At 38.7% G+C, this 70,402-nt stretch overlaps 1 protein-coding gene across 2 annotated transcripts; it reads right to left on the reverse strand.

Moving 5' to 3' along the window:
* Positions 1–3,257: 3,257 nt before the first annotated feature.
* Positions 3,258–39,357, reverse strand: HECTD2 (HECT domain E3 ubiquitin protein ligase 2). 2 transcript variants are annotated; one of them, XM_052677355.1, is made up of 21 exons: positions 38,845–39,357; positions 33,877–34,006; positions 28,688–28,826; positions 26,426–26,528; positions 25,611–25,700; positions 24,997–25,061; positions 23,861–23,906; positions 22,680–22,789; positions 21,156–21,304; positions 18,956–19,079; positions 16,498–16,594; positions 15,495–15,602; positions 14,855–14,987; positions 12,892–12,980; positions 11,025–11,183; positions 9,558–9,632; positions 8,478–8,565; positions 8,116–8,222; positions 6,833–6,948; positions 6,156–6,344; positions 3,258–5,328 (listed from the first exon to the last, which is right to left on the reverse strand). In XM_052677355.1, the coding sequence occupies exons 1-21, from the start codon at positions 39,040–39,042 to the stop codon at positions 5,208–5,210; spliced, it is 2,436 nt and encodes an 811-aa protein (XP_052533315.1). In that variant the 5' UTR covers positions 39,043–39,357; the 3' UTR covers positions 3,258–5,207. The 2 variants fall into 2 exon arrangements, with proteins under 2 accessions (XP_052533315.1, XP_052533318.1); XM_052677358.1 differs by having other exon boundaries at positions 6,156–6,299; positions 38,845–39,349.
* Positions 39,358–70,402: the final 31,045 nt, after the last annotated feature.

A 70,402-nucleotide genomic window follows, 5' to 3' on the forward strand; every position in this document is an offset into this window, starting at 1 on the left:
AACAGTTTAATGCATTCAAATCAATACACAGAGATACGCTACTGAATAGATTCTGAGTCCTGAAACAAAACCACCCAAACCAAAATGCAATTAGGTTTTTCAATAGCGACACACTCAAACTAACATTATTACCTTAAAAGCTTCAGTTTGCATGAATATCAAATGCTTCCAATGCTTGGGAAAGCTTTTCTTTCACTGCAAAACAATTACCACACAAGTTAGAGTTCTGAGGTAACAGTGAGGCAGAACATTGCACTGATGTCAGTGTAAGCAGACAGTTCTGTAAAGCACTGTGCATTTGCACACTCAGAAAAGCCCTCCCTCCCTCTTCTGGCTTTTACTTTGATATTTATTTCAAAGTTTTTTTTTTTTTTTTTTTTTTTTTTTTTTTGCCAGCCTACTTTTTTGCTTTTGCCTACTCTTAATAGAGGTAGAATATTATTGACCATAGAATTCCTCTGCAGTTCTCTCAAAGCCAGTAAATGGCTACAAAGAAACAAGCCTCAAAATGTGTGAAATGACTTTCTAGGAAAAATCCCAACAGCATTAAGAGATAAACTAACCTGTCTGAAATTTAACATGCTAAACAGCATATTGAAAAAGCAAAAAGGTGAAATGTACTCTTAGTTTTAAGATGGCTTGATAGAAATACAGATCATTTAGAAGGAAAAGAGGGTCACTGCTCATTTAAAATTGGAAGATAACTGGCTTCACCCAACTATTTCTATTTCCTCTTGTGAGAATCCTAGGGGAGTCTGAGACTCTGTGCTTGCTTTCTTATGTAAGGATCTAATTTGCAGAGGTAGTGTTTACATCCCATAATCAGTTGTTTTTCGCATGAATTTCTCCCACCCTTCCAGATTTATTGGACAACCACCCCATCATCTCTTCAGACACACAATCTCTCCATCTTCCTTGATCTCAAAGTTCTTTCCTATGTAAGCTGTTCCAAAAATGACTCATATTTTTTTCCATAGAAGCTACAGTAGATAGATACAAAGACCACAATAACACCATTTAGATAGAACAAATTCTCAGCTACAAAGGACTCTTTTTCAACACAGTCACCACCATTAGTTCTGCATTTTTGCCAGTGATGAGCCAGAGCTGCATGCTGCACCCATGAACATTTGCACCAGCAGAGGTGACCCACTGTCTCTGTCACCACTGCTGAAACATATCACCCACTGCCTCACTGTACTCACATCCACTGTTTAGGCTCCATATCCAGCAAGCATCAATGAGGGCCATTTTTTCTGCATGGAGGAATTCAGTAACACATCTTTGTTTCACATACGCTTCCATATCATCTGCCATTGTGTTGGATTGCCTCTCTGCTGTCATCTGTCACATGGCAACAACATGGAATGGAACAGTGTCAGAGAGGTTCATCTCACCAACATACACCTCTGACATCACGGGACACCATAATAATCTAGGAGGAATTACTTTCAGAGCAGCCCTCAAGTCTAGTTTGTAGAACAAATTACTTTTGAACCAAATATTTATTGTACAGTTATGAATGCAACTACTCCAGGAAAAAAAAAATAATCACACTATAATAACCCTTTGCTGCTCCTGTTCCCTTGTGATGCTTCAAATAATGCCATTTGGGCTTAAAGATCCTAATCAGAATTTAATTAAAACTTGAAACATGCACATCTCCAAGGGCCTATTTTTCCCTCATTAATTTAACAACAAAACACATCTGAATATGAACTCAAACATTATTAACACATACAAGTGAGGCATCTGCAGCAGTCCAAGCAATCCCATTGTTATTGTTCTGAACGCTATGAAACTATAGAAGTAGAAAGAATTTCAGCATATACATCATCACTGATTCTGAAGGAAAAAAAAGTAAAATCAAACTAGAATGGAAAATTATTTTTTTTCCTATTGATCAAGCATCTTGGAATGGATATGGGTGCCTTAGCAGGAAAAACAAATGCTCTTACAGTCTTGCTCCTTGTGACATGAAAGTGACCTTTAAGGGAGCCATGAGATCCTTCAGTGTTTTCAGGGGATGATTCTGAAAGAATATTAAATATATCTATGAAAAACAACAAGAAATACAAGATTTGCTTCTGGAGCAAGTCAGCCAGTATCGCCACTGATTACAATTACTGAGAAAGATCCTTATTATTTTTGGCCAAAAAAGAGGGAAAAAACAAACACACACCACTACAGAAGAAAAAAATACCATTACGGTTCTAAGCTGTAGCACCATCCATCTGACACCTATTTGGAATGAGACAAAGCAAGCTAAGCTTTCTAACCTCTTTCTACATATCAGCCTTGAGGCTATCTGCTCCTGTTGAGGCTTTGTAAAAGTCTCTTATTTATCCCAGTACACACAGCAGAGAGTTTTCATGGAAGGAGAATTTATTTTCAAGAGCCAGTGCTGGGACAGAAGCAGTTTCTTTTCTCTCTACCATCTTCATTTACTAATTTACACCTGCTGATTTTGTTAATCTGAAAAGACAATGACAAACGTATATGAAGTTACATTTAAAAAGTGATTTTCTTAAGAATATATTTCTTATCTACAATGTCTAATCTTAGTTAAGAAGAAAGTCTGACATCTCATTAAGTGATTTTGATCCTCCTCTTTGCTGCCATCTGTAGGTAACTCAAAGGAGACAAGTAGCAAGTTTAAATCTGGTCAGATGTCAGCCCTACAATAGGGACCTGCAGTGATGGGAAAGCACGCTGTCCTTGTTCCCCATCCTTCCTGATTTAAACATTTCTGAAGTAAGACAAAAAGAAAAAAGCACAGATGTACATCATGCTTTCAATCTGATTATGATACATTCTAGAAATCTGAAATGAAACTAAGACCAGGAATTGAAATATTTGATTTAATGACTGCACAATTTTAATACATAAAAATAGATAGGAATGAACAAGTTTATACAAACCAGATTTCTTTTGTATGCTACAAAACAATGATGGAGAATAAAAAAAAAAAGTTGCTGGATTACAGGCAAACAACAAAAGAACGAAAAAAAGAATCATTGAGGAAAAGTGTTAAATGATCAGAGGCTTGTTTCATAAATACAGTGCAATGCTTTCATTTAACAAATACAAAAATTTACAATTTATCAACATCAGGAAATATATAAAATGTTATTGAGTGACCATCTTATTTAAAAACCAATGCAAATACAATAGCTTTTTTAGAATTCTGAGGTAATATTACACAGTAAAATCAAAAAAGCATTAATAAATAAAACTAAACCCAAGGCAAAGTGCAATTCAGTGAAAATAAAATAAAGCTTTTATTTAACAATAATATAGATAAATAGTTATTAAAAGTGGGCTTCAGCCATAAAAAAATATTTTGGCTAATTCGCCACATTTTCAGATAAACTGTATAGATATTTATTCACAAACCAACATTCTGTAAGCCCAGTTCTATACAGAAGGGAAAGGGAGGGGGCGTTTGTATATTCTTGTTCAGCTTCCAGCAATTTAAATTTCTGTCCTGATCATTCAGTGCAGCAGCGAATGTTTCATTTTTTTCTTAACGTGAAATACTGTCAATTCAAATTTATTTTAAATCCCCATTTAAGAGTAATAATGCAAAATGCATGAGTTTGAAGTGCTGCTTTTAAAATTCTCTGTGCTAACCTAGCTTTGTCCCAGGCTGAAATCAATAAAAGTTTTAACATCAATTTTAAGTAAAGCACAATAAACAGTGCCAAATATCATAAAATACTATTTATCTCTCCTTCAATAAAACTGCAAAATCATCCATAACTTCTCTAGGAAAGAGAATAAAATAAAATTCACGCTTAGCTGCTGAAGAAACTGCACAACAGCTCTGAAACTACAAATTAGGAAGATTAATTTGTGAAACTGTTGATTGTAGAAGAATAATGTACTCTTATTACAAATAAATAATTGAGCACAGACACTACAAGCTATTTAAGCATCCAACTTCCAGCAGAAGTCAGCTGGGAAGACTGGCAAATTGGATGCCTAAATATTTTGAAAGATCTGGGCCTTGATCAAATAAAAGAAAGATCCATAGAATACACAGTAGCTATTCATATTATGAAGGTTTCTATACTGCATACTGATAAATTCTCTCAATTTAATGAATAAAACCTAGACTTACAATTACACCTGCATTTTGGAACCAGTATCTTCTCCAACTCCTAACTTGCTAATTCAGAACACTCGCACCAAGAATTGTTTTAAGGTAGCTGTGAAGTGAAAACCACAACAAATTGTCTTTAAATGCTGGCCTTCAGGCTAAAGAGATCTTCCTCATTCTTCTGTTACTGCATGCACTCTTGCCTTAGCTCACTTAACACTTTCACAGAAGTTCCTGACAAAGTGATTGGCAAGTAGACTATGTATCAGTTTTCTGTGTGTTGCAGATTTCATTATTTTCCTGAAATTTTTCAGTGTATGTGGAATTTACTTTAAATATCTTTGCTTACTATGACACTAGAGTAGATCTGATTAGTTGCCATCAGTTTTAAAGAATGAAATGGAGAAGTTGCTCAGTACCTGTAGCTTGGCCTTGATTCCCTCATGGTGAATAAAGTACCTCTTAACATTCTCTGTACAGTCGATGTAATTGATTTGTAAAAGCCAAATATAGAACATCTAAAACCTCTTATTAATAAAAAATATTTTTAGCAGTAAATGGGACTATCAAAACTGTTCACAGGCACTTATTTACATGCTTCTTACACAGCCTGTTCAACTGAGAGGGAAACCAGAATATTAAAACTGCATACAGTTTATAAAGACTAAAATTCCTATTTGCTGTTGAAAAAATATGGCTACATGCTGTAAGTTATATCTTTTCTACTATTTATGTCAATGGAAAACATATCCTCACTGGGACTAGCTTATGACTTATACTATTTCTCAGATGAATACACATGATATAAAGTAATTACAATTAAAGTGCCATTAAGAAAAAAAAATTGAAACAACATACAACTTAGAAATTTTCTTCAAGTTTCTTTTATGAAATAGGTTAGTTTTTAGTATGAAGAAAATTACTTTCTGTGACAAAGCAAGCAGTGAATGTATTGCCTTTAAGGAGAGAACCACACACTTAATACTGAATTAAAAAATACGTATGTTGGATAAGACTTGCACAGTACCAAGACAACAAAAGCTTAAAGGCACAATTAGAGGAGAGTGAGTGCTACATAACAATGCTGTTTTTGAAGTATTTTGTTTTATTCTAGGCCAAAACCTTCTGCATTTGAAATTCCAATGATCAACTTCTGCTTCAACTCTTTCTTGTTCTTGTAAGGAGGGAGACAAAGCTGGTTGAAACAGGTATGGGCCACAGGCAACCTAAAAGAAAAACAAAATCCGTGTCTTATTTAATAACACAACAAAAGCAGGGCACTGTCATCTGCCAGCATATTTTTATTTAAACAATATTTAAGTAAGAAACATCACAAATTGCACTACTTGTATGCACCTCGAGTATTTGGATGAAATTTGCCTGCTTCTTTCCCAACTTTCTTTCCCTGCCTCTTTAAAAAAAAAAAATAAAATTGTAAACATATTTATCCAAGTTTTTCAGAGTCCAAGTAGCCATATGACTTGAAAATTCGTTCTTCTCTATACAAAATCTGAGTATAATCAGAATTCACAACATGAGGGAGGAAGCTTGGACACAGAGTTGGTATAAATAGAGCCAGATGAAACACAGTTACTCTAAGGACAGAAATCAGAAAGTTTTGTTAGGTAAAAGGCATCCTCACAGACATATGTCTCTGGGAAGAGCACCGAGGAGCTGAGAGAAGCCCTGGAAAAAGAAACAAGCTGTGGTATTAGACAGCAGCATTCTAAATTGCAAGTGTCTTCTGAAAGTTGAGATCTGAATGTTGTCACTAAGGACTAATTAAACAGTTTCTTTGAATTCCAGATCTCAAATGTAAACGCTGACTAAAAAGTTGAATCTAACATAATAGATCTATGCAATCTAATTCTAAATTCTAAAAAATGAATTTAGTAATAGTTTGAAGACAAATTAATGAACATTGTCCATTAGTTTGCTCTTCTTTAAGAAGACATTCAAAGCAATAAGGACTCACAGGATATAATTCAAAAAGAAAAAATTGAAAAAAAAAAAAAACAAAAAAAACAACCACCAACAGCAGAAGACTACTTACCAATTAGTGGATGTTTCACTCTTTGAAATCTTGAAATTCAAATCAGCCATACCTCCCACAGGTACTCTATCACTTCCTGTAGCAAAATGCAGTAACTTTTTTTGAAGGTCAAGAGAAAATCCAAGTACAACATCCCAGAAGTATCTGTGCTCAGAGGCAGGAGAAGAAAATGGTTTATGGTGCAACATCCTGACAAAGACATGTTAGGATATAATACAACAAAAAGCATTGACACTTATTAGAAATTATTTAATGTAATATATAGGATATTAATATTACCCTAGTATTCAAGGTTAAAAAATTTCCCAAAGACTTGAAAGGCACAAAGTTTCATTAATTTTATAGTAATGTATTGGCAAATGATGCCCAAATCTATTCCATTAAAGAACTAAATAAAACTGCTGAGTATGAAGTAGAATCGATGAATAATAAAATTGAATGAGAAATTTCTTTATAGGACTGAATAATAAAATTAAAGACTCAGGTTTCATTTTCAGGGATTTTAAGTTTAAACAAACAAACAACCTCATATCTTCGTTTTCAACTAATTACATCATTTTAAAAGTTCCGTTCTAACAACTTTCTGATCCACTCTCAGATCACACAAGAAGATTATTCCAACAGCCTACATGCTATGCTGATTTCAAAGTTTAGAAAGAAAAAACCATTAAGCTTACCGTATAGTAACATCAGTTTTCTGGTAGCCCTCATATTGGGTACTTCGCTGTAAGGCAGACATATCCAGCTCAGGACTGCCACAGACAAGAATTTCAACTTCTTCGGGACGAAGCAGCTGCCAGAATTTAAGTATGAAATACTTTATTTCCATTACAAATGAAAAATAATGCTACTAGAATCAGATCAACTTTCTTGCCTGATTGAAAAATTAAAAGATTATTATTCAATACAATTTATAAGTTAAATGTATACGTATTATTTTTATAGAAAAAAAAGGTTCAGTATAAATTGGAGGAATCTTTTATTATGGTATGTAGTACAAAACGAAATTAATGGATAACAAATTTTAGTATATTCCTTTTGTTCTTCACTTCCTTTTCATTCTTACATTCATTGTAATAACTTGTCTTCTGATTAGATTTCAATGAGATCATGAAGAAAATAAAAGTTTTACATCTGGAATTCAGAAAGAGAATCTTGATTTTTATTTTTTTTTAAACAATCTCCATTACACTTGCATTGAATATCCTGATGTAATTAGAAGCAGCTGACAGAACTTACTCTTAGTTGTACTTACTGCTGTGCAAAGCACGTAATCATAAATCGTGGTCTGCAATCACTAATCTTACCACAGCAGAACCTACTTCTCATTCACTTACTTTATCATCTTTTAAACGCCTGAAAATAATTCATTGCGCTTCAATGGATTATTATCATTCTCTCCTGAAACTTCCCTGCAGTAAGTTACATTTCACTTTACTGAAAGTCTGCCATACTTGTTTAGCTTCCTAGGAATGTGGAAATTCTCATGAAAATTGTAAGTCCTCTTCTTTCTCCTTACTGCAGAAGGAACAACGTAAAATACAAAAACAAAAAAAATTCCAAAAGCCAAATACGACTGAATAAACAAGAATATTTAATCTCAATCTCATTGAAAGTTCTTTCTGCAAATAATAACGTGATTTTCAGAGAAGTCAGGACAAACAGACATGCTTGCTCTACTGCTCATAACTGTAGTAAGTGCAGACAAGTTCTGTAGACACACACGGCAGCCTTTGAATTGTCTGTAAATCTGATCAACATAACATGGAGCTTTATTTATCTGTAGTATTCTATGAAAAGCAGTTATCAGCTGATTGCCAACTTAATTCTCCTTTTCAACTATACCCACTGACTAAGATTCTTTACGAATCCTAAAGCCATCCAGCTGAGCTACTACGTTACACAATTTAGGTCATGATCACATATTTGAAACAGAAATGATATCTTCTTTCATTCTTACCAGTAATGCATATGAAGCACAGACGCTATGAAATCCATAATAGAAAGCTGCAAATTGTTTGTAGATTGATTTGTTCAGAAGAAAATCAACATAAAGTTGCACATACTCTAAAAAAGAGAAAAAATAATGTACTTTGTTAGATTGTAATAATTTAAATAGCCATTTGCAGTGCTCTTCAAAATTGTACTGAATTTTAAAAATGAATGTCTTTTGTTTTATATACTACTAAATTGTTAGGCATACCACAAAAGACTACAGGAATTTTTTTCATACTTTGTTAAGCAAAACGAATGTTTATAATAAGTGAAAAATTGATAAACTTAATACTGTCAAACGCGTGCAGCTAACATGTATTGAAGTACCTTTCCTATTTTGATTTGTGACAGGAATTTTATCTCCATTTGGCTTTAGGTTGTAAGATTTTATAACACCAAATTCTTCCTGAAAAACCTGGAGAAAGAGAAAACTGAAGTTCAGTACTTTAAGCATTCAAATACTTGTAAATTACAAAGCTTGTATTCATAACTCTATGTCTTTCTTCTCTCTCTTAAGAACGTTTTAATCCTGTCAATTTTTTTTTTCAGTTAAATAATACAGTTTTCAACAAAGTGCTTAAGAAATCCCATTTACAAAGCAGAAAAAATGTCCCTGCTAAACAGTGACCTACTGAACTGCAAGCTGTGGATTCAAAACCATTAAAAGAATACATTTCTAAGAACAATTTAGGAATATCAAATATAATTAAGAAGGTGTTTCTTCCACTGTAGCTCTCTAGGAACTCAAAAACAGCCACTTTACAAGAGTTCTCACATACTTTCATAATAATGAAATAGAAAGCTGAGGCAAAAAAAAGTCAATATGAGTCCAACACAAGTTCCTAAACCAGCATGAAATTTTGCTAAATAACATGCATGCTAAAACAAAGAATAACTGAAAAAGCCTTTCTTGATTGAATAGAAATACACTCATTTCTTAGATACACAAGTCTAGCAAAACTATTATAACTTGAACAAGCAAGTATAAGCTGTGAGATTTCCTGGAAAAATCATATAAATTAACAGGAGTAAACTCTGTCTACCACCAGAGTTAGTCAGAAAAGGGATTGTTTTGCATACAAATTCCAAAAGCAGATCATTGACTGCAAAGTCAATGTCAGAGCAAGCAAAGAGCTGTAATGGTACCAGTAGTTGGGCACAGGTGCCCGGCAGTCAGTGCTCAGGTCCACTTACACTGTCAAGGAACAACAGCTTCAAGCTCCATAATGAAGCCAGCCACTACTTGCTCCAAGCACTAGACTGGTTCTTGAAGCAAACTTTAATGCCCATGTAGGTGTATTAAAAAAAAAAACAACAACCATATAGTAATAGACCACTCCACTGCAGAAACATTGGTAAAATTAATGAACTAGTTTGAGAATCACTTATAGTTGAGTACTTAATGACCTGAAAGGTGGAGTAAAAATCCTCTTCAACATTGCCTTCATAGGACAGAAGTTCACTCAGTCCATGGGCTAATTCCTACAACACAAGTACAAGCTCTTTAGCAAACCCACAGAGCAAAATTGACATACTTGCAGGCACATGCCAAAATTACTCTTTATAAACTACCTTGGAAAAAGCTGTATATTCAAAATAAGAATGTAGAAAATCAACAAAAACGAAAATGCTTAATCAGAGTACTTAGAAGAGTTTTTTTTTTTTTTTTTTTTTGTTACTGAATTTCATATGAACTTAACATTTGCCTTTTATCATGGAAAAGGTGTCAAAAATGACACATCAAATTTTGTTATTCTAACTTAAGCAAACCTACATAAGTTCTGCTCTGTAAGAAAACGTGGAGAAGTTACATTTTCAACAGAAAAAGAGAGACTTGCTGCACCCTCAGCAAGTTTGCTGATAACACCAAGCTGAGTGGTGTGGTTGACATGGTTGAAGGAAGGGATGCCACTCAGAGGGACCTCGAGAGGCTAGAAAGGTGGGCCCAGGTGAACCTGATGTGGTTCAACACTGCAAAGTGCAGAGTTTTGCACTTGGGCCAGAAGAATCCCAGGCATTCATACAGACTGGAAGGAGCAGTCCTTGAGAGCAGCCCTGTGGAGAAGGACCTGGGGGTCTTGACAGATGAAAAACTTAACATGAGCCAGCAGTGTGCCCTTGTGGCTCAGAAGGCAAATGGTATCCTGGGCTCTATCAAAAGAGGGGTGGCCAGCAGGGACAGGGAGGTGATTGTCCCCTTCTACTCCGCTCTTGTGAGGCCCCATCTGGAGTACTGCATCCAAGTGTGGAGCTCCCAGTACAAAAAAGACAGGGAGCTGTTGGAGAGGGTCCAGAGGAGGGCCATGAAGATGATCAGGGGACTGGAGCACCTCCCCTATGAAGACAGGCTGAGAGAGCTGGGCTTGTTCAGCCTGGAGAAAAGAAGGCTGCGGGATGATCTCATTGCAGCCATTCAATACCTAAAGAGAGCCTACAAACAGGAGGGGAATCAACTCTTTGAAAGGGTTAATAAATGTAGGACGAGGAGAAATGGTCTTAAGTTGAGGGACGAAAGATTTAGGTTGGATGTCAGGGGGAAATTCTTTACAGAGAGTGTGTTGAGTTGCTGGAATAGGCTGCCCAGAGAGGCTGTGAATGCCCCGTCTCTGGAGGTGTTCAAGGCCAGACTGGATGGGGCTCCGGGCAGCCTGATCTAATATTAAAAGTGGAGGCTGGTGGCCCTGCATGTAGCAGGGGGGTTGGAGATTCATGATCCTTCAGGTCCCTTCCAACCCTGGCCATTCTGTGATTCTGTGATTATATCAGTTGGTGAGAAAAATAAGAGTCATTCTGAAACAGTTTATAATTCAAGCATTTATTAAAAATAGAACAGGTTCTAAACAGGTAATTTATCCTCTAAGGCTTAATACTTACAGGCATTATCTGAAATAGGTCATCTAATGTGATGTCACAGATGCCCACGAGTGTGTTATGATCACAGGGAACAATAGGAGGACTCAACAATTTCTTGTAACAACAAGGCGGGAAACGAATATCCAAGGTGATGCTATTATAGACAGCAAGGCCCATAAGCTATATGTGTCAAATATTAAGGGCAAAATCCGCACATATTTATCATGGTTAACATTTTAAAAAACTTAGATATTTACAATTTTTACTGAGCATACTCTAAAACATGGCAAGGAAACTGAAGGAATGGAAATTATCTAAATTTTTTTTTAGACTGCTGTTATTTTAAACACTATTACAAAATTGTGTTTAAATAACAGTTAAAATGGTCAAACGAGGCACACTGCCAAAACACTTGAAAATCTTTATCACATTCTCTATAAGCATTTCCTGAAGAAATTGTTCCAGCATACTGTTAGGAAAAAGCTTTTTGTTCTGCTTTTTAAAAGAGTACTATAGATATGTACGTGTTCAATCAAAAAACATCCAGAGAGATATCAATATAGAAATTTTTATTTGAAATACATTTAAAAGCATAATGGCAAACCTGCATTGGCACAACAGCTCATCAGCTAGCACACTGAAGCATACCTGGTAAGACAATGGTATGAAGACAGGCTGAGAAAGCTGGGCTTGTTCAGCCTGGAGAAAAGAAGGCTGCAGGGTGACCTCATTGCAGCCATTCAATACCGAAAGAGAGCCTACAAACAGGAGGGGAATCACCTCTTTAAAAGGGTTAATAAATGTAGGACGAGGGGAAATGGTTTTAAGTAGAGGGAGGGAAGATTTAGGTTGGATGTCAGGGGGAAATTCTTTACAGAGAGAATTTTGAGGTGCTGGAACAGGCTGCCCAGAGAGGTTGCGGATGCACACATACCTGGTAATTCCAGAATTTAGGAAGTGGGGACAGGAAGAGAGTTAGGCTATCACTCTCATTTAGAAAGATCTGCATATACTAGAAGCAGATCCTTCCTCTTAGGTTTGTGTTTGTTAATATCAGGTTTGCTATTACGGTCTTTTGTACTTATATTAATTAGTACTGAATAGCTTAATTTTTTTTTTTACACACTGCACTTCATTAATTTTTATTTCATAGCAAAAACTATCCTCAGCAAGTCATTGCATACAGCCATCAAAGACTAGTCATAATAATTGTGAAAATGTCATCCATGTCCCTATGATATTTAAAACAAGGCATAAACAAAAAATGACAATTACCTGAATTAACAGATCATAGTAAAAACTTGAAATTATTATAAAAAAATAGAAGAATCTGGTTCATGATTCAGCTTCCTACTAGTAAAATGGAGGCATAAGACACCGCATCATCTTAGTGGAGTTATAGGACTATATAAGCGTTAATCATTTGTCTGAGGACTCCATAAATTAGCACAACAGAAGATCTGAAAACAATTTTATGCTCACGTGGAAAATACCCAGTTTAAAACAAAACAAAACAAACAGAAGGTCACATATGTCCCAACAGGAACTTAAAGAACTTAAAAATTAACGAACCCAGGGACAATCATAGTTACTGAATGAAAGCCAGAAGTGAAGTACATAAAAAAATGACAACTTATACACAATAAGGTAGCATATGTAGTCTTAATTCCACTATTTTCTAACTGTAAAATGTACCATGTACCCATAACAACCATTTTCTTCTTACCTTTTCTTTAGTCTACTTGCTTAAATGTCATTTTTCATGCACTTAAAATGGAACATAATTGTACATGTGTCAGAATGAGTTCTGATCAGTCCTTCATGTCTTACTGTATTCCCGTAATTAAATCACTGCTTCTTTAGCACTGTCATGAGGACAAAAGGATACAGCTCCAACTAGTCGGAATTCAGAATAGTTATCGCACTTAAAGCTGCTGAACCAATGGCAGTGAGAGTCCTTGTGGTATGTGAACATGCCTGCAGAAGAGGAGAGCTGCACTTCAAAAAGCCTTCTTCACACGCCTCATAATCTGTGCAGTCAGAAATGTAACTGACCAACTAACATTTATCCTGCTGCAATGCGAGTCAATCTCCTCCCCCCTTCCTGTTGCGACAGCAGATGACAATCATAAAAAGTGTTGGCATGAATCCCGTGATACAGACACCACAAACTTTGCCATCTTAGAATTGAAAGCTGTAAAATTTTATCTTGTGAATGAATATATGAGCAAAGAGTATGCTTTGTACTTATCTATCCAAAAAGCATACTAGACTAATTTTAAAAAGCCACACCACAAATACCCTAAAAGCACCACCCACAGGTCTAAATTACAAGTTAGATCCCATCAAAATCAAAACTGTGAACTAGCTTGACTGATATTTGCTTTAAGTACAGGTTGTTCTGTTTTAAAGAAAGCAAAAACCTACATGATGAACCCACATAAAAGCTTTAAGATACCCAGGCAAGAAGCAGCTCTCAGACAAAAAAGACAGTGCACTCTAGGTTAAGAGTGCACTAACAGCTTCTGACAAGCATCATTTATAACTTAAAAAATAACAACAGTAGACTATACAGTCCCCTGCCAAGGGATAACATTTCTGAACTCTTCCCACACTTGGCTGATAGCCATATCAATGAAAGAATTTACATTTTAAAAAGAGGAAGCCTGCCAAAGCTGATGAAAACTCTTGAATGTTTTCAAACTCATCACTTACCAAGTTCTACTGACAAGATATTCAAAGAACTGTCAAACATACAGAATTATTATTTCTCCACAAAGAGCCCTTTTCACTAGAGTAAGAACTTTAAACAAATAATGATTCCAGCAGACTTAAGCAGATACTTCTGAACCTCTAGGAGGAGGCCAATAAACAATCAAGCACCATGCATTTGAGGGACACAAACACTTCCAGACAAAGACACACAAGCTCTCAGATTCTACAAAGGACTATCAGAGGTGTCATGCTGAAGTCCCTGGAAATCAATGTTTCTAAATATAAGTCAGCTTGGGAACACTTTAACACATTATAACATTAGTAATGTATCCACACAGAGCTGAGGAAAGCTGACTCATTTGTAAAAAATTAGTGTGGGAAAAAAAACACCCAGTTCCACCTACATCAATATACAAGTACCTTAAACTGCTGCTTTAAGAACGTTCATTCATATCTTTTGGCCTCCTATTTACTCAAAAGTCTCCTCCCTTCCCCCCTCCCCCTCCTTGGGTCTGCAAATACTTGTCTTACTCTGTAAAACAATGGATGGTCTTCTCCCATTGACCAGACACAAATCAAGACTGTTTCTGGTTACAGCTGGAAACACTAACACAACAGATACACCAAGAGAAAAAAAAACCTCAAGAGAATATTAACTGCTACTCTTGAACTCACTCTCCTCAGTACCCAGTACACTCACTAGCCTAGGGATACTAACAAACCAAAACCAATGAGCCTCTGATAACTGAAATAATATTTAGCATGATTGAAGTCTTAAAAAGTTGAATCTCAATTCTGCAACTCCGAATTGATTAGAGCTTTGTTCACCCTCTAATTTCTATGAGCAAACAGAAATTTCATGTTTTCAGCCATACTTGAACCTCCTTGTCAAAAACCAAGATCTTGCAAGCTTTTCAGTACTTCTCACACTCTTCTGCTATCTCCTATTTCAAAAGCTCTTCCCATACTCATGACATAAAATTTTAACTTGCCTGCTTTCATTTTTTTTTTTTTTTTTTTTTTTTTTTACATCATTTAGTAAATGATCAGCTTAGTACTGGAATAATGAATAATTCCTATCCATCACTGCTTTGGTAATTTAAAATCAATAAATTTTCAAGATGTACTTAACTCACCATAGTCTGCGTGAAAAATCTGGCGAATGAGAAGAAGAAACCATTCTTTTGTCAGGCCACCCATATCAAGACCAGCTTCTCCTACAAACGTGACTTTCAACTTCTTTTTCAAATCTGCCCTCTTCCTTGTTAGCTATAATAAAATATGCAGGGGAAAAAATATAGAGGAGGTTTAACATACTACCAGTATTTCTATCCATAGAGAACATGCCTCTCTTTCTATATCACTCCTGCTTTGTTTAAACTAGTAATTTGCATCACAAACTCTAGATGACCAGTCTGCTATTTATGCTCCTATCAAGGATCTGGACCCTTCACAGTTTGATACTCATGCACTGCAGTCATAAGACAAAAATTGCAAACATACGCACACCTTGCACATGCCATGTAGTATTCAAACATATTTTCATTATAAGCTTAGTTACAGAACAGGTTAAGGAAAGAAAATAATGTTCTGATTTTTTAAATCTATTTTAGCAGCACTCCTACTGTGATGTGGTAATTCAGTTTCTTTTGTTTTGAATTACATAGCTGTATTTCCTGTCTTAGCACAGGAAGATTTAAACATGACTTACCAAACTGAATTCTAAGTGCAATAACAATTTTGCAGCAACACCCAATTTAATTTCATTTTTGATACCTCATCAAGTGAATCACTAACGAGGTGTGTCCTCCTCACTTTCACATTTAGGAACAACATATTCATGTCAGGTTTCTGCCTGCGAGAGACTTTATCCACAAGGCTTTGCTATTTGAATGAAAAAGAAACATGCATGTAACAACTTCATTTAAAAAACAAAGTGCCATTCTTGTTAAGCGTAAGAAGTCCTTATCATCTTGCATTATAGAAATTATCTTAATATGACAACTGCTTCAATACATTCTGGGAGATAGAAAGCGATGCAATCTCTTTTCTAGTGCAAACAACATTCACATAATGTAAAACTACCGGGATACATAAGTAGGGGGTAATTGTATGGCAAACTTTTAAACTCCTTAAATAGTTAAAAACACCCATAGGAATCTGGAGAATGGCTTGCACGTTACTTAGCTATTCACAAGACACATCCAGCAAGCCAAGAAGGGAGATATGGTGCTGCCACATACCAAGTAAACCAGAAACTGCTAGCACCTGATGAAAGTTAGCACCTAGACAAGCAGACAAAGCCTCTTTCAATATATGAGGTTGGAGTACCTCTGCACCTTGTAAACATACAGCTGTGTCTTGGTCTTCCATAACAACACATATTCACAGAATAAAATAGGAAACAGACCAAAATTCTCAGGGTATTTTTCTTCATAACTAGATCATTCAGATAGTATCATGGTTTCTTATCAAACTCAGAGCAGTATTTTGGCTCCTCCAAAAGAAAAATGAACCAAAAGAAAACCAACAACACTTTTAACTGCAACCCTTTCCCCCAACACTGGTATTTAAAAGCATCTTAAAACTGAGCCTATTAAAATGAAAATTGCTGAGATGATCTAGCAGGGACCTTTGTAGACTATTAGTTGTAAAATGGCTCACTTTTTTTTTTTCCAGATTAAAAATTGTGATGAAAGGCTATATAGAATATTTAGCTAAGAAAAATTTATAAGATGCCAATTGATTAGACAAACCCATTTATCACTAAATTACTTACCCGTGCAATACTTATCATTTGTTGTTCTGAATCTCTTTGAATAATAACTTTTTTTGCTGCTATAGAGATAATAAATGGGTGTTGACAGAAAGAAAACCTGAATGATAAGAAAAAAAGATAAAACATTCCCTTTTTAGCATCTAGCATAGTATTTGTTTTTTAAGAAAATATGAATGAATTTTTACATTATCATTCAGTATTGTGGATTCATAGAATGGCCTGGGTTGAAAAGGACCACAATGACCATTGAGTTTCAACCCCCTGCCAACCACTAGACCGGGCTGTCCAAAACCACATCCAACCTGGCCTCGAATGCCTCCAGGGATGAGGCATCCACAACTTCCTTAGGTACCCTGTTCCAGAGTGTCACCACCCTCTATGTGAAAAACTTTCTAACCTAAACCTCTCCTGTCTCAGTTTAAGACCGTTCCCCCTTGTCCTATCACTATCCATCCTCATAAACAATCATTTTCCTTCCTGTTTATTTGCTCCCTTCAAGTACTGGGAAACCACAATGAGGTCTCCCCAGAGCCTTCTCTTCTCCAAGCTAAACAAGCCCAGTTCTCTCATCCTTTCCTCATAGGAGAGTGCTCCAGCCCTCTGATCATCTTAGTGGCCCTCCTATGGACCCATTCTAAGAACTCCATGTCCTTCCTATACTGGAAGCTGAGCAGAGGGAAACAATCACTTCTAATTTAGAATAATTTAGAAATAGTTGGCTTTTTTTTTTTTTTTTTTTTTAATTGCATGCATAGATAATAAATTAGAACTCACATTGTTTAGTTAGAAATGCTACTAGGAATTCTACTTTTGATAAACATTCTGAATAAAATTCTAAAATTGTTTATCAGTAGATCTAACGAATTTGAATTTCTTCCATTACAAATGTCAAGAAGTAACTTCTGCTTTAAATATTGATTTCTAATTGCTACAATGAATTGAGAAAAGTGAGAATATTTTATTAAATACAAGCTGGACCGTTATCTCAGCGTTAGCAGTCATAGGAATACAGGAGATGTATTTCTGGCTTGGCTTATTTGTCTCTCTGGTTTCCAAATGCACAGACTTTCTTCAGGTCCTTCTGATTTAACTTAGGGCTTTATAGCTCAGGACTTCAAGATCACGACAGCTATATTCCACCGCAGTCAAAGAATTTTTAAAGCTTTCTGAAATCATCAGGATAAAAGACTTTTTGGTCACTTGTTATTCTATTAAGTCTTTTGCTGATTAGCTCACACATTGCCTAACAAGCTCACATTGAGATATTCGGAGCTTGAGACTGTGTGCACCTTGACTTCAGAATGTGTGGGCACGGAACACTGCCTGTGTGGAGCTCTGCATTCTGATGTCTTTAGGAAACAAAGCAAAATGAAAAAAAGATTCTCAGTCTGCTGAAAATCCAAATACAGAATGTTTTATCAATAAGTGTCAAGATAGTTGGAAGAACTACGTATTCCAAAATATTTCATATGCAAGGTAAACCAGAACTTCTTCATACTCATCCTTCTTAATTCTAAGCATTCAGTCTTGATTGTGATTTATTTTTTTTAAACAGAACAACATAGATTTAGATGTAAAATTGGAAGTTGTAACACAGTACAAGAATTTGCTTTAAATATAATACAGCTTGTCGGTACTACTTCAAAAACTATGCATCGTAAAAAATTTGTTTTGATATATACTGATTTTCCAGCATCTCAGCTAACTGAAAAGAAGCAGGTGGAAATCTCACAGCTCTCTTGTAAGTTTGGATGTGGATGCCAAAGCAGCCAGACGGTGCTCGTGTAAAAATAAATAAATAAATAAATCTGAAGCTCAGCAGTATACAGCAGTATACAGATTCCAGCACTCTGACTGAGACTACACAAAGCCTGCTGTGCATTTACTGCTGTCATAGCCATTTCTTCCTTCCTTTCCAAGTAAATCTTAAAACTTAGCAGAAAGATTTACTGCCTATTTCCTCATTTCTAGATCATACTTGTGGCTGCCCTGAACCGGTATAGACTGAAGTTTCATGTAACAGAAATAAGCATAACTGATATCACTGGAACAAATGGTCAGGCACACATACACACAGAATATTTATCTACCATTCTTAAGTGTTAAGTATGCATATAACACTTTCTATGAATGTGTCAGAAGTTAAAATATGTTTGTGATATCCTGCAATTAATAAACAGGCACCGCAGAATCTACGCTAATAAACAATAAACTCACGTTATTATGAACATTTTACATCTTTTCTCCAGTCTGCAAAGGTAGAATTAAATTTATTACAGTCAACCTCACATTCATTCAGTTTCTGCAAGTAGAAGTTACATCTTTCCAATAAAATGCATTATTTAATATGGCTATATGTACACGCATATGGCACGTATGCCATGTATACAAGTACATGTGTACATGTGGTGCTTTGACATACTACATACATGGAAAGAAACAACCAAGTTTTCCTTACCTGTGAGAATTTCCATAACATTGCCAGTTATGATATTCTTCCATAAGATCAATATGATCAAGAGTAGAATTATAGAAATCCGTATATGAAATAATAGGAGGGCTGATCAGACTATTTGCAGCATCTACAAAGAAAATACAAGAGTCTTTCAAAGTGCTCCTTGGGTTGAGTACACACATGCTTTCTAAGCATTGAGAGCAACACTGAAAGAAAAGAAACTAAGACAAATGGGCTACCAGTAACTTGGTTTCAGTCTTAAATACAGCACTACAAATATGATATTACACTTCATGACAACATATTGATAGCTGTAAAAGCAGTAATTGCTGAGATCAGTCTGATTATGATAAGAGAAATGTAATACACTGTATATTATTTCTAACCTCAAGATCATCTTTTCTATGGCATTTGAATCCACCCCACCTAATGACATGCAAGAAGTTAAGATAAAGAATGATGTATTCTGCTGAAATCAACGAAAAATGACAGATTTCTTAAACATTTTCACTTAATATCAAACATACTAATGGATACAATATCTGCATGCTTTCTATTTAATATCTGTTTGAATTTGATGTCTGTTTGCAAAAAGGATGGAAATGGAGAAGCACAACAAATGATGTTTTTCCTCATTTGCCTACTATACCACAAGTACAAAAATTTAGTACTCAATAAATGAAGAAAGACTAATTCACACTTAAATAGCTTCACTATGTAAAATTCACATAACATGTAACTAATAAGTTTTCTCTAAGTAATTTAATTTTGATCATTCAGGCAGGAAGCAGTGCATTTTGAATTACTAAATATCTTTATCACAGTTTTATGTGGACAGAAAGCAATAAGCAACTCTTTTACATATGACTACAGAACACAAAAGTCTTGATTTTGGATACTGTTGAGCTTGCGTGTTCAAGCTGCCTGCCCCTGTGGATAGGTAGGACTGTACAGGATTCTTGTACAGAAAAGTTGGGTGTTTTTTTTTATTTATTTGTTTTTAAGAATCTAGGGATATGAAAACACTCTTGTCCCAATCAATTTTCTTATGCTTTCCCTTTCTCCTAGAAAGCATCAAGTAAATAAGGGTTTTCTACCCCTCAAGAAAAGGGTACTGACCTCAGGCCTTCCATTTTCATAGTAAAAGCTCTGAGCACTGAACTACTGAGGGTTGGACAAAGAGAAAGTTTGCATCTGCAGTGGCCACATTTGCTGTGTTCAATAATGAACTGGACATAAAATTATTTTTTTCCAGACTGTAATTTTGAACTTAGGAGGTATAAACATTGTTTAACTCACCTTGATGTTAAAAACATCCAGGAAGCTAAGCTCATTACAGAAGAAATTCTAGCAATTGCACATTCAAAACCACTTCTTTTACAAATCTATGGGAAAATTTTTCCACTGCTTACCTCTGTGGATTTTTCTTTGAATGATCTCCTGTTGTTATTACAGGAAAATGATTCCAGAGCAATTACCGTTTACAAAAAAGTGAGTATGAGGGCTTGCTAATAGATGCCTTTGCCCTTTAAATTTTGGCACTCTTTTATATTGTAGTCCATACTGTGCCACCACCAACATCCAACCTTCCCTCTTGAAAAAGAGAGGTATAAAACACAGATCATAGCCAGAGAGCAGTGGTCAATGGCTCAATGTCCAGAAGGAAATCAGTTCCCCTCAGGGGTCAGTACTGAAACTAGTGCTCTTTAACATCTTCATCAACAACACAAGTAGTGGGAATGGATGCACCCTTAGCAAGTCTGCAGATGACCAAGCCAAGTGGTGCAGCTGACACATTCAAGAGACAGGATGCCGTCCAGAAAGACCTAGACAGGCTGAGCAGAGGGCACAGGTGAACTTCACAAGGTTCAACAAATTCAAGCGCAAGGTCTTCCACCTCAGTTGTGGCAACCTCCATTAAGAGTACAAGCAGAGGAACGTAAGGAAAGCACAGCAAAGACCTAGGGGTACTGGTGGATGGAAAGCTGGACATCAATCAGCAACGTGCCCTCACAGCCCAGAAAGCCAAGTGTATCTCGGGTTGCATAAAAAAAAAAGTGTGGCCATCAGGGTGAGGGAGGTGATCAAGCCTCTCTGGTGAGATCTGACCTGGAGTACTACATCAAAAAACATACACATATATACATACACATATATATTCACGTACATACACATAAATACACAATTTAAGGAAGAAACCTACTAAATAAAGCCAGGACTTTGGTTGCTGATGGAATCCACCAGGTACATTTTACCATTGGTGGAAACTCTTCAGGTTTTGCAGGAAACAGGCGTAAAGAAATAAATTGCAGCAACCTGTCCACTACCTGCTTGAATCTTCTCTGTGCGATCCTAGAACAAACACGCTGCAATTACTCTCATGTGATCACTGCCCACAATGAAGCCTATATTATTAGATTTCAATGTTATGTTCTGAAGAACAAAATCAAAATATCAAAATAAAATTCCAAATAGAAAGTTTGCAGAAGCATATTTTGAAATACTGGCATGCAGCAATACCTTTCAGTGCATCATTTAAACTTCTTTTTAATTTCTGTAATTTTAAAAAACTTTACAAAAGAATCAGTACTTATTCTCCTCTTTTGCTGAGCAGAAGTGAACAATAAATCATTCCTTCATAACGCATTCTGGATAATAAAACACTCTTACTTTTTGGTTTTGAGAAGCTTAGTTCTATTGAATCAACAGTGGAAAATACATCATGCACTTGTGACAATAGCACATGTAAAGTTATATGCTACACAACTTCCTGAATACAGCAAAAACTTCACATATATGCAGAGATGTAAGCAGATGTATCAAAGAATCATTTTGTAAACAAAAGCTGTTCTCTTCAATTGTTTCAGATTTCTAATAGATTTTTCTAAGAATATCAACATATCTTTTGCAACCTTAACCAAGAGGGTTCACCTGGCTCATAAACACTGATCCAATTAAATAATAAATCACCAAAACTTTAAGCAAATCTGGACATATTTCAGGAGGAATGAGAGAAATATACGCATTTTCAACCTTGCAGAGAATATAATCTGTAATTAGCAGATTCCCCAGAAGGTAAACGTAAATAATGTTATTATTATTATTATTTTTAAACTCTAGACTGAAACTTTTGCACAGTCATAAGGAAGGTAACATACATACAAACTTAAAAGCCCCTCTTTGGGCAGTTACCTCCAAATGGCCAATGGCTGGGTGCTATCATTTAAATCTGATACCTTAGCTGTACTTTGTAACCATCTGCATTACACTGTGAGCAAGGACTTGATTTAATTTGTGGTTTTCACATAATACAGGAAAGCTGCAGTATCTTTTGGAAATAATACAAGAGAAAACTTTATAGAAAGGAAGTCACAAAGATGTTTGTATTAATATACAATCTAAGCAAGTATCTAGAACATGTACATTCATAACTTTTTTTTGCATAAGTTACATAAAAATAATTTACACAAGTTATTCTGAAATCAAAGCCTTTTGCATAAAGATGATAACTTTCATACATTTTTATACCTAGTTTGCATCTATAAATCAGTATCACTTAGTGGACTATGTCCAAATGTACTTTGAAAACAACAATCTCTGTAGTCAATTAAGTTAACTTTAATTTATATATAATATAAAACAGTCAACATCAACGGAATTACAGTAACAATTGTAATCCTAAAAATTGAATTTTAAATTTTTTTAAACTTTTTAATTTTTTTTTTACTTTTTAGACCAGTGCACTAGGAAATGATGGTCAGCTTCTGTTAAGGCTGCTATCTGTCTTAGCAAGTGAGCATAGATGACATAAGTAGAAGTGTTACTAAATTGAGGATTCTGAAAAAGATTAAAAAAATGTGTTAGGTTAATAAACTGTATAAGAGGAAAGAAGTCATTAGGACTGTTTCTTGTTCTTGCCAATACAGTTATGTAGGACAATTATGCTGTGACAGTGGTAAAACTTCTATTCAAGTGAAAAATACATAACATAACTTCTATACTGTAAAAGTATGTGGTCCTTTTTTTTTTGTGAGCGTGTGTTCTGAAAGAAAGTCCAAGGGTAACAGAGGCAATATTCAACATATTATTTCTGGATTATCATTTACTGTTAAGCACAATTACACTCCTCTGCACAATGAGCTTTTAATTTCAGTAATAAAGATTCGCCTTTCTTTCCACACAATCCAAAATTATTTTCCCTCTTACATATGAGTTCAAATTCCAACTTTTCAGAAGTATTTATTCCACATAATTCACAACTAATACACCCGCCCCAAAGACAACAGCTACCATCTCCAGAAATTATATAACTACCTGATTTTTTCAAGTAGCAACAGACAGATCTCTCATGTGAAGTGGTGTTATCTACACACGCAGATCTTGAAGGGGAAATTTGGTATGAATGCAGAACAATTTTAGTAGGAAATTTCACTGATTAACACAAATCAGCAATGCAGTCAACAGACTGATGTAGACTAGTAGTAGACTGCTGGATAAATTGCAACACTAGAGAAAGTTACAGTAATACCAAAAATTGCACATACTGAAACTTCCTGGGAAGATCAGCATTGCAGCACCTCAACAAAGGAAATCTGACAATAAATTGGAAATATGAACTCACAGAGACATTAGCCCTTTCAACATAGTGCTAGGAAACAATTACATGTCTAATGCTTCTTCGTTCATACTTCTAACGTACACGGCCTTTACCCATTAGCTATCTGTCATTAAGTCATGCATACCCTATGCTTCTTCCAAATGTTAATATATTCTTATAATATTATATAAATAACAGGAAATTACATGTGAATTTTTTCAGTTATACTATCTTGTTTGCATAGTATACTGGTTTATAGATTAGGAATTGTGCAGACATGTACCTAAATAAAAATACTGCATTTTTCTTACCTGTAGAAGTATACAGTATGCTCTAAGATCATCTTTTGTCCGTGGTCTATGAATGAATGAAATAGTAAATGGAATATATATATATATATATATATATATATATATATATATATATATGATATAGACATGATATAAAATATATACAGACTAATAGTCATGAAATCACACTAGGATTTAACTTTTTTTTGTCACTATGTGTTGAATACCATATTCAGGAGCTTCACTGCTCTCAGGAATTGAAAAGGACACTTGAAGACCCAGTCTTTTGAAGACTGACTACTCTTTAAAGGCAGCTACCTGTTTTAGCATCTGTCTTTCACAGTACAGTAGAAGAAAGAAAAATAAATTGAAAAGCAGATGTTCCAAAAGGGTATTCCATACTCATTATCAGTGATAATGCTCCAGAAGAGTCTGATTGCCCCATCTATGATATTTCTTGCTAGAATTCTCCACACATTTCTATCACTGCAGCCTCTCCGTTTCCTCTTGTTTATCTGCCTCAAGGACTTAATGTACCCACAAACACACATGTAGCAACAGCACAAAAACAGCAGGCAGTGCAGAGAAAGGAATAACTAAGGGCTGGGTCACTGATGAGTCACTACAAAGACCTGTCTCCTCCTATATCCTTTTTGAATCAAACTAGGCATTCCCACTTCTATTACTTCTTGTTAAAATCTTGCCCTCTCCATGCTCCCTGGCTAGCTCTTTCTCCATTCTGTACTGCCCTTCCAGTGCTGCAGCCACACAAATGATATCGCAAAATGAACTTCAGGTAAAGGCATTATCTAGGTTAAAGCCTCTTAGCTGATGGCAGGGTGAACATGTTTTAGTCCAGATAAACTACTTAATTCATCTTACAGCAAGGATGCCTGAAAGACAGGCCTGGCAAAAAGCAGCTGAGATTTTGTAGGGGTTTATGTGGCAAAGTCTGCCTCTCAGAGGTTCAGCATCAGCTTACAGAGGTTGGGTATATTTTGGCAGATTTGCCTCCCAAAAGGACACAAACTCTCACGAGTCAAGTATGATATTTCAAAACAATTTCCTTCTTTGTCTAGAACAATAAAGTAAAAAACAAGAAGTATACCAATTGTAAGTGTTGAAACAGTACTAACGCAAACACTGATTACATTTACCCTTTCCATTCTTGTAGCAGACCATTAATTATTCCCTTTAGGACTGACTTCTGAACATCTTGAGGCTGTGGAAAAAGGAACAGGGGAAAAAAAAACAACACACTTGATCAAATTGTATATACTCTATAAGAAGATACTGTACAAAAAAGCAAGCTTGTTTTTCTTGTAATTCAAACCAGATATAAAGTCTTTGACTATGGTGCTGAGCTCCTTTGTACCTTCCCTCCCAAGGCTTTCAAAACTTTAAAAATCAATTCAATATAATTCCTGTTCTGAGTTTATTAGGCACAGTATTTACTTTTTGCAACCCAGACCTCACATTTTCCTTATTTCCCATCAGTCACGTCTTATCTTTCAAACAGTCTTTGAGATCAACCACAGTATGAACTGCATAACTACTAACAAAAGTTTCCTCATCTTTTACGTGAATGGTTTTCATGACTCTATGGCAATTCACAAGGGATCATTTAAAGGATGTTTTGAGAGAGTCTTCAGAAATTGTACCTATATCAAAAATTTTTCTTAGATAAATTGCTTCTTTGAAAATCTCTTTGCTGAAGAGATTGTTACAATGTTATCAAACACGAACTCTACTTCTACTCTCTTCTACTTACAGTATTTAATAAGGCATCATAGACAACATTCACAAATTTTGCATTGATTCCAGAGTCTTCAGTTGTATTAAATGGAGAATTGGCATCTTTCTGCAAGTTAGATAATACATGAAACATTTTGGTTTTGAAATATTTTGAATGTCTTTAAAAATTAAATATCCAACAGTAAGTTAAAATGAAACAGATACACACAACTATTTGCTTTCCTTATCAAAACATGAGAATCTAAGTCACTTTCGTTAATATGTGAAAGATGAAACTAAAGCATACTAATATTGCACACTGGCAGCTGTTCTATTTTAAAATCTAGGAGGATCTCAAATAATGAAAGCACAGAACATTATCCCATCTTTGCCGCAGATCCCTCATGAGACAAGAACAAGGTTGTAAGTATTCGATATTCATTAAGCAGCTAAGAGTTCATGGGTTATTTTACCTAGGTTTTTGTTTGTTTTTGTTTTTAAGAGGGCCAGAGAAGAACTTTATTTCTTGATTTTACCTGGACCTCTGTATTAGCTGCATAAGGTTGAATCTTTTTAAAATGTAGTTTCTGCAGGAAGCACTTTATGCAGCCACGGTGTCAGAACACAAACTAAACACAGGAATTTTAAAGCTTCACATTTGCTTGAAGTATACTTACATAAACTGGAATGAATAAATCAATGCCATAACAGATCATCTACTAAAGATGGTTAAGATGATGAGAAGATTATCTTAGTGGGTTTGAATAACCAGCTGCAAGCCTTTAACTGAAGTTTAACTGCTTTGCAAATCCAAATCACTGTAACTACGGAATAATATTATGAGTTTTCCACCTTAAATGCAGCATTTATCTCCAGGAAAGAATCAAATGTTGTAGAATAAAACTCATGTACGGCCTTCCAATCTCCTGATGATTTTGCCTTTTCCATATCATCCCTAGAAAGAATGCATTAAAATATTAGTAATATAAGAGTTGAATCTTCCCAGTCCCTCAGACTTCAGACTGCACTATAACTCCATGGTTTTCTCACTCAGCACACTTACAGGCAGATAAGTATAATATCAGTACCTCCCCAACATCTTCCTTGTCATTGCACAATCATGGTATTGCAGGAGAACAAAAGCACAGTTTGCGTTTGATGTATCTGAGCAATGTCTCTTATTCAAAATGTTAATTCACAGTGTCACAGTTCAGTACATTAAGACAAAACATTAGCAGAACAGAATCATGCTGAATAAACACTAACATGATAAAACTTCTGAGATTTACTTGAATTAAGTACATATGCTGCTCTTAAAGTAGTCAATTTCATTACCACTGTACTGAATCATCTCCCATTTTTTAAAAAAATTAATCTTTGTAGGGGACTCTACCCATTTTTTGACAACGAAATCTGTATTTACCCTTGAAGTCCTTTTAAAGTACAAATCTGAAGTAAAAATATGAAGAAATCAATGGGACATTAAAACAATTCTTCTTGAAAGAATGAAACTCTTAATAATTGCATCACAAGACGACAATCAATAGATATAAAAATCTGAATGTGGAAAAAATCACAGCTCTTCAGAACACCTGAATGCCAGCTAAGGATTTTCCACCAAATAAGTGCACTGACCAATAAACCAGCATTCCTATTCTTCACTGAATGCACAAAATTTCAAACATTGAAAAGAGCAATGAAATGTATATGCTCACATGCCTCCTAGAGCAACTGTGATTCTTTTTTTCCCCCACCTGTTAGAAAAACAGAAGAATCAAGCTTCTCCTTAGGAACACTTTTCCCTATTTTGTAGCTAAGATTATCCTACCAGTAAAACACTCAAGGATATTACAGTATCACAACGCTGTTTGGTAGGTGCTAATGCTGAACAACAAATAAACAAGAAAGAAACACTCTGCTGATCAATGTAGACAAGTTCACGAAAGCAGGCAGAAGCCCCTAGTGCAAAAACTTTGTGCCACTGTTTTATTCATTAAGTTACGCCATTTCTGCAAGTGACAGCATTGATTTCATAATTTTGGTGCACACTGCTATGTTAGCTAGAAAAAAAATGTACTCTTTATTCCCTTACATACAAAACAAACTGAGCAAAACCAGGTAAATTAGTGGTGCAGATCTGACATCAGGATGTCAGGTTGTATTAGTTAAAAACAGTTCTGCTGGTTTCCCTGGGGACTTCCACAAGTCCAACTAAGCCAACCAAGCACCTTCTTCTGCACAGCATGATATTGCTGGAAGAAAGCGAACGTAGATACAGTTTTGACCAAGGGTCTATACTGAACTTGAACAAACAGAAGTGCAACTGGATGCTATTTCAACTCATTCTAATTTCCTTTTAGCTAAATCACAGTTACAGGATAATAGCGTAAGTATTGTCTTCACAGACTCTTAAAACTCTCCCTATTGAAGACAAAATATAGTACTTTCAATAGAGAAGTGCTTAAATAGCCTACATATACAACTGCTTAAAATAGTGGGCACAAAAGCAATGATATATGAATAAAAAGTTTCTGCCATAAACTTAATGCTGAAAATTAATGTTCTTTTAAACATAATGCATAAATAAAGGTCACCTGCTTTTTTTTTTTTTTTTTTTTTTTTTTTTTTTAAAGTTAGAATGCGTTGTCCACATAGTTATCCCTCCAGTCCTCAATCAAATACAGTGTTACAAATTTAGATGTCATATGTGCATTGTTCTACAGAAAACTGAAAAAATGCTCAGGACACATCATAGCTGGCAGTTAAAAAAAAAAAATAAAATACTTAGCACTGAAGGGTATTTTCCAACCTACCATAGGCTGTTCGTATTTGTTCTAAAGCCTAACACCTACTCCATGTTAGAAACAGAATTTCCAACTCTGAAGTACAGACTTTGCCAATTCTTGACCAGAACAGCAAGCTTATGCTAGAGAAATTCTTTTGGCACTTTTCACAGCAACAGTTATTCATCACACCATTACAGCTAACCTAACTACTTCTATTAGACAGTCTTACTGAATTACTCCCTCAAGATGAACAAAAAACCAAGTGCATGAATTAGAACAAAAGTCAAAAGCAGTAAAGTTTACATTTAGGAACATCAATGAAACTTACTGAAAGTCTTTCACAGTCTTGGTTCGGATGGGAAGGGCAGGTTGAGGAGGGACCGGTGCTTTGAGTTCTTGGGGCAGTGTATCTATAGAGATGCGCTGTTTTTGCCTAACATCGAGGCAAATAGGTGGTAGGTCTCTCACTTAATTAAAAAAAAAAAAAAAAAAAAAAAAAAGCAAAAAATAATAAATACAAGACAATTACATACATAACAGTTAGCTAGCAAAACACAAATGTAGAGGAACTAGAGAAGAAAAACAAAACCTCATACTGGTTGATTATATTTCACTAAAGACCAGCTCATCCAAGTACTTTTTCTGCTCATCCCAGACAGGATGGAAACTTTCACTAATTGCAGTGAAATAAAATCATACACAAAAACCCCTCTATGTTGAGCCTGTAACTATATCTTTTTGAACAAAGTGCTCCCAATGCCAAGCGAGGAAGAAAAATCAGCCCCCTCTGACTCTTGCCTGGGGCCTTCAAAAAGAAGGGAGTTTTCACTACCTCATGAATGAACTGTTGGACCACGTGGCAAAAAATTATTTGTCCATTACAAAAACAAAGAAAATCACACTGGATTTTTCACAGTTAAGTTGCTAGCACATTGATAAAAAAACAAAAACAAAAACCTGAACAACCAGTCAGTGGTGTTCCAACTCATTATAAGGGAAAATAGCAAAATATTTTACTTTCAGAAGACAGACTAGTAATACATCTAGTGCTACACAACAGCACATCATACAAGAAAACTCAAGTGGAAATGTAGTTTCATTTTCACATGAGTGCTGCAGAATTTTCATTTGCAGACACAGATGCTTGACCTTCTGAACATTAAGCCAAGTACCTTCTGAAGTCAGACTGATAACGAGCGTGCCTATTCTGAACATTACATCCATATAAATCTATGATGAACTCCAGGTATGCAGGCTAAAACACAAAACAGAAAATCAAACGATGTCGTGGAATCATACATATTCAGGGCATTCCTGGAATATTTACTGCATGGAAGCCAAACTGAGCAGCCCACAACTGACAGCTATGGACCAAAAACCATCAGCACTGCCATTGTATTTGACTCAAAAGTAACATACAAAATGCAACAGTAGCATTTTCCAATATCTATAAAAATGTGAAACTTCACACTGAACAGATCATTTTCTTACAGAAAACAACAAGTTTTCTATAGTCATATATTATTTTAGCTAGAACTGACTGTAAATCATCTACAACTTCTCAAAATAATGTTGGCAGTAAATTAAATGGACTGTGCAAGTCTTCTGCACCTTTCAGAGAATTACTGCTGAAACAGTACTACATTTAAACATTTCTACTCGATAAATTTGGTTGTCTAATACTAAGTTAATAATACTAAAACTAATATAGCAGCACTTTAATGAGGTCTTCCTCTTCTATTCCTTACTTAATTTTATCTGAAAACTCTGTACGGGGTTTACGTGGCAATGTTTTGATTGGGATGGGAGCGGCAGTAACAGCTTCTGTGAAAAGAACCCTGTGCTGCTCTCACACCTGACAAGGCCAGGTCCAGACAGCTCCAAAATGGACCCACTGTTGGCTAAGGCAAAGCTGGCTGAGCTTCTGTGGCAGGCAAACCAAAGCTGGCTGCACTCCACGTGCACAGAAGTTCCCTGCTGCCCAGAAGATGCTAGAAGAGGCATCATGCAGAGCAGATCTCCACATGCAGCCTGAAGGAGGCTGCAGCACACAGAGTCCCAACACTGAGCAGGGCCAGCATAGAGCTTCAGCCTGAGGCACAGAGCCGTGCTGGAGCAGTGTTTGGAGAGCAGCAGAATCCATGAGAAATAGCCACAGTGCAGCAGCTTATGAATGGCTCTATCCTACTGGAACAGAGAAATGCCATAAAGAAGGAGTAGAGACAAAGTGTAATGAATTGATCACAGTCTCCATCCCCCATCCTTCTGCACTGCTGTGTGGGAGGAGGTACAGACTTGAGTTTGAAATTGAGCCTGGGAAGAAGGAGAGGTGGAAAAAAAGTGGTTTGGGTTTCATCTCTCATGATCCTACTCCATTTTTAATAAGCAAAAAACCCAATTCTCCTCAGGTCAATCCCATTTTAAATGAGCTCCCTGTCCTTACCTTGACCCACAAGCTTTGTTTCTCACCTTATTTCCTCCTCATTTGCTTGAGCAGGGAGAGTCAGCACTTGGTAGGCACCTGGCAGTCAGCCAAGGTCAAACCACCATAAACATGAAAAACAGATTGGGATATCACGTACAACACAAACCCCCATTTTAATGCCAATGCCTTCTCAAATATCCTTATCTATGTTGTTTTTCTTTTTTTCCAGTGTGACTTACACTGCATATTTTAAAAGTATTTATATGAATTAAGTCAAATATATTGAACCAAAATTCTCTAAGAATTGTCCAAGAACCCTCTAAGCCTTTTCTCTATAATTCCAAGAGTTTCTGTTTGGTTTTGTTTGCTTGTTTTTCTCCTTCTAGATTGATCAGGTTTTTTTGGTGGTTTTTTTTTTGTTTTTTTTTTTGTTTTCTTACGTGAGCAAACAAAACACCAAAGTAGTATCAGTACTCTACTGCCTACCCCATTTATCACAGCAGAGAAATATATGCTAGTAACATCCCCAAAGCACAAATGAGATTCCTTTCCCTCATGCTAATGATAGGGAAACTGTCAATGTCATTCAAATCAGATCAATGTTATTCATCAGATCAGAGCTGTTCTCACTCCCAAGCATGGCTTTAATTACAGCTGCTGAACCCTGTCATTCTCACAGCTGAAATTTAAGACTATTAAAAGAAGAGTAGTAATACAACAACAGTGGACACGTACTCAATTAATTCAAGCCAAGGTGCCCAACAATCCCACTAAGTGCTAAGCTATTACAGATGGGCTGACTTACAAGAAACTAAGACTATGCATTATTTTTTCTATTCCAAGAAAAACAAGTCATTTTAATTTAACACTCATTCTGTCTCGTCAGTTTTTGAATGGACTAAACACTGAATTACAAACAGCTGAATACACCAAGGAAAATATTTCCTACATCTGCAGAAGAGACAATTGCTGACGGAAGCTGTTTCTCATTCCAGTAACTGAGGCTGCAGGTGCTAAGCCTGGTAAACTCCACTCTGACAGTGATGCAATTTGCTTTGAAATACGCTGCTTAAGTTAGAAATACTAAAACTGTGTTTTAATAATACATTCAATAAATACTGTCAACTTCAGTGCGTTTCACCATAATTCCAGTGCATTTGTAAATAGATTTACTTGCCTAACATTCAAAAATATTCATTAAGATCCATCAATTTAATTCCATTGAAGACAAACTTCAAACTTATATGTACTGAGTTGACAAACAGCAACAATTCCCTATTACAAGACAAGAACTCGTAATCATTTCTGGCTGCTTGCCCAGTCATGTTACTAAAAAGACTCAGCAGTGTATGACTGCCTAGGAAACTATCAAAAATCAGTGAAGGAAATCTTGTTGATACAAAGGAGAATTGACTACTACACAAATCTAGGGTAAACGAATCTAAACCAGAGATATTTTTAGTGACCAACACAGCTACCAGCAGATTTTCCAAGTATTTATGAATTTCCTAAGTAGTTAAGGCAAACAAGACTTATTCACAATTGAAACATCAGAAAACTAAAAAAATCTAGTTCATATACAGATTTTAAAAAAATAACAAAAAATATCTCTGTGGCAGCTATATAACAAACACAAGACCAGCTTTCATACTGTGTTTATCAACTTCAATTTTTAAACACTTTTTTTTTCCCCCTGAGAAATAATATTTTTCTAACTCAGGCTTGAAGTACAATAATACGTGCACACATACACATCCAGAGGGAGAGAGCAGATGTACTAAAACAAAAATCCATAACCAAGCATCACTCACAAATCCCAGGTTACCAATAGAAGCACTCTAAACTGCGAGGGTTGTGTTGTTTCAATGTTACTTTTTTTCCCCCATGGAATACAAACATATGTCCTCAAATAATATTGAGTGGACCCTGGACAGTTAGACAAAGGAATCTATTTTCATACAGGCAGATTACCCTGATCCTGAAATTACCAGAACAAAATCATATTCAAACTCTCATTTACACGTAATTGCTTTTTTTGTTTCAGTGATTTCCTCCCCTATTTTCTGCCTTTTTAAAAAATAAAGTAGAAAGCACCTTCTTAGTGCATGACAAGTAACTGAAAAAAAGTCCTTCACTGACTTTTACATTTGCAGAACAGCCAGCAATGACATCATATTGCTTTATTAAGGAAACCAATTCTCCAAGTTAAGTCAATGTCCACTGTTTTGTTTCTAATTCATACTACTTAGATCTTTTAATTAGCACTGTCTCTTTCTTTCTAGCTTCAAATACACTAAGAGCTGTAAAGACATAGGGAATCGTAGAATACTAAGGAACCTGCTCGCAGGCAAGGTCAGCTACACAGAACAAAATGTGACAAATGCTTATATATGCTTTTATCAAAAGTCTGAAATTACTGGAACTCCATATCCTATTACCCTCAAAAAACACTTCAACAGTTAAATACATTTGCTATTAAAAATATCAACTATAATGTCACGTCATCAGGCTCTGTGATTCTAATTCTGAAGACTGAAGATACAGCTCCACACAATATCTTTCCATTGATTATCTTTACCTCATCACAGCACAGCAATATTCCTTCTCACCTATGAAGTTCTTCAGAAAACACCATTCTTTGCCTGTAAGTTTTATATCACGTTATCACTGGCGTTCATCTTCACTGAAGAACAGCAGGTCTCTTCCAACACAAAAGTGTTGTGCATGTCTCATTACTGCCATACTGCAGATTCAGTTAGAAAAATCTCTGTGAAGTTTGACAATTTCTAGAAAAATGTGCTATGTGACTGCAGTTACACAACAGTATCTGGAAATGCAGTTCTGAATCTGTAGCTTTCACATTTCAGATGATTATTTCATTCCCCAGGTCTGTTAGTCGTTCTTTTCCCACTCGTCTCAACTGAGGATGGACAACCATAATGATTTACTGACTAAACAATGTAAAACACACTAAAATCTAATGAAACCTAGATTTCTGGGTTTCTTGGCACTAGTGCAATAGAAATATTGGTGGAATGCTCAGCACCTTCTTAAACTGATGACTAAGTAACATAAGGCTTTTATTCTCTTACCGTTTTTGATGCTCGGTATAACAGGCTGTGTGGGTGAATTTCTGTTTCCGGTGCCTTCTTTCTTTTGGTTGATAGTTGTGATGAAATTGCTGAAAGTAGAAAACTGGTTTTTTGCTCCTCTTTCCAATCCCTGTAATTAAGATGACAGTATGCTATAAAGGGATAGAACATTTCCAACTAATTCTTTCTCACTGCAGACAGCTCAGTTTGAACAGATGCAAGTGTCACACATTCCTTTTTCAAAGGAAACTTTATACAGTTTAGACAAACTTCCCCAGATTCGAGATACGGAGACAAAAATTCTATGCAGACTCCCTACTAATAAAATTTAACTACTGACTATCTGATAAAAACACCTGATTCAAAGTTCTCAGCACCAGTTGCCAGTAAGAAATGCTATCCAACATTTACTTAACACAATGCTAAAAAAATCTGCTTAATATCTGCACCTCCTGCCACAAGACAGTCTGCTTAAGCTTTTGCTAAGAAATGCTGGGTGCTGCTGTGCTTTAAGAGTGAACAGAAATGAAGTAACACAACAGACTTTTAAAAGATTGTGCCAATCAACCTGTCGGACACCAAGCGCCAATAGTCACCACATGACTAGACAGATTTCTTTACATTTAGATATAGTCATTTACTTCAAAAAATTTGCAACACATGGGGAAGGTAGAAGGCTTGTCCAAAACAAGTAACACAGCAGAACTTTTCATTTGTATCTCAGCTCCAAGTCATCAGCTGATGTCCAGTAAAGTAGATCTACTTAAAAAAACAAACACAATCTTCTTGCACATCGTGATTTTCAGCCTCATTTAAAGAGCCTAAACATGCATTGGTAAACGTAAAGATTCATTTGATCATTATGTGGTATCTGTTCTCTCAGTGACAAAAAATATTTTCATGCAGATCAAAACTGCAATTCTACAAAGTAGAACAGAAATTCCAGAACAATTCACATATATTTTAAAAACCCATACATTTCCCTTTCCTCTTTAAAGAAATGAATTTTGACTTAAGACATGCAGCCAGAGCTCTGAGGAAAGTACTTCACTTCCACCACAACATCCTGAAACACCAACAGGAGGGTAATAATGCAGCCCATAAACCTGCCACACTGTGGTGTGTGCACATTGGTACACTGCCAGGAATTTTAAATAACTGTAAAACGAACTATTTTTCCATGGCTTATAACTCAGCAAATTACAAATCTGAGCAATCAGCAGGATTTCTGGCTTAAAAAAATAGAAACTTTCAGTTTCTGGCTCCAAATTGATATGCAGCAAATGTACAAACATAAAACGCAATTATCAGTATTTTCACATTACCTGTTTTTAAATTATTATTCTATAAACTTTAAAATATCATTAAGATGGCTCTTAAAACTTATTTGGGATGTGGCTGGAAAAGCCTCAACCCTGAATAAACACAGCAAGATGTGACTGCGTGAGAAAGGACTTTCAAAACAAATTCAGTTCTGAGGTTAATCTGCTGGGTCACAAAATGTATGCTCTGAGGGGAAAATATTCTGGATTTTGGATTAGTCCAAATATTATTAGTAAGGAATAAGTAAATAACAATAACAGAGCTCTTATGAAGCAAGCTGTTGTGACAGACGTTTTGACTGACGTAACTTTCCCTCAGCTCTCTAGGTTTTACTCCAGCCCCACCATTGCAATAGCATAGTTGAGAAGTTACGTTAAAAGGATTTGCTTAATGCCACCGTCCCAAGACGCAATCAGAAAAAAAAGATCTCGTGCTATTCAGCTCCATTGTCCTGCTCCAAGTGCAGTTGCAACAACGGTACACTATTTGGATAAAAGTTTTATGGAAAGCCCTGGAGGAATACTGGGGAGCTACATGCTCATTAAAGACTATCACTGACATCTCCTGGGAGAGTAATGTAGGACAAGCATGCAGCACTGTGCCATACTTATAAAATTCTGTAGGAGGTCAATGAGCCTCTAGAGCCTAAGACACTGCACATACTGCCATCAGAAAACCAAACCCCCACGTAAGGAGCAAGTATGCTCAGAGGAAGTAAGTTGATCAAAGTGATCTTTAATCCTCCTTATAAATAATAATTTATATAATTATATTTATATAAATTTACATAAATTATATTTATATAATTTATAGTTTATATAAATAATAATTTATATTTATATAAATTTATAACCCTTATAAAAGAGCATATTAATAACTCACAACACTGTTGGATTCTTCGTAGAATTTTTCAGAAGTGTCAAGTCTTTCATGAGGCCAGAGAGATACCAGTCTTCTTACCTTATAAATTTATGTTTTTCATTGTTAAAATTAAATCAGACAGTGAAAACAAGTCAAACTGTTTGTGAAGAACGGGCACAGAGTGCCTCCGGATAGCAAAGAGCATCTAGAAGAGTTTCTTGAACTCCTTGTTCTTCAGCTCTAACTTAGCTCACTCGCTTTACACACATGGCAGGCAAAGGCCAATGAAGAGCAAAAGGTTTTCTTCCCTGTGCAAGAACATATGGAGGGCACTTAGATTACCCAAAAGCAGCTGCCAGCACAACAGCCTGCTCAAGTAGTGAAGTTTTCCCTTCCTCTTATATCTTGAGAGGTGTAACGTAGGAACGCCTTACAGAAACCTCTACTTGCTTCTGCTTACAAGAAGGCAAGCTTTTAAAATTTCCACGTTTCTTTTCAGAAACTGACATCCAAGCCTTATGCCCTGTTCAATCCATAAGAAAAACTTTGATCTGCTGCAGGAACACATTAATTTATTCATGGAGTATTTTAATCTCCACAAGATTCCTTAGAAAGCAAAAGAAAGACACCCTCAAAGGTCATCCTCTTTCAATAACTCCACATGGTCCTCAGCTGGAAATGAATGACAATATCAGCAGTCACCCAAACACTTGATTACAACTTGCAGTCAGATGTGACAACTTGCTCCATATGGGACATCTTTCACACATGTGCTCATCTAAGAAAAAGGATACTACCGTTTTCTGTTGACTTCCTTAAATTCTGACCTTTTCCACAACTACTGTGGAGACCAGAAACTGTTTAAAAGATGTGTCATGCCTTCATGCTGCCTTCTAGGAAGCTTTAGTCATGGCATATCAGTTGCACAATCGATGGTGGGTCTCGAACACATCGAAGAAAATGTCAGTTACACAAATAACTTGGGGAGGTGTTCTGAGCAAGGACATCTGAGGCTCACTCATCACATAGAGACTAGGTAAGTCATCATACAATGGCTGTCAACCGAGAAATAACTGGCAGAGAAAATGAGAAAAATATATATCATCTGGAGTATCATTATGATTAACCAGGCCTTTGTTTCCAAAGGAGATAAATTTCAATGAAAAAAAATAACAACATGGGAATTTATAAGTATTTTTTAAGACAGTAATTTCCCCCTTCTGTCACCATATCAAATTACAAACTTTTCTACAGCTTAATGAAGAAGATGGAAGTGAGAAAATGTCTATCTTTAAAAGTGCTGGAGATGATCTAATTAAGTGGTGCTCATTTTTGATGTTCAAGCAGAACGTTTAAAACATGATCTTCACAACATACTCTCCAGATCCTGAATTTATATGCGTAGCTTGGTCAAAGGGCTAAGCACACCAACCATCCAATATCTGCTTTTTTGCAGCCAATAAAGGTCTTGCAAAAGCATATTCCCTATTTGGTACATTTGGATCAAAGACTGCATTCTGTCGCACACGGAGAAATCCAGGGCTATAGAAAGACCCGTTACATCTCCCCCCCAAAATTCTCCCCCTGTAGTACACATTATAATCTCTGTAAATTCAGAACCCATGTACATCTGACAGTGCATGCTGGATTGAGCTCTGCAGCAATCAGCTCAGCCCGCAGGCAGCAGCACAGAGACGCACACAGGACATCTAGCTGCAAACAAGATTTCTTTCCTGATTCTTTAGGGCAGCAGAAAACCTACATGGCAGACTAGCTGCACATATTTCTCATTCCTTAAGATAAGCCTGACACATTTTAGTGCATCGCTGGCATCTTTATTCCACAGGACTGGCATTTGCCAGTCACTTCAGAGTCTGAAATTGATGTTTTCAGAGGTGTAGATCACTCCTGGGTACTTGTTCATCACAGACTTCTCCCAGATCCCTATATGAATCACAACAACAAACACATTCTCCCAAATTCTGACAGATTTGCAAAGCTGGAACATTGTAGGCAAAACATAAATTGAGAATTGCTCAAAGGAGTTTGCAGTTTGCCTACAATCACTTGGTTTAACATTACAATTATTTCATGACAGTCATAACCACTAGACACTCAATCACTTAGACTCAAATTATATATAAAGATAATTTCGAGTTAATCAGATACTCCTCAGAACCATTCAATTAAGTCTCATAACCGTATTACGGTGGGATGGATGACGTTCTGGGGTGGGACTGAATTTGCAGCTTTCACGTGGAGCTACAGACAACGAGCAACTTATGCCAGGAAAAACGTATGTTTCATAACGCCGGGCAGCCAGCAGAAAGTAACTCATAGCTCAAAGACGGAAGATCTCAAATAAGGTTTCCGAAATGGAATTATCCCAGCAAAGAGCTCTCTCACGGCTTTTTTCCTACCTGTGTGAAGTCATTCATTGGACACAACGTAGAAAACGGAAAACGTAACAAAAAGTTAAAAATACCGAGGCGTTTTCCAGGAGGTTCTCTCGCCGTAAGCGCATGAAAAGCGGACACCTTCCACCCCCAACCTCCCCGAGCAGCGCTGCGGAGCCCCAGCCATGACTAACCCGGGAGCAGACCGCTGTAAAACGTTACAGAACTATAAGCAGATGGAGCCCTTCTAGCTTCGTTATGCTGACAGACACAAGCGTTATTTTTAAGAAACTTGACTGAAAGCCGCCCAGCGGCGCAGAGCACGGAAGAAGCCGCTCGCAGCGCCCCGCGGAGCGACCCCGACCCGCCCCGCCGGGCCCCGACCTACCTCGGCCGCCGCGCCGCACGCCGCCGGGATGGCCGGCAACTCGTCTCGCTCCTTCTCCCCTTCTTCCTCCTCTTCTTCCTCATCTTCGCCGTCCTCCTCGGCCGCCGGCGGAGCCGCGCTGCCCTGTTCTTGCTCCAGCTCCGCGCCGGGAGGCAGGCCGGCGGCAGCCGTGGCCGCGGGCGGGCTCTGCAGCGACATGGCCCCGCTGCCCTCGCGGCAGCCCCCAAGCGCCTGCCGGCACCCGGACCCCGCGCCCTCGCCTCTCCCTCCCGCCGCCGAAGAGCCCCGCCGGCACCCTCGGCGCCGCCGTTCCGCCGTAATGCAGCAAAGGAGCTGCTCCCGGACGCCCGGACACCCCCGCACGGCGGGGCGGAGCGCTGCCCTACCGCCCTCACCGCGGCCCGGCGAGGAGGGGCAGCGCGGGACGGAGAGGCGTGGAGGCGGCAGGACACGCTGCCCCAGCACCGTAAAATTACACCGCCGCGCCACCTACAGCCCGCGGGCAGCCGGAGGAGCCGTCGCCACTGCCGCCATGTTGTTTATAGGCGCCTCGTAGAAACGCGCTTGGCGACCGGGGGCGCCGCGCGAGGGCAGCGGAGGACACGGCTACGGAAACGCCGTAGTGCAGGAAAAGGCGCGGCGCCGGCCGTACGGGAATACGGGCTGTTACGGCGGATTGCGCAGCCTTGCTGCGAGGGGCTCTGCTGGCAGGGTTGAGGGGCAGGAGGTGCTGCCTGGCAAATATATGAGCAACAAACAAAACTACGGATAAGGGACTTAATGGGTACCGGTGTGGCACTCCCATTCCTCCTCGGTGCTTGAGTGGTGGTGCATGCTATACTTGCAGTCAGTGTTTCCACCAGGTAATGCTGTCACAGTTTCAAATTGCACTCCTTAATGAGTAAAACACATAAATTAAGTATGAAAGGGTTCTCTCCGTATTTCATTGGCAAAGCCAAAGCAGGACAGGGCCCTGCTAGTCATAGCTGCCCCTTGGCCTGGTCTGAGCCCAAGTGTTGAGGCGAACTGTTCAGTGCCCCTGTGCTGAAGCCAGGAACTGCTGAAGTTTTGCTGTACAAAACAAAAGAGGGAAAAAAGGAAAAAGTGATCTTCACTATATATGTTGCTGTGCAACATCCTGACCAGACGTCATGCAATGATTGTCTGAGCACTAGGGGCAGTTGGTTTGGCAGAAGGGGGCCCTAAGGCTTTCCTGATGTGAGAGAGCTCTCATGGCTGTGCACACCGAGCAACAAAACATTGAAGTCCTTCACACCCCTAGCTGCCATCCGAAACTTCCAGACCACTCTTTATTCTGTCTAAAGACTTCCCTTCGCAGCACTGTGATCACAGGTGTGTGAATAGTTGTGTACTGTTAAGAGCAAGTCATCAAGATGGTTTCTTGGGTGGAGGTAAACCACGCAATGGTTTTCCTCAGCGCTGGCATTACACGAGTACCTCCTGAAGGTTGAAGCAGCGGTAAAGATCTCTGTAAGCTGCATAAAAGCAAGAACATAATAGCTACTGTGGCAGTAATCTAACACATTGAAAAATGCTTTCCCTTTCTGAAGGAACTGGCAGACCTAAAGTATATTAGGTTTCATTAAGAAGCCCCTTTGTCTCCTTACCATGTTAAATTTGAAATTTCCAAGAAGTTCACTTCTCACTGTGCTTGCTTCATAGCAGCTCTCGGTGGTTGGCATGAATAAGTGGCCCACCGCAGTTAAACAAAGCACCCCAGACACTCACTTATCTTTCTCCTTTCCTTGCCAAGAAATAACATAATGATAGTAATTGCAACAACTTCAGCACAAGCAGCTATACACCCAGTGGTAGTTCTCAACTGGAAGTAATTGGCACAGCTGTTCTGTGGAGCCATGCCAACTGGAAACATGGAAGGATCTGCTCCCTTGAGCCTGCAGAGGGGGAAGAAGCAGAAAGGAATGGAAATGTAGGAAAGCAAGTATGAAAACGAATTAATAATGCTTTTTTCTTTTTCTTTTTCTTTTTTTTTTTTTTTTTTGCCATAAAGCTACAGAAGTCTGATTTTCAATAGCTTTAAAAATACTGAAGTAGCCCTTTACCAGGATTATTTCACAAAAAGCTAATGCAACACCAGAGCAAGATATCAATTTCTGCTGTCCACAAGATATTGAAAATTATCCTGTGCTATTTTAAGCTGCCGTATTCTATTGAACTAAACTAACTTGGGGGAAATTTTTTACTCGTGACAATTATGAAAATAGGCAAAAATATACTGCTAAAAGTGTTTATTCTTATTTTTGTAGGAGAGTAAAAAGACCACACACTGAATGCAAGTGCATTTTCCTACTTCCAATAGAGGAAGCACACATCTGTTGCCTAGCATTCGTAATTGAAAGTATTTCAATGTAATTCATATATTCACAGTCCAGGAAGCAACCACGGATGGGAAAGATGTGTCTATGCTGGCTTTAAATTTGCAAGCATGGATGGATGCTAGCTGGCTGCAGCACTGCCACATGTAATGAGGCAATGCCTATAACATGCAATCAGTTGTAGCCAAAGTGATAAACAAGGGTAGTGGGCAATGCAGAAGACACTGAATGGAGCAGTCAGGATAGTTTGTTTACTAGCAGACAAGATTGGGATATACAACATCCAAAACTTTGCAAAACTAAACAGAGATATGTAACTCCTGTTTAAAAGACTTTGCAAAGTTGTTAGACAAGTGGCTTGAAGCCTAGACAAAGGTCCATGCCCAGTCAGCACCTTCAGTGTGAAAGTGTTTGCAAGCCATTTGTTTGCATCAACTTTCTTATTTCCAGTTCTTTGAGGTCAGTGTTGTTTTGGCTTAGCTCAGTGGTGGCTTTTTCATCCTCAGCACTCTCCTTTATGCTTCCAGAGACCGTTTGCTTTTTCGAATCTCACATGAGCAGCTTAAAAATCTTAAATCACATGGTACCATCTCCTTCGCAGCATTTGGTGGAAGATAGGGTTCAGTCACAAACTGTTCCTCATGCCAAGAACATGCTGCCTGGGCCTACACATTTGCCCTGGTTCCTGGATAAGTTTGCAGCCTGTGCTGGACCCCATGCTGGTATGCCCCACTGCTGGCTCAGAGAAGCATATGTAAGCTACAATAACTCCCCTGAATGACTATGTGAGGGATACAAGCAGTGCATGACCCTGAACATATTTTCTTGATGAGAGAAAAATATCACCTTAGTAGTAAGTCCCTTCAAGTTGGAGATGGCTCTGTCAAATTTTTAGAATTATCCTAAACGTATTTATCCTATCTAAAAAGTTTGAGTTGTCAGGAAGGGGGGAAAAGTCAACTGCACATCTCTGTGCAATGACGTGGCCAGGCACAGACAGAGACAGGAATGACAGATGGAAACAAACCAACTGCTAACATTTGTTCACAAATGATTAGTAAATGCTTACAAGTAATATACTCACAGCGAATGGCATTTGGGAATGATACACACACACATGTACACACAAAGTTTAATTTCCTGACTAGCATTTTCATGACAAATAATTGAGTGCACCTGGTCACGTCTTCCTATACAGTCTGAATTCAAAATTCAACCATAGCCAAATTCAGCTCTGGTTTAATGCAGGAATGTTAGTGGTGTTTGTTTTTTTTTTTTTTTGCCAACTATGGTGTTGCTTTGCTGGTTTGTTTTGTTTTGTTTTGTTTTTTTTAATTTTTTAATTTTTATTTTTAAGATGGCCCTCAAATGCAGTTAGTAGTGTTTGCAAGAATATCAAAGATCTCTGAGACAAAAAAAGGAATTGAAATGGCCTTTGTCCTTTCGTAAAGATGGGCTGAACTCATGTTTGGTTAGTGATACACTCTCATCATGCAGCTGTACTGTGTCTTTTTATTTGGCAGTACTTTTTCTTCCTCCTCATACTTTGAAGATCTTATACTTCCTAGTACGAACATATCTGGACCCTTTAACAGATGCATGCTTCATGAGAAGGACCCTGAGTGGGCACAAGAGGAAGCATAGGAGGGTTGATGCATTGAAAGGGGAAGCAAAAGCTGGAGACAATCCATTTCTTCTCTATGGGAGTAGGAGAGACATAAATGGTTGGGAGTTTTCCAACACAACAGGTTTTCAGCAAAACATTTCATTTTCAACAGAAAGACCTGATTCATTGAAATGGAAATGTTTTACAAAAAAAGCATCTTCTTCAGTGACCTTTTAGCAGAACTCAGGCAGGATTCCATCAAAATCCACCTGTTACTCTGCCAACACAGTTGGAAGGTTCACTACAGTTGCTGTGTGAATCGTATCAAAAACAGGGAATTCGTGACTTCTGAACTCCTGAGCTGCTTTGCCCTCCCATGCCATCTACCCACATCACTGATAAGGCAAGATGGAAGGTCACATCTGCCCCATACCTGTTTTGAGACTGCATGGTCTCAGCACATGTGAGGAATGACCCCACTCTTGCATGACATCCCCTGGTGGCAGCCATCCATTTTCCTTCAAGTTAGACTAAGGTAGAATTTTGACTTATGGGATCTGAATGATTGTAAACCCTTCTACCATTGCTGATAAGCTAGTTCGACTATGTTTGATATTCCTGCTAGAAATAGCAATTTATGTCAAACTTGAGCTTGTCATAGTTTAGCTTTCCATCCCTGGGCCACACGCTTTGATCTGCAAGGTAAAAGAGCTCCCTCTTTTCCAGGAGGACACGTGCAGTATATACTCAAACTCTCCCCAGCTATGTCTGCATTGTTCCCCCTGTGACTAACATTAGATGTACTGATCTATAGGTCTTTCCCACTCTTTGCCAATCCTCCAGTGTTCAGGGATACCCATTTTTAAAGTGTTTATAAACAGGAAAGCAATGTAGAGAACTCAACAGTGAATTTATCTGAGACAGTTACATGCAAGTTACCCAGCCACTGTTTTGTACTGTCAGATACTCAGTTTTACCTCTTTGGTAAATGGCAAATCTTTGATTGAAGATACATCATCAGATAGGTTACATCCTGCTTGTGCATTCCCAGTACAGAGAAGGAAGAGCTAATAAGCAGTTCTGTCTTTTCAGCCCATTACATTTTCATTTCAGGTTCCTTGACATTACTGCCTGATGCTGTACAGCATTTGTACCAGCAAACTGTAAAAGGCTCCTGGTCACTGGTGCCTAGGCAACAGCTGATTTTTTAGGTCACTGATTAACTTTTTTTGTTTTTGTCTACCAGAGTAAGCTGAATTTTAAATTATCCCTTGCCAGGGAATGGGACCTTTGGGTTGAAAAAAATAATTAGTCTTTATTTTTAAAAACACTGTGGATATTTGAGTGATGTTCAGAGTGAGGATATCTCCAATGATAACATCAGAAGAAATGATGAGAGAAAAAAACACCAAGTGAAGAGAGCAAACTTACTAAGCATACAATTTTAATAAGGTTTCCAGTTTTTCTTTCCAGAAAAATGGCACTAGTTGGGAATTGCTTTTGTCCTGAATATACTTTAACCACCGTGTTCAATGTTAAAAATTCAGTCTTAGCTAACTTCACTTAATCTCCTGAGAGATGCAGTGTGGCATGATCTTCCCCCAGGTGCTGCAAAGTAAAACAGCTGAGGCTCAGAGATACACTGTACCTTTGTTGTGCCTCACCTGGAATTTTTATTTTTATTATTATTATTTTTTAATGGGATAGAAGCAGACATTAGATGCAGGATTTTAGTTTCTATTCAAACACAAAGAGAAGTATGCCATGTTTAATGGGAAAAAGTATTCAACACTGATTAGAATTAAGATTTCTGTTCAGCTCAGCTTCACAGATTTTGGCTTACTTATCGGCGTAGAAAACTAACATGTCTCGCTTTAAAAAGAGAGAACGTTCTTGAGCTGAAGCGACAGCGAGAGATGCCGTATCCAGCAGCCCTGCAGCGCTCCCTCCCTCTGCACTCGCGGCTGGCGGAGCCGGCGTAGTGCCCGTGGCGGCAGCTCCCTCCAGCGCCCGTTCGGCGCTTCCCACCCTGCCGCCCCGCTCTGCACGGATCTGTTCTGAGTTTGCGCTTCGAAAATAGGAAGTCTGGGATCAGATCACGTGTGCGATAATTCGCGTGTCTTGGGAGCTAATTGTGCCTATGTCACTTGGCCTATCATCTCATATCTTAGTGTCGGCAGGATTAAGAGCTGGATGCCTGCAGGCTATTGAGCAATTTCTACCTTTAATGCGCTCTCTGATATTCCCTTTGTTATGTCGAAACGTGATGGACCTCATTCTGTTTCCTATTTCTTAAAAAGACAGTGACTATTATACAGGAGAGAAGTCTGAGCAACATACAGAAGTCTTGAAATGCACGGGGGAGAAAGGCCGGACAGCTGCAACAGAGAGTGCAATCAGAGGGCAGGGGCAGTGCCCCAACCCACTGAAAGGCACTGTTCTTGCTCTTGGACCTACTACTTTCCTGCCTTTCTTTTCTAGCTGCTCTGTAAGGCAGGCTAACCCTCCTTTTCATTTGTTGTTACAAATCTACAGGAACCCAAAGCAGAGGGGGAGTTTCTCCTGCTGGATGCTGTTAGAGCTTTTCCTGTAGTGAGTACATCCCAAGGATGTTTTTCCCTAAATTCCATTCCTCACATTCAGCTGCAGCCATGTGTGAACCCACCTGTGGCTGTACTTCACAGCACCCTTCAGGATGTGTCCTCAGGCAACCAGAACTTCTTTCTCCCTAAACAGTTTCTATTCTAGTAAACCTCCTTTTTGAACATAAAGCACAATAACATAATAATAATAATAATAACAACAACAACAACGTAAACATCGATGAGCATGGAACAAAAAGAATGATGCTAACACAACTGAATAACTTAAAGAAACAGTTTTTCTTCCACTCCAGTGGTAGAAATTTATAAAAACCAAGCATTGGTCTAGATAATAGGACTGATGTATCTGACTTCTTCCTGAGTAGTACTCTTTTAAGAAATACTTCCCTGCTTCCCCTTTGTGTTTTTCCCGAACTTATTCTCCTTCAAAAATAAATCCTCCTGCATTTTTCACAAAGATTTTCACCTCTATATAATCTTGTAGACCCCCACTGGATCGATAAATCCTCACTCAATGGAGTCCCCAAGACACACAGCAAAGCAGTAGAGAATCCTGGCATCACACTTTTCATGTATAAATAAGAGATATTGGAACTAACAGCTATGCCAGGTCCCTATATAAACCATTACTAGTCTCGAAACTGTAATCTGTCTCCCAAAAATTAATCTGAAAGCTTTTTTTCTTGACTGGCTTCATCTCACAGCATTGTTAGCCAATGCTAGTGTACCAGAACATCACTTTCCTTGTAAGTCTGGGTGATGGATGGAGCTCATCTCACTCTTCCATCCTGCACTCTCCCCCTGACTTCTCTGGAAAATAAATGAGCAGAGGAGGGGTCTTGCAAAGCTTTCTATGAGCCTCTGCCCAGTGGAAGAAGCAGATAAGTGGATGGGAGTAGATCTGCCCTGTGTTGCAAAGCCTGTAGAGGGGCTGTGTATATAGCACAGTCTCCCATATTTTCAGCTGATAATACAGAATTTGCTGATGCTGAGTATTGAGGCATCTGATTTGCTGGAGATCACAGCTAGAGTACAGACTCCTTCCTAAGACAGCAGCACCAAGTTATAATGTCATTTGTATTCAGCCAAGTTGTTCTATTTATAATAACCTTTCAGGTGACCCAATCATATACTTGGTGCAGTACTTCTAAAGAAGGAGATTGCTTTCTGTCTTTCCAGTGTATGAAGTAGTGTACTATATAAATACTGCAGCTTAATTACCATCTATTTGGAATGTCAGTTAGGATCAGGTACTGTTTATAAACTCCTGATATTTCACAGTTTTTATCTAGGACCGCTCAAATTTTCACCAAGCTGAAACTTGGGATGTAAGCTGTCAGCACAGATGCTTGGTTTATTCCCAAAATAGAGTGTAAATAAAGCTTTTAAATGTGTGGAATGGCTTATTTATGCACTGGTTGCAGATGTTTTAGTCACTTTTAACTAATGCAGAAGCTTACTGTATCACCTCTCTCCCTCCCCCATTCTCCAACATTACAGTTCTTATCAGCAAAGAACAAGAAGTGATAATTCCCTAGCAGCATTCATTAGTAGAGTTCTTTTTGGGTGAAACAGAAATATTCTAATGGGTTCACCAGAAGTGATAGAGAGAGGGAGAACTCCTCAAGTGGACATAACATCATTCCAAGTAATGACATATTACTGACGAAATCCTCAGCACCATAGCCTACTGCTACCAGTTAGGTAAGGAAGAGCCTCCTCCCAGAGATAACTGTGACCGATGTCTTCTTTATTCTACCCCTCTTGGAGAGGAATACTCCATCTGTTTGTAAAGCAAAAAGAATTTATCAAAAATGTTACAGAAAAATATTTTTTAAGATTAGATCTCTTCATTCCATGGAATTCAACTAGCTTCAAAAATGAATAAAGACAAGATTATACACTTGCTCATACATAATGTAGTGTACCCACTGCTCAATCTTTTTTTTTCCTCTGAAGAATGACAGAATTTCAACATTCATTGGCTATACTTCTTTATAGAGGCATTCATCAGTAATTACCTCATATTATGTTCAGCAAAGTCAAAGTAACAGATAATGAGACTGCATCACTAGCACTTAGTGGCCAAGATTTAGCAAAACACACCTATGGTAATCATGACACGCAAATGTTTTAGGCCCTCCTGTCAGAATGAAACAATATGAAGAACCTGAGTTAATTTATTTGGGTTTCAGACAGCTGTGGATGAGAACTAATTTATGGCCACTTTTTGAAATCATATCAGCAGGAGCTTGCTTTTCAAACAAATACTCCAGTATGCTGTGAGGAAGGCCACACAGCTCATGCCATCATGTGATGGGACCCCTGTCAGGAGGTCTTCTCTCCTCCTGCTCTCCTTGCGAAATAGCAAACATTTTCTGATCACTATGTGCTCTGTGAACTATTTCTGCAAAAGCTTATTTACAGAAAACTCAGGGATTCGCTTTCTTAACCCTACAGGTTTGGAGGTTGATCCAAATCATATTTGTTTTAAAAATTAAATCCTCAGTGTTGTACAAATCTGAACTTGAAACTGTTAAATTCACTTGGCAGTTAAAAACAAACTAACAAACAAACAAAAACAACAGCAAAAAAACCAACCAAGCCCACAAGGGGTTCTTCTTTACAAACCCTTTGCTTTTGAAAGATAAATGAAAAATTAAGGATTGCACTTTTTTCCTAACTTTTTTTCCTAGTGTGGGAGCTTTCAATGTCCTAAGAGTTTCTTTTGTAGCTGTCTTCAAGTGAGACTAATATAAGCTGGGGCTTTTCTTTGTAAGTTATCCATTCTGGTGATAGTCAGCAGAGGCTGTAATACCACGAAAGCTTCCAGATAGTAGAAAAATTCTGCTGTTGAAAGAAGCTGTCCACCCTTCCTGCCTTCCAGCTACCAGCTCTCATTCCACCACTTGCCCTCCCTTGTGTCTGCAGGTATGCCTTTTGCTGTCGCGTGGTTCTGCTGCAATGAGGGAAAACCAAACAAGGGTGGTAGAACATTCATGAAAAGATGTCCCGATGCTGCAAGGACTAGCAGCAATGCCTGGGCCCAGCAGTCCTTCTGTGTCTGTACTTCAGGCACCAATTCCAGGTTGGCATCCACCCCATTGGTGCAGGTATTGTACAACGAAGGGCACCAAGGCTGACACACGGGGGAGACTCAGACAGGGACCCCTTTGACCTGGGATTTGGAGTCCAAATCCACTTCTGGCACCTAGCTGCACAGGAAGGGAATGCTCACATATGTTTTATATTGTGAGAATTGCCCAAAGAAAGTACAGCGTGTATTTTTTGCTCACGGTGTAATTTGACACATGGTATACCACAGCAAGTTTCTAGCGCAAAGAATGCCATCCTAGTATGTATCTATATGATATAATTAAGGATGTATGACTTAATTACCAGCACATGGCAGCAATCTGAAGTGATACCACTGGAGTGAGATACAACATTGTGGCTTTGCTTCCTATCTAAGGAATTGCAATATGTGCTAAAAATACTGTTGAGTACATGGAAATACAGTGTGTTATCACATACGGAGGGGAAGAAGGAATGTCAGACCCATTAGAAGCAACTGTAGAAGAGGGACAACTTAGCACTGAATGTTCTGAGGTAAGGCTTTTTAAGTTGCCAGAGGGATAAGCTGGGACTTAAGCTGCCATTTTTTTATCCCTCCCTCCCCTTTGTCCCTCACAGGATGAGAAAGCAATCTGTTTGGAAGCGAGTCATAAGTAAAAAAAAAGCTTACAGGTAAGCTTGTGAAACATATTAAATATCAGTTTTCTGCCACATGTTTTATCTCTGTATTCCTTGGGGATGTTGTTTTGTCACAGGAAGAGTCATTTACTGTTGAGCTGCCTTTAGAGTCACTCATCTCTGGACATACATGGGAGGGGATGCTGTTTGATACAGGAGGACTGCAGTGACTCTTGCTCCCCTGCAGCCTGTCATGTGCCATGGCTCTGCTGTCCCAACTCTGGGTGGCACACAATGACTGTGATTTAAGAGAGCAGCAGAAGAGAAAGGTGATTCTGACAACCTTTTTAGAAAAAGTACCTATGACTCTTTGTGAAATTCAGATTAGAGAGGGCAGCATCCACTAAATTATTTAGATTTGTACATTCAGGTATTACAGTCATATAATCAGGAGAGTTACTTGTGAAGGACAATAAAGTAATAAACAAAATGTTCTGGATAAATAACTAACTAAAGAATGTGATGGGATTTCAGCCTTGTACAGTTATCGAGCTAATTCCTGCCCATTTTGCTCATATCAGTAGTTTCATTAAGAGCAAACTGCTTCTTAGTAAATTGCTAGTTATAATAAAAACAATTAAAATTGTTGTTTTAGTTCTTGTTCCACGTTTTTATAATTCTAGTCATAACCATTAAAACTTGTACTTTCATACTCCCTTGTTGCAAAATGCCCTTCACATCACACTGCCAAACCACTCAGTTTCCTTGCTCTGTAGGACTCTGGGTTTAGCACATGCAAAATAGAGCAAATACATCCAAAACAGGTGCGCAAGAGGAAAAATACAATTGTCTGCTTATGCTGCCCACAGGAGGTACACGGAGCTGCAGAGCTATGAGGATGGTGGATCCAGAAAGTGGGACCTGGTGAATTCCATACCAAAATGTTGCAGCATCTGTTGCACACAAGAGGTATGCTGAGCATCCAGAACTGCCTGTCCCACTGAACACAACACGACACAAAGACAGTAATCATTTATTGGCCATAAAAAAACAGCTGTGTCTTTTAAATGTATCTAAAAGGTGCACCCCCAAATCAACACAATGACAAAAGTTTCGTAACTTTAATAATTAATTTAGAAAAGTTGCCCTCCCTTTTCTTATCTCTTAAGTAGCAGTATTAACGTCATAGTGACTTCTGTCAAGTTTTTTTATTAACACTACCTTTTTTTTTTTTTTTTTTTTTTTAATTTGTCATGCTTATAACAGCTCTCCATGCTACATAGAGAAAGGGGTGACTACAAACATATTGGCCTTGAGCAGCAAGTTTCTTTTAGAAGAGTTGTTGGAAGTTGTTTGTCCTGCCCATGAGAGGTGACGCTCCAGAATACTCCTTTGTGCCTGTTCTACTCAGTGGCATTGCTGAGAGGCAGACTGGCTCTGTGTGCAGTGCGACAGCTATGGAAGGAACAATTTCCCTTTACTGCCATTGTGTATGAAAGAGGAAAAGGAATGTAAGAAAATCTGGCAATCTGCATGATGCAGAAAACTCCGAATGAATGCTAATAGTTGGAAATAAGGACGTAGGTTGCTCAGTGATCCAAAGAAAGAGTTTGCAAGGAAGATAAGAAAGGGGAACTTATTTTCTAGCAAAAATTTCCAAAAAGTTCTATATTTTCTTACAATCTGGTGGGAAATTCTCCAGGAAGCTGAATGGTGTTTAGTGAGTCTGAAGTACTTAATCTTTACTTCTTGCATGCTTGATGAACAGTTATGGAAACCTCTTGGATGGTCCTAAAGCTGGAATCTCTGGATTAAGGAAGGAAATGTGGTCTGTGTCAGGGCTCAGTGCGGTTCTGCTGAAGTTCTTCACTGTACACTGTGGTGGTGCTCTGCAGCCAGAAACACAGGACTTCTGGCTCTGGTGCAGATTTTTCATGGGAATCAGACAGAGGACTCTCTGAGCATCTATGGGTCATAGCAAACACATCCCAAACTGAAAAGGTCTCTTGAGTCTGTGTACTGCATGAAGTCCTGATGCACAGTGGAACTCCTACATGTTTCCATAATACAAGTAAAAATTCCCGATGGTAACATATTGCTGATAAACTGAAAGCACAGGTCAAGGACACAAGGCATTCTTTTCCCTGTAGTTTTCCATTTGCTCATGTTACAATGACTACCCGTTCCTGTGGCTTGTTCCTTTCTGGTGAGCAAAGCACTCACTGTGCTGAACATGGAGCTCGTGAGCTCAGCTCACATGGGAAAGCTGATTCCAGAGGGCAAGTCCTTAAGTTGAGTTGTACCACTGTGCCCTTTAGTTTCTGTGGTATAAACCTAGACCCATTTACTTTAAACAGTTCTGCCTAAAATTGGTGGCATAGTGGAGTGCTGAAAGGTGGTTGAAAAGGGAGATAAAAAGTTAGTGATATGAAGCCAAACTATAAATGGTGTGAACCTTGTTTTCCTTTTCAAAGTAAATTTAAATGTATGCAATCTAATTTAAAATGACAAGATGCTTTAGAAATACATATATATATAGAATATCTCATTTTAGTAAGAAGTCTCTCTGAAAATCTTTTTCACTACCAAACAGACATTTGGATGACATTGCCTGGCAGCTTGCTACAACACGATACAAAGGGATTTTTGTCAAACATTGCCACAGTATGAGTTTTTTTTTTGTTGTTTTTTAAACTGAGATCTTATTTCTATAAAGCCAGTCACAACTGAGAAGAATTTCTCGTGCTTTATGTGGTAACAGATCTTCCAGAACAATGCTAACCAACTCTTGGGTCAGTCTTGCTAATTTACATTACTTAACATCTTACAATACAGATTGCTGGAATGAGAGAAAGGAGTCAGGTATAAATTTCAAACATTTCCTTCTGAGTTTTAGTCAGGTTCATAGGATTTTCCAAGAGAAATGTGAAGGGATTAATCAAAAATACAAACATGGCAAGCTGCAGCTGAAGGCTTTAAGTTAAAAAAGAAAGCAAAACCAAAACAACACTTCCTTCTCCCCTTTCCCTCTTTTTTCCCAACAAAATGTTAGACAGACTTTGAGAGAAGTCTTGGAACAATTTCCTTTTTTGACACTTCTAATTTAAATGACTTACTAGAAATGAATATTTCATGGAAAATCAGTACTCTGCTCTTCAAAGTTTCTTCTCTTTAGTGCTAATTATTTCATCAAGACCTATATTAAAAGCAAATCCTGTCACTTCTCTAGATTGTCTGCATTTACATTATAAAACTAGCTTCATACAGCAGTTAAAGATCTTATGGTGTTTCCTAATTTTTACTTTTTAGAAACTCCCACTTACAGTACTGACATAATTTAAAGTGACAGAGTTTGGAAACTCAGTAGTTAACCAGCTACAGCCTCATTCATTGGAAAAAAAAAAAAAAAAAAAAAAAAAGCGCAAGACTACTACGATTTAATCTTTATCTTCTTCATTCTTGAAACCAAAGCCATCTTTGATTTCTGTACTAGAAATTCCAAAGGGAGTATGTATAAAGTCATGTTTAACCCTCCAGGTCAGTTTGAAACCATGTATTGATTGAGAAAGACAGCACAGCCTGTTTAGACATCTGCAAGTGTGAAGATAAGAAACTTAGTTTCTGCTAGACTTCACTATTCTTTTCTGAATAAAAACAAAATCAAGAAAACCCTCTACCTGTAATAATTTCACAATCTGATGGGCCCAGAGGTAATAAAACAGCCTTCTAACACTACACTTATACAGAGACTGTCATTTGATCAAATGGAAAGCTGGAAATTTTTTCCACGTGCCTTGACCAAGGTCAAGACAACTCTGTGTACAGCCAGATCTTCATAGCCCGGGTTGTCAGTGTTTCAGATGAACTTTTGGAAGCTCTTGCCACAGTCCCTTAATATGTTGTACACACTTTGGAAAATGTGTAAAGCAAAGCCCACACTCTTCATCTCACCCTTTCTAGCTCCTTCTTCTTTATCTGGTCACACTGAACATGTGGCAGACCATTTCTCATGATCTGCAACTAGGTAGGAATCCTCCTGTGTCTTGGCACAGACTAGCTGAGCATGTAGGTGGACCCTTGCATTCAGAACCTGAATAACAAAAGCAGATGTAAGTGTCCTACACTGTAGGCTCTGCAGTTACACAACACAGAGGCTCACAGAGGCATTCTCCCTGTCCCTTGCTGGTACAACCCTCCAGGTGAGAGCATTAAGTGCTAAGGGCTGCTCTCTGTTGCTGGAATAGCAAAAAGTAAGCGACAAACAGTATGAACAACAGTGGTGATAATCTCTGCACTCATGTCATGAACAGCTTGAAGCTGGGGAAACACCTCAAAGGAGGAAAAAGCTGGAATTTCATATTTCCGCTGTTTGTCCTCCAACCTATGAGCTGAGTGCCCAAGATCAATTTTGTCTTTTTAAAATTGCTATTCACAGGAACCAGACTTCACTGCTTCAGATAATCCAGTCAGCTTTTCCCTCAATAGCCACACATGGCCTTTACAGAGGACCACTACATTTTCTGACTGAGAGCTAGAGAGCTTTGCTTGCTCTGACCTTTTCTTGACATGTTCTTACCACTTCCCACAGCCAACCTCCTAGGTGCCTGGCATCTTTATTCCCAGTAATCAGGCATATGAAACAAGTCAATTCAAGTTTTATGAAGTGCAGCTTTCTGTAAGGATAGAGTTATCATCACAAAACAAACTGCTGTTTATTATCAGACTCTACAGATTCTGACAAGTTTATTACTTTTAGATGTGGAACTTAACTAACTCCCATTCCTTTACTATTACAGAAGTGACTATGGCCTTTTAAGCACTAATAAAAATGACAAAACAACAAACTAGCTGAAATGGAAGGAAATGCTGTAGGATTAGCTCTGCATTTAAAATGAGCTTTTACTGTATTACTTAGCAAACATATGAGTAAATGCTTCACAGATGGTTCTTTTGAAAGAGCAGAACAAGTAGAACAATCTGGGGGGACACAATATGTTTAGGATTAAGTCTTTTAAAGGAAAATCCCTTAAAACACTGTAGCTAAAAACAAACAAGACATAACATTTTCCATTTGTCCATAAAGGATATTGCAACAATTTCTGTAGCAAAACTGAGATGGTATGTGAAAACACAGATTTGGAACTCTTTGTGGTGTGACCTTAATGGTTTTAAGTACGAACACAGATGATCACAGAACTGTCGGGGTTGGAAGCCCCCTGTAGAGATCAAGTCCAACCCCCTTGCCAAAGCAGGCTCCCCACAGCAGGCTGCACAGGTAGGCATCCAAGTGAGTCTTGAACATCTCCTGAGGAGGAGACTCCACAACCTCACTGGGCAGCCTGTTCCAGTACTGTGTCACCCTCACTGTGAAGAAGCTCTGTCACAGATTGGTGCAGAACTTCCATTTTATGGCCATTCCCTCCTGTCCTGTCCCCACAGACCACTGTGATGTGATGATTTTCAAGTGCAAAAGATTGCTTCTCTATTTTGCATGAAGAAACATTTCCAGTAGTTCTATGGCATTCAACAGCACTATTTATAAACAAAGGCCAGATTGAACTATCTGTGTTTACAGCTACTTAGCTTTTATCCTTAGCCCTTCTCAATTTTTCCTCAGTTTTATCCCACTTGTAACCATATAAACTACATGAGCAATTGTGCTTCTGTCAGGCTGGTGACCCTGCTGGAACTGCTAGAATCAAACTGGGCTGATAAATCTCAGTTTGGTAGCTGCTGCCAGACATAACAAGGACATTCACTGATGTCAGTGAAGCTCACTGTGAAGTGAGGTGCCTCTCAAGGGGAGTAAATGTATCTTGTGTTGTTCTGCTTGCTAGCAGTTTGAAAATCGGGGAAGCAACAGGAGACAATTATTAAGAAACCTTTTTGAGTGGTTAAGCACATATTATAAATACTTACATTAATTAGGTACAGGCTAAATCAATTAAAATGATTCTTCACATGAAAGCTGAAGCACAACAATGAAAAAAATTACATATTCTAACAGAAAATCCATCAGTATTTACCTCCTTCTGGTAATACAATCATATTTTAAGCTAAGCTCATCATAAAACTTAAATGAAGTGGAAAAAAGAACATTCTGTTTTGCAACTGTTAAAAACAATTGACTATGATGTAAAGTTCTCCATCAGCTCTGGCAACAAGTCCTTGCTCTTTTAAACTCCTATGTACACACTTTTTAATCTTTTGTAGTAGGGACTTAAAAATACATTAATTTGGCTTAGTTTGCATGGGAATGATGCAATCTAGAGAACAGTGTTTAAAAAAGATTGTTTGCAAGGTTGTACTGGGTGACAGCAGCAAATAGATCTGTCAAAAATCTGACACATACACTCACCCTGGGAAAGACTGGAACAGGGAAGGAAAGTAAGGTGATGCGGGTCCCTGAGCTGCAGCTCCAGAGTCCTATGGCATGTGGCCATGTCTGTGGGCAGGCCCAGAGCACACCAGCTTTCTCCATTAGTAGAAATCCCAGAATAGATCTGATACAGAGCAACAATAATTCTCACTTCATCTGGGCTGCTTAGCAAATAAGCTTGCTTAACTAATTTTTCTTGAATCGTGTTCTGAACTAAAAGAATTCTTGCTTCAGAGAAACTAGAATAAGGGGAATATTCTAAATGCATGAACAAACTGATAAGATGAAGAAAATGACTTCCATGTGTATGTGATTATTATAAATGTGACTTCTCTTTTAGAAAGAGTGCTGTAAACAAATGCATAATCCAGTTTATTAACTGAAATTGGCTGAATTACAGCTTGAAAATAAGATACTCATGGTGGAAATTAGCATACTTCACAGCAGTTAGGCCTCTAAAAAGCCTAGTTCATATGTTTTCCCTGTAGGAATTGGAGTCATTTTTAGCTTGCTTCGCTAGCAGATTTTCAGGAGCATCTTTTCAGAGCGCCTATGCAAGCCTGACCGTTGATTCATCATGGCAGGGCAGACCTAGGATCTGTCACTTGCATGAGTTGAGGAAATAGTTGCAAAGGTAGATTTATTTTTTTATATTATTTATTTTTAACATAAGCTTTCAGATAAAGGTTCTCTACTCTGAGTTAAGAGAAAAGATCTTTTTGGGCAGCAGTAGCTGGCATTCAAGGCACTTGTAGAATGGTCGGCCAAGTTCTTGCTCTGTTGCTTGGCCCAAGGACTGTTGCCTTGCTGGTGTATAACCCCTGAACACAAGGCCACTGGCCATTTTGGAACAAGCCTCTCTCAGGAGGAGAAAGCTCTCACACTATTAAACTGACAATTCAGTGCATCATGTGATTTATGCATGCTCTGTGCTGGGATGTACTGGCTGGAGGGGAGGGAGTAATATAGAATCTGTGGAAAGGATCAGTGTTACAGGCCTGAACCAGAGCACCACATTCAACCTAAACAAATGACTATTGCTGCGGAGTTTGGACAGATAGCTGGCAAAACCAGGCAGAGGCAATTCAAAGATAATATTCACGTGATGTCCCACTTCCTCACATTAATCCACTACTGGCACTAATCCAGCTCTGGGCTAGGATACTAGAAGGACTCAAGCAGAAAGCAGGGATGAATCTGTCTCTCAAACTTTACTCTCAGAATGCAAGGATGTAGCAGATGTAAAAACAAATGAGGAAGAAGTGCTTTTTTTTTTTTTTTTAAATTTCCCCTTACAAAATTAAGTTGTGGAACTCATTGTTGCATTGTGTTAGTTGTAAGTCTAAACAGGCTAGCAAAAGAAATTAAAAAAATGTAAATGGCTGAGACTACTAAGCATAATAGACAGAATTCAATCTTGTATTCACAAACTTCCCAAACTGCTGAAAAATGCATCAGGAAAATCTTAGAATCATAAAGGTTGGAAAATACCTCTAGGATCAAGTCCAACCATCAGCTCATGCCCATCATGTCCATTAACCGTGTTCCTCAATGCCACATCTGCACAGTTCTTGAACCTCCACGGACAGTGATTCCACCACCTCCCTGAGCAGCCCGTTCCAGTGTCTCACCACTATTTTTGATTATACATTCCACAGATCACAGCCCAGATATTTCCAGAAGATCACACAGGTCCTCTAGCCCATGCCCATGTGAATGTACATGCTGTTTTCCTTCCTACACCATCTGAGAAAGAATGTGCATTGCAGGTACTGCAGCTGAATCATAGTTCAGACATCAGGTCTGGTAAGCTTCAAGCCAATAACTGAGAGCAGAACAGCTACCCACCTGTCCAGCCACAGAATGAAATCTTTCTGTTCACTTTACTTAGGTATGAGGTGGGGCAGCAACAGGACTGTTTAAACTAAGACAGGGGAGATTTAGGTTAGATATTAGGAGGAAGATTTTCACATTGAGGGTGGTGATGCACTGGAACAGGTTGCCCAAGGAGGTTGTGGATGCCCCTCCCCTGGAGGCATTCAAGGCCAGGCTGGATGTGGCTCTGGGCAGCCTGGTCCAGTGGTTGGCAACCTGTACACAGCAGGAGGGTTGAAACTAGTTGATCACTGTGGTCCTTTTCAACCCAGGTAATTCTATGATTCTATGATTCCCAAGGTCTGGTGATGCTGCTGGATACTGGATGGAGACTTCTTGTACAGCCTGCTTTGTACTGAGCAACTCATCTGTCACGGACAGAAACCTGGGACCCAAATCTGCCCCAAGCCTATGGTAACTGTCAACACAACAACCAATAATGAGACAGTGCTTTACAGATGTTATTGGAACAATAAATTTTAAGTATTGCTAATCCTATTCTGGAATAACTAACACACAAGAAGGAGAAAAATAGGCCTTACCTCTCCCATCATATCATGTGACCTAGAAAACAAGTGAATCGCGACAACAGATACAAACAATCACACCAATAAACCTCTGTATCTGATTGTCTCCAATACCAATGGCTCACGGTTAAAGCAGCTGGAAAAGCATGAAGACAAAATGTCAAGTTTAAAGCTAAAGGAACTAATCCTGGCCTCAGCTGGAATTCTAAGGTGGCATCTCCATGACTAGAAAGCTCTACTTAGTTCAACCCAAAGTAACTGCATCTACAGGCACAAAGAAACACCCCATGAAGAAGCTATGGCAGCCCTGTCCCCCTTCCTGCACAGCACAAGGATGGCCATGCATCAGATTAGCTCATCATGCTGCACTCTGGGCTTCAGCGGGGGTAGTAAGAAGCTACTTTCCTACAACACATGGGCTAAAATTACACTGGGGCCATGCCAGTCCCCACCTGCCCTGAGCTGGTCAGAAACAAGATTTTTCCCTGTCTTATATTACCACCTTCCTCTAGTTGCCAGAAAACTTCAGATTATTTTTGGGTTTGGTGCTGCTTCTAATATTACTTTTCAGTAGAATGAAATAAATTGTTGCTTGCAAAAGGGGTGGAGTTAAAATTGAACTTGTCATAAATCTTATAGAAAAAGCTGTTCAACTGACATCAGATAGGAGGGTGATTTGAAAAGTCTTTGAAGGACCTTAAAATACAGCATGAGGAGACAGATGCCATCCATTTACTCTTCTAGTCCTACTGGCTTTCACAACTACACAAAAAGAGCAACTTAGGAGGGATCAGAAAAGATGATAAAGAATAATGAGGGAAGGACCCAGGAAAGTGAATGTTCCCATCTCTCTTGCTACTTCATTTCAGTCTACAAAGCCAAAAATTGCTTTCTTTCCTGTAGAAAAATGAAAGAAAGTCCTGCTCTATTCAGTTTCAAAGAGTGATCTTCTCATACCAGCGATCTGCTTAGACAAGCAGAACATTTCAGATAAATCTTTCTAAGTGGCTTTTTTCCCCCCTTTTCTGTAGGGCTCAATAAATGGTTGAGATATTTCTTGGAAGAATAGTAGCTGATCTTCTGTGGTGCCTCTGGGTTTGTGGCTGCTAATTGCTGACAGTGATTAAAAATTATTGCCTTGAAAATTGTTTTCATTACCAGACTAGTTCATGGGTTGGAGGGAGGCAAATGTGAACAGGGCCATGGCGTGCAGTGCATTTCTCAGGTTGGCAGCCAGCACTAGCACTATTGCTGCTATTTCTTCCTGTGAAGGCTGTGCATGGAGCAGCACTCTGTAACAGGACTGGAAGCATGCAGGTCATGTCGTGGCACTTCCAAAGTGCTGGCATAGCAATAGTCCCTGCATTTTTGTGTCCTCATCTTCACTGCTGGCTAGGCTGAGCCAGGAGCCCGTGGGTGGCTTTATGGCCTGCTGGGTGGATCAGCAGGACATCATGACTAAGGTTTCATGGCAAGCCCCAACAGGCTCCTGGTGGCAGTGGTTCTGGCATAACTTTCACTAAAGTTAATGGAAACAAAACCAGATACAAAGTGATTTACAGAAACAAAGCCCCCAAATTGTAATCTCTAAAACTTTTTCTTTGATACAGCTCATGCACAGCTCCATGGAAGCCGTAAGGAGGTCTGCTAAATCATTTACAAGACTGAAGGTGGCACACAGCAGAAGGAAGACACTTCAGAGTGGGCCTGCTATGAAATTTCTACATAATTCAAACTTCAGCAACTGTTTGACATCTGTTTGACATTTCTTCAGGTTCCATAGCCACAATCTGTTCCTTTCAGACCAAGCGTGGACATTCTCAAAGTGAAACAGTTTTCCAACCAACACTGCAGGGGGGCTTAAAAAAGAAAAAAAAAAGCACTCATCCCTTACATAATAGGGAAACCCACAATGAGAAAGTCCTAACAAATACCTCACTTTTATACAAAAACTCCGAGGAAAGAAGAGCAGATGACTGAGTATAGCACACACAGCAAGAAACAATCTTTAAGAGGAATGAAATGTTAGATTACTTTCAAGGATACCCTAAGCAGATATTACTGTAAAAATGGCTGAAAGTATCTTGTGCTACTGTTCCAAATTTAACTGGAAGCAGAATTTTGCCAGTGATGTAACCGTTGCTGTGAATACTTCATATTGGAGAAATGAGTTCTTTGTAGCTAATAAAAACACATATTTAAAGACAGCATACTTTCCAGGTCAGCACAACATTTCTCCCCCAGTTTCCCCTTTTTTTACATGCCCTGCACATTTCTTTTTTGCTGGAGTCTGGAATCCTTGGGAGAGAAGGTAGTCAGAGTTTATGAGCCTAACTGTATAAACTTGTCCTTTTTTTTTCTCTTTCTTTCTTTTTCTTTCTTTCTTTTTTTTTTTCCTTTTCCAAAATGAGACCAAAGAGTTTAATGATTTACAAGACAACACCTCTGCTTAAGGCCTTCTTTCAGCCTTTATTAACTAAAGGTGCAGATCTTTGGTAAGAGGCACTGCAAGTTCCAGTATATTTAACAGAAAGCATCAAACAGATGCAGTCTGGGGACTTCATGTATTACCCATTTAGAAACAATTGAAAAGTCTAATGCTTAAAAAAACTTCAACATGTTATAGCAAGCCAAACAAGGGAAAAAAGAAAAAAGAAAAAAGAAAAAAAAAGCATTCTCTCAGGAATCTGTATAAGGAAGTTATGGGTGTAACTTCATCTCACTTCGGCATTGGTGAAAATCTGTAACAGGAAGTACTGTGGAATGTCCCTGGGGAAACATACAGAAACAAAAGCTAGAAAGTTAAAAGCTACAGATAAGATTATATAGATCCTTCAGAGAAATGAATCATCCCATGCTGATATTTTTTCGGTTATGGCTGCAATGGCAATTAATGAAAGAAAGAACTTCTAAGCCATCTCAGGGTTCTGTGACTGACACTCTTTTACGGTTTGTATAAGATGTGCAGGACTTCACAACTCACCCACCTCACCACTGATGGATCCCAGTGCTGCTTGCATCATGATGCCATGAAAGCCCATGCTTTCTGCTGGGGACATCGAGTCCCAACAGACGTGGTCAGACAACATTCAAAGGATTTGTGTGGTCTGGAGTCTGACTTATTTTTCTAACAGTTGGAGTTACTTGGTTGTCTACTGAGGAACAACATTTTTAGCTTTTTATCTGAGCATTCAGCACAGAATTCATTGGAATAAAAAAGCAGATATGTGCTAATAAAAAATTTCAATGTCCAGTATCTTATATAAGTATTTCTGCAGCATCTCTCAAGCCCCAGGGACTGACCGATCCAGGTAGTATTGACAATAATTGCCTAGTAGCACTACAACAGCTCCTCAGAAAGATTCCACATTAAAAATCCCCTGCTGGCAGACTGAGGAGGGAAGAAGCTCAGGCAGAAATTCTGCTTCCTACACCTAAATCTTTAGGATATCATGTGGACCTAAGCATGTGAAGAATACAGCTTCCACCCACAGATGGCGATGAACACAATCTCTGTCTTTAGAAAGACAAAAAATAACATATTTAGACTCGAAGAAATGCTAGCATATACCCTGAGGAAAGGAGATCCGTGCTGTGTTGAAACAGAATAATCAATTTGGCATGAAAAAGCTAAGAGTCAGATTGGTATAACATCTCATCTGTCTGCTCACCAGGCTCCTGTGCAGCACAGAAAAGCGCAGACTCCGACATGAGCACTGCCTCACCCTAAAAAGGCAGAGCTGTCTGCTGGCGACATAGTCTGGATGCCTTCTATATGAACTAATGCAAACCATCGGGAGAGCTGCTTCTGTGTGGCTGAGGAGCCCTATCAGCTTTCCATCAATAACAAAGTACGGTCATCTTTACAGAATTATTTGTGCTGAGTTGCACATAAATGCTGTGCTCATAGGCATGCTGTATGAAAATCTCATGTTACAAGAAAAGGCACTTACTGGTGTCCTGGGTTACCCTCTGCATCTCCTTCGACTGGAAAGCACAGGGAAAAAACACAGTCATCATACCTGAATAGCAAGCATTATTTCTGCTCAGGGAATATGAAGTTACTGCAAATATTTGATTTATTTTTGCTTCTGCCTAAAATGTTTCTGCTTTTTAGTTTGACTTGTCAGGACTTTTCTTTGTTTAGATTTAACTTGATATGATGGAATCCTTTAGAAATAATAGACGTGTTTTGGAAAAGAAGCTCTGCATAGAAGGGCACCTATCCAAACAACCAGACCTCTGCCTACTGCTGAGAGGAAATGGCAGGGTATCTGTGGAAGTAGAAGCTATGGCCCCCTTGTTTTGAAGAAATCACTTTATTTCTTGATATATTTATAACATTCATATCCACTACTTTAATGTGTTTCAGAGAAAGCCAGATCTCCCCACTGACGTCAAGAGGAGCAGCTGAAAACAGGCCAATAACAATTTTTAGGCTTTAAAGCAGGCTCTGTGGCTGTTCAGGAAGGAGGAGATTTCTTGTTACAAGCACAGATAAGAAGAAAGCCATTTACAAGAAAGAAACTCAGTAAATCATGTCCAAATTATCCGTGTTTTGCTGTAGCTCTTATATTTTGTTGCCAAAATAAAGATCCTTCCTGCAGCAAGATTTTCATCTGAATTATTCAGAGATTTACTTGATTAAGGATCGCAAGTGAGGTTTACTCCAAATCTTTGTTTTGGTCTATCTGCATTTTTATTTTCATCTATCTGTGGGCTTTTTTCATTCAATCAGAAATACCCAACACTGTAAAATGAAAACGAACTTTCAGCCAATCTATCACATCTTACTGTTTTGTTTCAATAAATATAAACCCCTGTGCAAAACACAGTGACGTTTAGAACTTGTGCAAGGGGTTATGTTAAAGCAATGGGTAAGCATTTCCTATGGCCTGCAGTAATCAAACGGGGCTCTACTGGCTCTTAATCCCTCCCTATGTCCTCCTCCCAGGTTGCTTCCTGGAACAGGGTATTAGTGGCTGGAAAGAAAACAGCAACCTGTGTTAAGGGAAGGAGAATGTGCTGCAGTGCTCCCAAGTGAATAGCACTGCAACTAAAGATTCTGATTAAACAGTGATGTTTATCTGTAAGCAGAAGAAAGCCTGAGCTCATTCAGTTTATTTTTGTTTATCATCGCCGGGGTTCCCTATGGTTTGTTTGCAATTAATTTTCAATTCAGAGGAGATTTATCATCACTTATTCTGGAAATGATGACATTCACAGGCAGAAAGGACCCCCTCCTACAAACCTGCCAGTTCCTCCAAGCAGCTCATTTAATAGCAAAGTTTTACAAAAACACAAGATACACAAGAGATTAATCAGACCACGCACAAGTATACCTCTATAGCTAATGAAACAGAAAAGACAACAACATTTTTCGACTGGGCTCTATGCAAACTGATCTAGCCGTAGATGTCCCTGTTCACTGAAGAGGAGTTGGACCAGATGGCCTTAATTTGGCCCTTCAAACTCAAACAATTCTATGAACCTACAATTCTTAAAGGTATTTTAAAAAATGTTCTAATAAATGTACACACAGACACACAGTTTACTCAGGCCTGCCATCTCCTACAGATAGGTCTTTTGTCTACCACCAAACCACGTGCCTCAAACTCATTCACCTCCATTGCTCACATAGGCAAGGACAAATGCTGACACATCAGCATTTTGCACGACAGAAGTAGTCAGCTGAAGCCACCTCTGCACTTTTCTCCTATGGGTAAAGAATTTAATTGCCCTGCACCAGCATCTGTTGGCACACAGAAACAGTCATGAAGTACCTTACTGTAGGTACACAGCACTACATCCTAGAGCTGAGCAAGTGATTCATTTCGTAACCCAAATTTGAGGCATCATTTTTTCTCATCTTGAAGAAATACTTCATCATAATCACTGATTTGCAAACTTTTCCTATCATGCACAGAAAACCCAATGATTCAAAGTTCCTGCTTCGAACAATAGACAACAGAAGTACAAGAAAAGCCTCTTTAAAAAACAGATTTTATTTATTTATTTATTTATAGCTGGATTTATTTATTTCTAGCCATAGAGAAGAATATTTCCTATTCCTCTTTGTTGCTTGAGTTCTCCAGGCATGCTCAGGGTCCAGACTGTGGTTTGGAGGATCTCAATCATATTGAGATCACTTGTAATGAGGGATTTACTGGATTGAATGCTCTCACTCTGGTTGAAAAACAGTTCTCTTATTTCACTTCTTTCCTTACTGAAGTTTCTGTCTGCTCTCTCCATGGCACTCTGATGAGATAATGCTAAGTCCAATTCCAAGCAATGATTCTGAGTACGTATTTCAACACTGTTGTGGTTAATTAACTTGTCAGATAGCAATCCAGAAGCAGTTGAATACAGAAGTCTTTTGGGCACTCTGCATATTTTATCTTTGCTGTATCTCTAGCCATAACCATAGCTGTGATAAGAATGCTGAGATTCGTGTTTTTATATCTCACTCTTGTCTTGCCAATCCTAACTTCCATTTCAGCTTTCTCTCTCTGGCTCCAGGGGCAAAGACAACAGGCATTAGTGATGGGAACACCTGCCAATGCCGCTGAAGCAAGCCAGCACTGATCCCTCTTCCAGTAACAAGTCCTGGCTGAGTGTGTCCAGGCTAAAAAGTTGCAGCCGAACTCACACATTCCCAAAAGATAGCCTTTAGTTACTGGGGAAACTGGAAGCAGTTTAGGACTAGCTTTTCCTAATTCTGCAGGGCACTTCTCATTCTTATTTGCACTAATAATACATAATGCCTTGCGTTGCTCATCCTTCCAGAGAGTTGTTAGGGTCTGTGCAATGGGGGAATTCAGACTAACTGAGCTGAAGGAGACATGAAAGGATAGAAGACAACACCAAAAAGGACACGGGCAGGACTCAGCTACCTGATTCCAGACTTTCCTTGCTTGGATGCTTACTGGCTCTGGAGAAAACTCTGACAGATACCCAGTTTCTCCACTGCAGTATGCCTGGGTGCCTTGAGCTGCACTGATTTAGATGCCCAGAAGAGTCCGAGCTTGGTCAGAGAAGGAGCTCAGCCTCCAGTCTGAGCTGGACTTCAGCTCAATCAGGAAGCAACAGTCCCTCTGCTCTTGGCTTTCAGGTCTCAGAAGTGCAGACAGATGTCATAGTGGCTGTTCAGGGAAGACCTGAGAACTCCCTGACAGCACTCATGCTCAGGGAACTCCAGTATAATTAGGGAGCCCCACTTATAACCTCTGCCGCCGGAAATGATCACACGCATTATTGATCAAGTGCCAAACACAACTCACCTCGGGAACATGAATCACAGTTCAGACTCCCCTCCTCCTCCTCAGTGCCCTAAGCATTAGCCCACAACGCTGCAGCTTTTTGTTTCTTCTATTCATGCTTTTTCTCCTTCTAATTAATTTTGGCTTGGTGGCACACATTCAAAAGGAGAGGGAAGGGTGTTCTTCCAGGATAAGCTGTTGCCTTGAAAATAGGACATGTAGATTTGAATTATCTCTGGCTGAGCAGGGAACTGAATGCAAATCCCCTGCTTTCTCTGCCAGCACTGTACCCACCTCTTGTTGTGGGAAAGGCACATACTGAGCGCTCCCAGAGAGGCACATTGCAGGAATGGGCCCTGCAGGACAGCTTCTCTTTGGAGCCTGATGCCCTTAGCAGGACATTTTACTCAGGTAATTACCCAGCAGCCTCTGGCTGAGCATCTAGACTCTGCGTGACGCTTTAGTCAGGGTTTCTGATAGCTAATCAAAAGCATTAGAAAATAAAAGTCAGTGATAATGTCTAAAATTCAGTATGGTAACGTGCTTCCAGGACTGAGCTGAAATGTGCAAGTGCTAAGCTGACCCCAGGGTTTGGGTGAAAAAGTCTCACAGCTGATGTTTTTGTGGGGAGGAAGGACTGACAAGTGCTTTTCCTTCATAATCACTGCCTAAGCATTGTTAGCAACAGACCTGGCTCACTCAGAGCTAGACAAAGCACAAGCCTCACAAGGTCGTCTCTGGGCATGATTCTGTGAAAAAAATTCAAACAGATGTTCATAAGCTGGGCTTACATCTCCTGCTGAGGGGATGTTAAAAGACAACAGACAGCTCCTGGGGCTTCTGCTGACCCAGGCACCCACAGCAGATGCCCAGAGACTGGAACTCACCCGGTCCTTTAAGCTCTACTATCCTGTGTGCAAAGGGTCATCAAAAGCAATCAAATAATGACTGCTGTTTTGCATAACATTGATTCTATTTCTATATTTAATTATATGTATTCTCATGTCAGCTTTCCCTATTCTTTGAAAAAAGTCAAGTTTACAAAAAAATAACCCACCCCAGCTATAAAATTAAGCAAATGTCCAAAAGCCAAAGCTCATGTTTTGCTACAGTTCAGTTAATTTACACTAACAGGATTTTCTAAAATTCAATATATAACACCACTGCCCTGCAATGATTTTTCACAGTATGGTACAATTCACTACCTAATTTTTCTTCTTGGCCCACAGTGAATAATCCAGCATTGCATGTTTCATAGTCTGAGTCACATAAATGTTGAAATTGATTACACAGAGGCACTGGAATAGTGTCTCATTTTCTTGTTTCAAGTTCCACTGAAATTTGCTGAGACATTTACAATTCCCATGAAACTCAAAAGCTTTTTATTTTTCCCACCCACTGTCAGAACAAAGACTCGGAGAATGGCAACACGTGTTCAGAAATGGCAAGAAAGCTGAAAATCCCAGATACTGTCCAAGGAATAAATGTGAGATGAGTATTGCTTAAGCTGGCTTTTCTCTAGCAGGGTGCAGGTACCAAAAGCACATGGGCACATTGCTAATTCTTACCACACTGCAACCTCTGTGACGGTCATTATTCCTCTTCCTACAAGAAATTCTACTATTTAAATAAGTTTCTGCTTACCAGATTTACCATTTTTAGCCTTCCAATACCACCTCAGGCATCAGAACAATGGAACAGGATACCACCAGTGCCTTCTTCTCCAGGAAAAAAAAAAACACCCAACCCCTTACTACTTTTCCCACATCATGTGCTCGGCCTCCTCCTAAGCCCCTCCCTCTACCCCATTTTGGTGGTTTAGCAATTAATTAATTGGAGCCTATTGATTTAAAAAAAAAAAAAAAAGAAAAAAAATAAGAAAAAGGAACATTGTTGTCTTTTAAACTTGGCTTTTACTTTAAAGAGTGGTTAGCTCCCAAGAGTCAATTGTGCCCTTGCTGGAACCAGTACAAAGCTGGAGGAAATATGCTACAGCAAATTCAGGGTTGTTTGTGTCTGTTTGTCACACTGGTGCAACTGACTAGATCCTTCATGCTAAATACAGTGACAAAGCATCATAGAATGGCAATGTTGAAAGGGACCTTAAAGATGATCCTGTGTAGATCAGTGCTTGCCATGTTTTGACAGATGAGAAGTGCTGCCTGTCTAACTTCCCTAAGACAATTGCAGGTTCCAGCTAAATCTTGTGTCTAAGAGGAAGAAGTGAGCAGCTCAAAAGTTAGAATAAATGTGGATAGAGTGAAAATGGCAAAGGCAATATGTACTTCAAATTCTGAATATGCTGCCCATAGAAAACCATTAGTGGAAGGCTGTAAGAATTTATAAAATTTAGGTCCATTTAAATAATTGTTCTACACACAATAGTGCAGACCTTCATCCCTCTGTAAATACTGTGCAAACCTATCACACAACACATATTTGTCTTCCCTCCTTCAGCAAGCCTCTGTGTGCTTAAATGGGGGCTCTGGGGCAGACCAACAGAGTCAATGGAGCAGCCTCTCCAGCCCTTTCATTAGTCCTCCTACATGACCAGGACTGAGTAGGATTTTCTGCACAGCGTGTTCTTCCTCCCTAATCTCACAAGGCGAATTCAAACACATCCAATTAAGACACAGAGGAAGCTTTAGCTAGAAGGAAATAACCTAATTTGTATTTCACTGGGACATGAGGGTGATACAGCCATCCTTACTAAAGCAAACAAAACAAAGATAACAACACTCTGCAGTCCAGGACCAGAACACAGCCCTTACTGCAAATTAAAGGTTTAAATATTATTTTTATGAGGATTATCTTTAAAGGAACACCACAACCCTCACTTGCCAGATCTAACACCCTCTGACACAGAGTTGTATTTCTGACCTGTTTTGTCCACAGGATCCCCCCCAGCCCCCTGGGAAGAGCCACTCCAAATGTGTCCCATTACACTTTGCTGCAGCACAGCTTGCTTCATGTGTTTCACACCTTATATACCTGTTGGTATTACTTGCAACACAGTCCTTCAATACCACTCTCATCAAGTGGTTTCCTGCAGTAACCTTTGAAAGTTACATCTTTGAAAAGTCACACAGCAGAATTACTGTGGCCTCTCCACACCTCCCTGCCCCAGGTCTCTGTATGGACAGACCCCACCGCACTGCCACAAGGCCTGTCTACCACGGAACACCACACACCAGCTCCAGCCCATTCTGAGCTGTCTGGGGCTCAGCTTCTCTTGTGCCACAAGCAGTGTCCCCATCCAATGCACTGCCATTTCCCATCAGTCTCTCCAAACCACACAGACACTGAGCCAGACGAGGCCGTAACATCCCTTCAGGAACAGGAAGAATACAGGAGAACACAAGAACACAAACACCCACAGTCTGGTGGAGTCTGTTCTGGGATCTGCAGAGCCAGCTACCAGACTGAGTCTGGAAAACATCCTCTTTAACTGCTCACCATGAACACAAAAGGTCAGTGGTATCAAAGCTGCTGAGGTGGCAGCTTTGGCTGCTCAGGTGGGCTGCCTGGAGGTCTGAAACCCTAGAATTTGTCTGGGAGATGTTTGACTTTGAGGGCCTGAACAGCCCTACATGCCTTCATGCCTTTTTTTCTAGGCAAAGTAGGTGAAAGTAGATAAGGGGTAGAGCTGCAAGATCTTACAAATCCAGCACAGCACATACTTGAGAACCTAGAAATAGTTCACAGGTGAGCAATTCTCTTATTGAAAAGGATTGCACTCAAGTAAAGTTTAAAATTTGACATGATCAGTGCCAGCATTTTTTAATAGATCTTTCCAGTTCAAAATCACACAAAATTCCTGCTAGGGTAATTTTAGTTTGACACCTCCAGGTCAGCATCTCTCCTCCTTTCTTAGTGTGATTCTGTTCTTTCCCCATAGAGGTAAACCAGAGGATCTGCATGCTATTTTCTCTCTTACTCATTTTCCAAATACAGCTATTTAACACATTATTTCTGCAGGCAGCCATCCCCTTCAGATCCTTCATAAAGAAAATTAATCAATAAAGTTAATTTTCACTCTCCCTGCAGCAGCCACCCACCCCAGCAGATGTTCAGAAACAGACTACAACAAAGCTGGAAACCAACTCAGATCCAAACATCACTTGCCAAAGTTCTCCTACAGTTAACAGTGAAATTGATACTTTATCTACAGTAGAGAACAATACAGAAAGTGAGGCCATGTTCTGCTTCCTTAATTAGCCAACCAAAAGATTAATAAGCAGTACTGAGGAGTCCACTCTCACTATGCTTACAGTCAGCCCACTTCTGCTCTAAATACTGTGGGACAGAGGAACTCATCTCATCATGCCTCTTCCCATAGGAGGTCCCCCATGGAAAGGGAGCACAGTCTGGTGTGGGGAGCTGAGGAGAAGCTGCAGCTGCCTTGCTGCATCTTCTGGAGAAGTCAGCACCAATATGTCAAGAAAAGTTATTAACTGAAGCAGGCATTCACTGAGTTTGGAGGCACAGGAAGAAAAGGCAAAAACCCTCCATTATTGAGTAAGGGACTTCACGCACAAAACAAACCTCATGGAATGAATGAAATGCAGTTCCAGTGAAGAGCACTCTTGCTTGAAGAATGCAGAGCAGAGAACTGGGACCTGGGGGTTCTCTCTCTCTCCCATGCACAGGAAGGGGCTTTCCTAGAGAGCAGGAGTTACCTGCAGAGCATGTGAGGATGCCCTTGGCTCTGCCATTGTGCTAGCAGGGAAGGAGTAACAGAGGCCCACAACTTCGCATTCAGACCCTCACAACTGCACATACCTGTGACTTTCGATTTAGCAGCAGTTTCCATCCTTGCAGACAACTGGCACCAGGAGAGCCTGTTTCAAAGAAATTAATTGCTGTAAGTTTGAGCTGAACTGTTGTTGCAAAAAGAACAAAGACTTTTTTTTGACAAGGAGAAATCTTCTGGAGAAGTCAGCACCTGGTTCATTAGGAGATCCAATTTGAGAGGACGGAAACAGGTAAAGCAATGCAGCCTGGCTTCTCAGATGGACTGGTGGTATGCACAGCAAACAGAATAGGCACTGTTGCAGGTAAATTACCTACTAAAACTCATGGCTTCATAAAACTATTGGCTTCTGCTGCTTGAACAGGATTGCTAACAAAAGATTGTGAGTGAAGTCCTACTGTTTCAGTATCTGTGATGTATTCTATCTAAAGAGCTTAAAAAAAATATGTCCATCATGTCCCTGACAAAAGCTCCTGAACGTGACTGCCAGTTTTCGTTCTGCTTAC

This window comes from Tympanuchus pallidicinctus, unplaced genomic scaffold (genome assembly GCF_026119805.1).
Source record: "Tympanuchus pallidicinctus isolate F22 unplaced genomic scaffold, pur_lepc_1.0 scaffold16, whole genome shotgun sequence".
Taxonomy (NCBI): Eukaryota; Metazoa; Chordata; class Aves; order Galliformes; family Phasianidae; genus Tympanuchus; species Tympanuchus pallidicinctus.

Excerpts from the sequence above, each read along its gene's own strand:
- HECTD2 (XM_052677355.1), bottom strand. The coding sequence starts at position 39,042 with ATGTCGCTGCAGAGCCCGCCCGCGGCCACGGCTGCCGCCGGCCTGCCT. Across the intron at positions 8,223-8,477 it reads CACAAATCAAAATAGGAAAG|AGTATGTGCAACTTTATGTT; the intron begins GTACTTCAATAC and ends TCTCTTTTTTAG. Across the intron at positions 5,329-6,155 it reads AGTGAAACATCCACTAATTG|GTTGCCTGTGGCCCATACCT; the intron begins GTAAGTAGTCTT and ends TTTTTCTTTTAG.